Source organism: Lepisosteus oculatus, chromosome 14 (assembly GCF_040954835.1).
Source record: "Lepisosteus oculatus isolate fLepOcu1 chromosome 14, fLepOcu1.hap2, whole genome shotgun sequence".
Lineage (NCBI taxonomy): Eukaryota > Metazoa > Chordata > Actinopteri > Semionotiformes > Lepisosteidae > Lepisosteus > Lepisosteus oculatus.
The window spans coordinates 24,542,021-24,602,968 of record NC_090709.1 but is presented as its reverse complement, the minus strand read 5'-3'; the positions used below and the strand labels follow the sequence as shown (position 1 = coordinate 24,602,968).

Sequence of the window (60,948 nt, the reverse complement as noted above, 5' to 3'; positions counted from 1 at the left end):
GAAGAAACTAAGCAAATCATACTGTTGGAGCTGCAGTAGACAAAAAAGATCATCCAGTCAATGCTATGCATAATGAGCCACACATTGCTTTGTTATACAGAAATCAGAAATACACTCAATCATAATGGTTGTCACACATTGCACGCAGTGGGTTCCTACCAATATGAATCATTATTGGGGATTTTCTTTGGTTAAAAAGCAGCATTTTAGGAATTCAGGAAACAATCAGATGAATATAAAGGGATAGTGTACTTATTATTGTAGTGTTACCTCACCTGGCTGGGGAAATCATTTGTGAAGAATGAGCCAGGGAGGCAGTTGCAAGGGTCAAGATAGGATGGAGGGAGGGGAGCAAGAGAAGATTAGCGCAGAGCTGTGGACAGACTGGGAGTATTTATAAACTGGGGAGTGGAAGTGATTAATAAACGCAATACAAAACAAACAGAAGAAATTACTATTATCTTCCTTTTGGCATTTTGAATTAAGGGAGGATATGAATAGGCCCAAAAGTGCAGGGTAGAGTTATAGAGTTAATAAGGGCTTTAAACTAGAATATAAGAGAGAGAATACTGGAGATCATAGTTGCAGTTATATCGAAGCGCTGACCTTTCCCTTGCTGGCTTTGTTTATTGTATCATGCCTGCTCACGTTGGATTGCTCAAAGACCCTTCCGAGTAACCACAGCAACCGACGTGGCCACCTGTCAGTCACCTGGTTGCCGTGACAGTGCAATCGGGTGGAAGATCAGTTCCACCTGCTCACAGTCAGCCCTCCACTCGCTCAGTGTTAGGGAGTTCAGGCTTGAGCCTTTGTGTTCCTTAGTCAAGTTTTCCTTGATTCTTTGACCCCGTTTCCCTCGACCTTGCTCTTGGATTGCCCTTGTGTTTGCTCCTTGGCGTCCAAGATTTCTCGCCTCGACCTCGTCTCTTAGCTGCTTCGCTTGGGTATCTATCGGCTCCGGGCTTTGCTTGCTTTCGACGTCACCTCTCTGGCTGCCTCCCTGCTTCGTTCTGCAACTTTGAATCCCACTACGTCCCACGTTTTCCAGAGCGCTCACTCCAGCTGCCACCTCCCACTACAGACCACTATCACCCACCACAGGCGCTGTCTGCTGCTGCTTCCCTGTTTCGCCCGGCGATCGCGTCCTCCCTGCCGTGACAAGACCGCGGCTCTCGTTCAGGAAGACGTACCGGGCCCTGATTTCTGACCCGGGCTGCTGTGGTACTGTCCCCTCCACAGGTGACGAGAGAGCTGTCCAGGCACACCGAGCTGGGCAACACCAGCCTGCGCTGGGGCCAGGAGGACAATGGCGTGGTGTTCTCGAAAGACGAGGAGGAAGATGGTGAGATGCTTAAGCAGCACAGCCTTGGCGACGCGCATTCTGAACGCCAGGAACTTCATCGGTGATGTCTTTGCTCCACAGGGCAGTGCCACCCTATGGGAGACTGAGTGTCGGAGGATCAGTCTGCACAGGATTCCTCTGTGAAACAGTGGCGACTGGCCACTGGCGACAGACCGACGTCTAAGAATAATGCAAGCGTCAAATACCGTAGCATTTATATTAAGGTTCAATATATATGGATATAGTATAATATTTTCTCTATGAGTGGTTCTCTGTTTAAACATCAAGGTCTGGTCTCAGTACAGTGAAAATGCATTGAGAGTTGTTTAATGAATATATATATATATTATCACATTTAAATGTAGTAGTAGTATTCAGGTCCAAGGAAATACTTTTTGAGAATTGTTTGCTTTGGCAATCACTGGTGTATTTTTCCTCTCACGTATGTTTGGAAGGGAACATTCGATCAGCCTTACTGGGCATCTTGACTTTCTGACCAGCTGCTCAAAAGTTGGATTTCAAAAGTTTTAAGGAGAATAAAAATGGTTGGTTAGTTGATGGTTGATGACATTGAAACCACAGATCAGAACAGGTGGACTTACAGTAAGTGGAATATGATTAAACGTCAGATTTTCAATTTTGACAGTTTAGAGACTAACAATAGACTAAACAGATTATAAACATCTATTCTACACAGGGGGACGTAGTGGGATCTTTGTAAATTATTCCATGTATTATAAGTACATGTGTACAGAACAAACACTGAGCTCTAATTGTTACGCATTCCACTCGTGCCGCTCTCCCTTCTCGCATTCCCACGCACACACCCGGTAAGACAAGCTCACGCCGCAAGTAACACCAATCACCTTCTCTTCCGTCTCTATTTTAGTTCCCCTTTTTCCTCACTTCCCCGCTCACTATTGCGGATTCTCCTAGAGCTCCCTAGTGCGCGGTTTACTTCTGGTTTGTCTCAGGTTTTCGAATTCCTAGTCTGTCTTTCGTTTACTCTTTCGTCTTGTGATTTGGATTGCTGCTTCCCCGTTTACGCCTCCGTGTTTCGACCGTCTCGCCTGCTTCCCGGATTGGATTTTTACCTAGTGATTTGGATTGTTGCCTCCTGTTCGCCACCCTGTGTACCGACTTACTCACCTGCCTTCTGGTTTACGTTTTTGCCTTGCGATTCTGCTCAGTGCTTTCTCCACTCCAGAGTCCTGCATAGGATCCTATTGCTCCAGCAGCCCACTCTAACAGAATAGTGAGCCGACATGGATCCAGCGGACCAGAACTCCACTGCCACCTTTTTGCAACAGCAGTCCCACGCCCTTCTGCAACTGACTTCTGCTGTTCAACGCCTAGTGGACCACACCACCCGGCCGCCACCCCCTCCAGTGGCACCTGTGCCTGTCCCACCCCTGGTGGCTGCTGCTGCTTGCCCCTTGCCCCCTCCCACCCCGGAGAAATTTGAGGGTGACCCAGCAAAGCTCCAGAGCTTTTTAACCCAGTGCTGGATGGCCTTCCACCTTCGGCCAGACTGTTTTCCCACCGACAGAGAGAAGATTGCCTTCTTGGTCTCCCACCTCTCCGGTCGCGCCCTGGACTGGGCTACCTCCCTCCTTGCTCAGAATCTCCCCGTGACTGCTGATGTCAACCAGTTCGCTGCTGCCATGCAGTCCATTTTTGGTCAGCTCCACTCCCACCACATTGCCATCTCCCGTCTCACCTCTCTCACTCAGGGTTCCCGTTCGTTCCAAGAATATGCCACGGAATTCCGCCTCCTGGCCTCCCAAGTTCCCTGGAATGAAGAGGCTCTTATTCACCAGTTCTGCCAGGGCTTGTCTTCTGCTTTACAGGACCACCTCACATATCTTCCATTGGACTTTCCCTCCTTACAGCACCTCATCTCCCGTCTGGCTGAAATTGACATCAGGCTCCAAGAACAACGTGCCCGGCTCCCTCCCCCTCCTGCCACCCCCCGCCCGACCACCAGGCTGTCTTCTGAGGAGCGACGCCGCCGTTTCTCCCAGGGTTGTTGCCTTTATTGCGGGGCTGCTGACCATCTCCGAGCTTCATGCCCTCTCTGCCCCCCCCGCACTTCCCTGCCCTCTGTCAAGGTCGGTATTCTTTCCCCTGCTGCCCCTTCTGGCCTCTTTTTGCCTGCTCTGGTTTCTGGGGATGGTTTCAAAGAATCTCTTCTGGCTTTTGTTGATTCAGGCGCAGAAGAAAACTTCCTAGACTCCGGACTCGCCACCACTTGGAATATTCCTCGCGTCCCTGTTTCTCCCCCTATTCGCCTTCTCACCCTGGACGGATCCCCTCTCACTCTTGTGGAATGGCAAACTATTCCCCTCACTCTCCGCATTGGTGCCCTCCACTCTGAGAGCATCCAGTTCCTACTCCTCCACTCTCCCTCCCACCCCCTGGTTCTCGGATACCCTTGGCTGAAGATGCACAACCCCCATTTTCACTGGTCCAACAGTGAACTACTCGCCTGGGGACCCAATTGTCATCATCGCTGTCTGCAGTTGCCTCTCAGATGCTCCTCTGTGCACCTCGCCCAGGAGGACACCAGCGGAATCCCTTCTGTATATTCGGACCTGCACCTCGCCTTCAGCAAGCAAAGAGCGCTCTCCTTGCCGCCACACCGTTCCTCCGATTGCGCCATTGACCTACTGCCTGGAACCCTCCCTCCGAGAGGACGTATCTACCCTTTGTCGATTAATGAATCTGACGCCCTGGAGTCCTACATCCGTGATTCCTTGGATTCTGGTTTCATTCGCCCGTCTACTTCTCCGGCCTGTGCAGGTTTCTTTTTTGTCGAGAAGAAGGACGGATCCCTGCGGCCCTGCATCGATTATAGAGGTCTTAATGAGATCACCATCAAGAACCGGTATCCCCTTCCACTCATTAACTCTGCACTGGAATCTCTTCAGGGAGCCTCCGTCTTCACCAAACTTGACCTACGGGGTGCCTACAACCTCATTCGCATCCGTGAAGGTGACGAGTGGAAGACTGCCTTCATTACTACTCTGGGTCATTATGAATATCAGGTCATGCCCTTCGGCCTGGCTAATGCTCCTGCTGTATTCCAGGGTTTTATGAACGACATTTTTAGGGACATCATTCAGAAGTATGTTTTGGTTTACCTCGATGATATTTTAATTTTTTCTCCCAACATGGATGATCATGTCCTTCATGTCCGCGAAGTACTCACCCGACTCATCAACAACCGTCTCTATGCCAAGTTGGAGAAGTGTACTTTCCATGCGTCCAGGATTCACTTTCTAGGATACATAATTTCCTCTCTGGGCGTCGAGATGGACCCTGCTAAGGTCTCTTCTGTCTTGGACTGGCCCACACCCAAGAACCTGAAACAAGTGCAGCGTTTCCTAGGCTTTGCCAACTTTTATCGCCGTTTCATCCGAAACTTTAGTTCTGTTGTAGCACCCATCACCTCCCTTACTCGTAAAGGCCCTGGACAGGGAAGGTGGACCCCAGAGGCTGATCGGGCCTTTCGTCGTCTCAAGCAGAACTTTTCCTCAGCCCCAGTTCTCCGTCACCCCGATCCCTCTCTTCCGTTTGTGCTCGAGGTCGATGCCTCCGCTCTTGGGGTCGGCGCCATTTTATCTCAACGCCATGGTCCTAAGGGCACGCTCCATCCGTGCGCTTTTTTTTCAAGACGCCTATCCTCTGCCAAGATGAATTACGATGTTGGGAACAGGGAACTTTTGGCCATCAAGCTTGCCTTGGAGGAGTGGAGACACTGGCTGGAAGGGGCCATCCATCCTTTTACTATCCTCACTGACCACAAGAACTTGGCCTACTTGCAATCTGCTAAACGCCTCAACCCCCGCCAGGCTAGGTGGTCCCTGTTCTTCTCCAGATTTCGTTTTTTCATTACCTATACTCCTGGCTCCAAGAATATCAAAGCTGATGCCCTGTCCCGCATTCACGACCCCTTGGACTCCGAAGACCCGCCAGCGCCTATTGTGCCGCCTGACAGGTTTTTCGCAGCTGTACGTTGGGACATCGAAGACAAAGTGAGACGGGCTCTCCAGAACCTCACGGTCCCTCCCCAGTGCCCCCCAGACCGCCTCTTTGTTCCTGATGCAGTGCGCTCCGCAGTTCTTCAATGGGGCCATGACTCCCGCTTCGCTGCTCACTCTGGCACTCGTCGTACCATCGAATTCATTTCCAGGGACTTCTGGTGGCCTTCTCTTAGATCTGACGTAACAGAATACGTACGAGCCTGTCCCACCTGTGCTAGGAGCAAGACCCCTCGACAGAAGAAGGCGGGTCTATTACAACCTCTTCCTATTCCTTCAAGGCCTTGGTCTCATCTCTCGGTCGACTTCCTGACAGATCTCCCAAACAGCCACGGTAAAACGACTATCATGGTGGTCATCGACCGTTTCTCTAAAGCTGCGCATTTTGTTCCTCTTCCAGCCCTCCCATCAGCGCGGGAAATGGCGGACCTTTTTGTCCAACATGTTTTCCGTCTCCATGGCATTCCCAAGGATATTGTTTCTGACAGGGGCCCGCAGTTTATATCTAAGTTTTGGAAGGCTTTCTGTCAGACCTTAGGGGCATCCTCCTCCCTCACTTCTGGTTACCACCCCGAAGCCAATGGTCAGGCGGAGAGGATTAACCAGGACCTGCTGACTTACCTCAGGTCCTATGTCTCTGCCGCCCACGATAACTGGGCTTCCCTCCTCCCCTGGGCTGAATATGCCCATAATTCTCTCTATACCTCCTCCACGAATATGTCTCCGTTCCTCTGTTCACTGGGCTATCAACCATCGCTCTTCCCCGACACTATTCCCGATTCTGATGTCCCCGCTGTTCGGGCATATTTTTCTTCCCTCCCGGAACTCTGGAAAAAGGCCAGGACTGCTCTGCTCAAGACCTTTAGGAGACAGAAACTTTCTGCTGATAGACGGCGACGTCCCTTTCCCCGTCTACGTCGAGGCCAATTCGTCTGGTTGTCGTCCAAGAATATTCCACTCCAGCAACCTTCCCGCAAGCTGGGTCCTCGCTTCATTGGCCCCTTCAGAATTCTATCCCGTGTTACCCCTGTTTCTTACCGCCTCGCCCTCCCCCCCACCCTCAGGATTCACCCCACCTTCCATGTTTCCCTCTTGAAGCCCTACCACAGATCCCCACTCTCTGCTCGGCAACCTCGCCCACCTCCTCCCCGACTGATGGATGGAGTTCCCACCTATACGGTGAATAAGATTTTGGACACCCGATGGCGCAGAGGGATCCGCCAGTTTTTGATTGACTGGGAGGGTTATGGCCCAGAGGAACGTTCCTGGGTTTCTGAAGTGGATATCCTGGACCGAAACCTTATTCGAGATTTCCTTCACACCCATCCCGCGCCGGTTATCCAGTCGTCAGGAGCCGACCCTGTGGGGGGGGGTACTGTTACGCATTCCACTCGTGCCGCTCTCCCTTCTCGCATTCCCACGCACACACCCGGTAAGACAAGCTCACGCCGCAAGTAACACCAATCACCTTCTCTTCCGTCTCTATTTTAGTTCCCCTTTTTCCTCACTTCCCCGCTCACTATTGCGGATTCTCCTAGAGCTCCCTAGTGCGCGGTTTACTTCTGGTTTGTCTCAGGTTTTCGAATTCCTAGTCTGTCTTTCGTTTACTCTTTCGTCTTGTGATTTGGATTGCTGCTTCCCCGTTTACGCCTCCGTGTTTCGACCGTCTCGCCTGCTTCCCGGATTGGATTTTTACCTAGTGATTTGGATTGTTGCCTCCTGTTCGCCACCCTGTGTACCGACTTACTCACCTGCCTTCTGGTTTACGTTTTTGCCTTGCGATTCTGCTCAGTGCTTTCTCCACTCCAGAGTCCTGCATAGGATCCTATTGCTCCAGCAGCCCACTCTAACATCTAATAAGCTGAATTGTCTATTGGTATCATTAACGTTTCATATGTTCTTAAGTAATTTGATTTGTTATAAATAATAATAATTGCTTACACTTATATAGCGCTTTTGTGGACTCTCCACTCAAAGCTCTTTACAGGTTAATGGGGATCCCCTCCACCCCCTTGTGAGCAGGGTGACAGCTGATCCACTGTGAGAGCGGAGGGAGTGTCTCCCTCTACTGCACGGACACCGGAATTCCGGGATTAAGCCGCACTTCCTTAGTGACCGTTGCTATGCATGACTTTCGTTTTTTTTTATTGCAACAGCAAAAATTTATACCGTACAAACAAGAGTACATATAACATATAACACCAATAACACCGTCAGGGGCTACATACTGTAATACAATTGCACTTGACCAAAAAAAAGACTAAACAAGGTAAAAAAAAGATAAGGTCCACACAACTCTCACATTCTTACATTTAGAAATACTGTATTGTAGATAACGCCCTCATGCCTATTTTAAACTTTTCAAACATGTGTCTCAGACCATTTCATTTAATCAATATAAGAAAGTGTAGTATTAATGATTTAAAAGGAACATACTTCAAGGAACTTCTTGAAGGAGACATACTGTATATATCTGTGCATACTCAGGGTTATAGTGCTACTTAATCACGCTGGCATGTATGGAATAAATAGTGGATTATAGTGACCATGCAGCTTGGTGTCGGTCACCAGAGTAATTAAACATAGCAGTAATTGCCTTTGCTCCTAACAAGGCTGTCAAGAAAGGATCGAGGCTGTCAGGGTTGTATAAATCTTGAATATACCTGCTCAATATCTGGAACTGCAGTCGACTTTCATGAGCGTAAGACATCATCCAAACTAGGTACTATGTAATCATCGTGGTCGTAGCTCCTCTGTCATCCAATGGAAGCACAAGGCACCCGCGTTCAAGTCTTTTGTGAGATCATGTGCATGCATCCAGGATGGATACTGGTGTACCCTGCTAGTCCAATAAGGGACACACACACACGGAAGAATATGCAGACTCCACCCCGACAGCACTCTGGGTCTGGAATTGAACCCGGGGCCTCTGCAGTATGAGGCAGCCAAGCAAAACCACTGAGCCACAGAGCTGTCCCCCAGGTACTCCATATATATCAAATAAGGAGTCTCAGAGGCTCCTTAACACAATTCTAGCTCCTTAACCTGAAGCACTGGACAATAATGAGACAGGCCAATTTCTATAAAATAAAATAAAAAGCAAACTCGAACTAAATCTCTTCCTACAAAGTGGATGTCCAAAAGCAAACAGAGTTTTAAAAAATGCATCACCATCTAGAACTACAACACCATGCTTTGACACCCCCAGGGTGGTAGAAACATTCACCACATAATTACTCTGTAATCAGACTTCCTGCGGTTTCAATGTGAAATATACATCTTTCAGCTCAAACGTGTTCTTGCTCTGTGGTGTTGTCATTGGAAGCTTATTAATATTCGTGTCCAGCATTCATGTTCCATGCGCCTGAAGTGTGTTGCCATCTTAAACAGCTTAATAATAAAAATTAATAATAATCCCTTACATTTATATAGTGCTTTTCTGGACACTCCACTCAAAGCACTTTACAGGTTAATGGGGATCCCCTCCAGCCCCACCTGGATGATACTCCAGTCCGCTCAGCACACAGCAGCTCTCAGTGGGGAGGAGAGCAGAGGGATGAAGCCAGTTCAGAGATGGGGATAATTAGGAGGCTGTGACTGGTAAAGACCAGGGGGGGATTAGACCAGGACACTGGGGAAACACCCCTACTCTTTTCGAGAAACACCCTGGGATTGTTGATGACAACAGAGAGTCAGGACCTCGGTTTTACGTCTCATCCGAAGGACGGCGCCTGTTTACAGTCTAGTGTCCCCATCACTATACTGGGGCATTAGGACCCACACAGACTGCAGGGTGAGCGCCCCCTGCTGGCCACACTAACACCTCTCCCAGCAGTACCTCAGCTTTCCCAGGAGGTCTCCCATCCAAGTACTGACCAGTTGCGAGTTGCAGGGTGATATGGCTACTGGCTATCCAGCCTGCGTACTTTAAAAATCTTAAAATCTTTTTTAAAAATCTGCGGCCGGCAGAGGAATCCTACTCCTTTGGGCCCCTGAGCAAGGCCCTTAACCCCAACTGCTCCAGGGGTGCTGTACAATGGCTGACCCTGCACTCTGACCCCCAGCTTCTCTCCCTGTCTGTGTGTCTCATGGAGAGCAAGCTGGGGTCTGTGAAAAGACTTTGTGAAGACAGTGGTAAAAATGGCACACAGCACAGCTTCTTCTGGTGCAAGATGACTACAGCCCCTGCTGCCATCACACACAGAAGTGCCAGAATCACCCTGACATGCAGTCTGGAATCCAGGTGGTTAGAGTTCAGACATGCGGCATAATCTGTTATAGAGACAAGAAAAGTTTCAGACGTTACCTGCTGCATAACAAAAATAATGTGACTCTGTTATCACCCTAGTGTGTGATACAGTATAATACACACTGATCTGCTCCAGACTCACCTGTGTGTGATACAGTATAATACACACTGATCTGCTCCAGACTCACCCCAGTGTGTGATACAGTATAATACACACTGATCTGCTCCAGACTCACCCGTGTGTGATATAGTATAATACACACTGATCTGCTCCTGTATCACCCCTGTATGTGATACAGTATAATACACACTGATCTGCTCCAGACTCACCCCAGTGTGTGATACAGTATAATACACACTGATCTGCTCCACTCTCACCCCCGTGTGTGATATAGTATAACACACACTGATCTGCTCCAGACACTTACCCCAGCTCAGCGTGACGCTGTGGTTGGAGCTGTGATGAGTGACAGTACAGCTGTATTCCTCGATCTTACTCTCTCAGATCTCCACACTCTTCCTCAGCTGTCTCCATTGGGTCTGAGCCCATTGGACCACACGTCCTCTCCCTCGGTCTCTCCAGGCCTGGACAAACTGACCTCTATGACTCTAGGACTGAAGCCCCAGTGACCAGACAGGACAGGGAACAGCTCTGTGTGTCTCCCAGATGCTCGGAAGAGACAAACACCTGAGGAGAGACTGAGAGGGAGACCGGAAGCAATGTTAACACACTGAGAATTAGTGTGGACACTGTGCAAGGTGAGGCGACATCGCTGCACAGACAAAATATTGTGTGGCTCCTTTCTGCAAACCTTAACAACCAAAACATGTCAGTATTAGACAATTATACAAATCAAACACATTTTCTCTTTGTCTGTTCTTCAGGCTAAGAAAGGAGATCACAGTAGAACTGGAGCACTGCAGACACGTCATATTCACACAGGATCACACAAGCTTCACATTCACACAGACACAGACACACACTCACACACGAGCCAATTTCCCATAAGCCAATTTACCCGCCAGCAAGTGGAAGGAAACCCACACAAACATGAGGTGAACATGCAAACTCCACACAGACAGCACCCCAGAAACTGCACTGTGCCACCCACTCCTCTGCACATGGGGGAACTTCTTGTGTAGAGCTTCTAGGTGCATTTGTCTCATATTGTATCTGATATCTCTCTGTCTCACCTTTGTGTGGTTTTTGTGTTTCTTTCTGTACTGCAGGAATCTCTTCAGTGTTTCCATACAGTCAGTCTCCAGGAAGAATCTGGTATACTGGTTTTTAATCTTGTTCTGGTTCCAGTCCCTTTGAGTGCCCTCTGCCTCCAGGGAACTTGCTCTCCAGGTCATGTTGTCCACCTCAAAGGACAGGAAGTCTTGTCCATTGAAGCTGTAGTGATCAAACAGAGCCACACTCCCATCATCCTCCAGTCTACAGCCTTGCCACCTCTGGAGCGCATCTGGAGAGAGAGACCGAGGACACTGACACAGACAGAGAGACCAGGGACAGTGACACACACAGAGAGACCAAGGACAGTGACACACACACACAGAGACTGGGGACAGTGACACACATAGAGAGACCGGGGACACTGACACACACAAAGAGACCGGGGACAGTGACATCCATTTTCTAACAGCTGTATCCAGTCCAGGGTCACAGGGGGGAGCTGGAGTCTATCCCAGCAAGCAACAGGCACAAGGCAGGGTTCACCCTGGACAGGACACCAGTCCATCACAGGACATACACACACACACCCTGGACAGGACACCAGTCCATCACAGGACACACACACTCACACACCCTGGACAGGACACCAGTCCATCACAGGACACACACACTCACACACCCTGGACAGGACACCAGTCCATCACAGGACACACACACACACACTCACACACACACCCTGGACAGGACCCCAGTCCATCACAGGACACACACACACACACACACACACACACACACACACACACACACCCTGGACAGGACACCAGTCCATCACAGGACACACACATACACACACCCTGGACAGGGCACCAGTCCATCACAGGACACACACATACACACACCCTAGACAGGGCACCAGTCCATCACAGGACACACACACTCACACACCCTGGACAGGACACCAGTCCATCACAGGACATACACACACACCCTAGACAAGGCACCAGTCCATCACAGGACACACACACTCACACACCCTGGACAGGGCACCAGTCCATCACAGGACACACACACACACACACACACACACACACACACACACACACACACACACACACCCTGGACAGGACACCAGCCCATCACAGGACACACACACTCACACACCCTGGACGGGACACCAGTCCATCACAGGACACACACATACACACACCCTGGACAGGGCACCAGTCCATCACAGGACACACACACACCCTGGACAGGACACCAGTCCATCACAGGACACACACACTCACACACCCTGGACAGGACACCAGTCCATCACAGGACACACACACTCACACACCCTGCACAGGACACCAGTCCATCACAGGACACACACACACACACACACACACACACACACACACCCTGGACAGGACACCAGTCCATCACAGGACACACACACTCACACACCCTGGACAGGACCCCAGTCCATCACAGGACACACACACACCCTGGACGGGGCACCAGTCCATCACACGACATACACACACACCCTAGACAGGGCACCAGTCCATCACAGGACACACACACACACACACACACACACACACACACACACACACACACACACACACACACACACCTGGACAGGACACCAGTCCATCACAGGACACACACACTCACACACCCTGGACGGGACACCAGTCCATCACAGGACACACACATACACACACCCTGGACAGGGCACCAGTCCATCACAGGACACACACACACCCTGGACAGGACACCAGTCCATCACAGGACACACACACTCACACACCCTGGACAGGACACCAGTCCATCACAGGACACACACACTCACACACCCTGCACAGGACACCAGTCCATCACAGGACACACACACACACACACACACACACACACACACACACACCCTGGACAGGACACCAGTCCATCACAGGACACACACACTCACACACCCTGGACAGGACACCAGTCCATCACAGGACACACACATACACACACCCTGGACAGGGCACCAGTCCATCACAGGACACACACACACCCTGGACGGGGCACCAGTCCATCACACGACATACACACACACCCTAGACAGGGCACCAGTCCATCACAGGACACACACACTCACACACCCTGGACAGGACACCAGTCCATCACAGGACACACACATACACACACACACCCTGGACAGGGCACCAGTCCATCACAGGACACACACATACACACACACACACCCTGGACAGGGCACCAGTCCATCACAGGACACACACATACACACACACACACCCTGGACAGGGCACCAGTCCATCACAGGACACACACACACCCTGGACGGAGCACCAGTCCATCACAGGACACACACATATACACACACACCAAGAAGTCAATTAACCCCCCAGCCTGTCTCTGGACTGGGAGGAAACTGGAGCACCAGGAGGAAACCCCCACAAACACAGTTCAGAACTCCACACAGACAGCACCCCAGGTTCTGAACTGATCCCAGGGCAGGAATAACAACCACTGAGCCTCCCCCAGACATCTATACCTTTTATTTGTACGGAAAGTATTATATATAGAGACATGTAAATATCACTTCTCGAACCTGTTGTTTCCAGCTTCCTGTAAAGTCGTGTGGAAAGTTATTTATTTCTGATACGAAGTAGGAGTGAAACTCCGAAGTAATGAAGACAGAAGTCGGTTCAACGACAAAAGGAGTCAGGCGCCTCTGAAGTCCGCCTACGCGTCAGAAACTGGTGCGCGTTTATGCCCTGGGCCGTTGTCATTGTTTTATTCGGTTATGCAGTTTAAAATATTTTTAAGTTAAAGAGAGCTCTCTACTTCCGTCTCTGAACAGGTTTACGATGATGATACACGCGTTTCCTTGTTCTCTGACTGGCCATGCGGCGGCCATGTGACGAGGAAACGGGAGAGAGCAGGACGAAAATGAAAGAGAGAGAGAGACGGTGGAAATGTGACAGTTAAAATAAACTGCCAGAAGAGAATAACCGTCTCCGTCCCGTCCCTCTCCCTGCAGGCGGAGTGTTTAGTCACCGCCGACCTCTCGTACCCTACAGCAGTTAGTGAACAGGGCACTAAGTACTACTGAGCTTCCGTCCGGACTAAGCCCGGAGAGGACGGCGGTTCACTCACCCGTGGGGCAGCCCGGACCCGGATTCCCGTCTCGGGTTTGACAGCCCGTCTCCTGCGGAGCCGGAGCGGACTGGCGACGCGTACACCGGCCAGGCAGCAGTTTAATCGGAGGTTGTAATCGTGGGGGGGGAATTTAACCTTACGAGAGTTTCTTCTGTTACATTTTTTTTTTCTGTTAGGGAAATTCATATTACAGGATAATGTAAATTTACTATGTAAGGCGTTTAAAGGTCGAGGAGAGGTTGGGAAAGCCCCTGAAACCCAGCGCTGGAAACGTTGTCCGTCTCCACTAGGTATAGAATGCGCTCTTTACACGTCATTCACAGGCGTCACGTTACTCGGGCAACGGAGGTACGCTAATCCTCGGTGGGCAAGTTGATGTAATTCAGTAAAGCTGGAAAAGATACTCAGACACGTTAATTTATCACCTGCATATATTAACAAAGTTATTTTAGATGGACTTGCAGAACTATACTGTAGCTGCGTCGGCATGCGTAGGCTGCAAAGGAACAAGTAAAAGGTTATTCCATGCCTTCTTCAGTTGTTAGAAAGACAGGGCAGTATGCAAAGATAATTTTCTTTTTATCTTTGCTTACTGCAGTTTATCTTTGATGACAACATCAAAGACATTAAGGAATTCTTACAGCTAACAGCTCCACATCAACTTCCTTTTATAACTAACCTCATCAGATCTCTCAACTCCCAACTCTTCCAGTTTCTCACTTCAGAGAACGATAAAAAACTCAATCATCCTCTACAGAGAAAAACCATCAACACCCCTACCACCTCCACCAATCCTAACCTTGTTGTTACTGTACCCTCTGACCTTTCCCTTTCACCCCCTTGCATCCTCAGCTAACATATTTTAATATTACAACACAATTACAATAGATTGTACAGTATTTACAGTTTAAAATTAAGGTAAATATGTCAAAATATCAAAATCCAACTGCACAGTGCTAACAAAACAATGCTTGTCAAGTTCTCAAACAAATCTGCATTGTATTTTTAAAATATTTCAGCAGAGGATGTGACGGGAGTATAAATGATGATTCGACGATCATTTTTCTTGGGTGAATATGGTTTTCTGGGGAGTTGCGATGTTGGGCATTATTGGACATTTTTGACACGTGTTGAACAATCGCATTTCCTACAAATATTAAAATGGCTGTGATTTAGCTGAGAAATCCAATCGACCGATGCGAAAACAATGTTTACATCGCAAAAGAAACCCGACCCTGGGTGGACTTGAACCACCAACCTTTTGGATAACAGCCGAACACGCTAACCGATTGTGCCACAGAGACTGACTGGTGGAGTATTTTCTCGAATCAAAAAAAAAATATCTTACCGTTCTTTTTGCCAGCCGGTAATATTTCTTCTGCACTGATAACCAAAAACTGAATTTCATGTTTCGCAAGCTGTGTGAATTTAATCAAAAACAAGTTTTCCAGAAAGGAAATGAACACATGCATTTAACGAAGTCAAGCCCTTTGTGATTGCCCAAAATGGTACGTTCTGTACTACAAGATAGGAAGAAATACACAGCTGGGATTTGAGCATAGGTTCTTTTGTTTAATTGAGAAGCGCTTTAACCAACTAAGCTACGGTGACAGGATGACTGTCACCTTTTCCAGCTACTTGGACACACTGCTCTGAGACATCTGCGTTCAGAAAGTGTTGAACCTGCTCTCAGAGCAAATTGCCTCTTTTACATACAGTAGCAGCCCCGACACTAAGAAACGAAGAGAAATGGCTTTTATTGGGCATTTTTCATGTCCAATGCGTTTGACATTTCCCAAGGGCGACAGAGTTCTTTTGCAACACTATTTCTTCTTCTTTTTTCTTTCTGTACGCTTTGATAAAAAACGAGAAATCATGCAAGGGAAAAATGTCTTTTTTTCATAGAGAAAACGTGTACCAGGAAATGTTGTGTTGAGAAGAAGTGATTTAACATGATACGTGACCTAATTTATCGGAGCGAATGCTCACCCAGCAAGGTCTGGAGAAGTTGGAGAGTCTGGTGGATGTGATAATTATACGGTGTTGTGGAAGAAAACAGTCTTTCTTTGAATTCTCAATCAATTGGAATTTCAGTGCGGAACATAAAGCCTTTGTCTGATTTAAAGAGATTATATTTTAAAACTCATAAAAAATCAGAAAACACACGTTTCTCACTTTGAAATTTTAGACGGGGCGGTATATTACTAGTAGCAACGCTGAGCACACTATTGGGGAATTCAGGTTATGTGAAATACCAGCAGTTTAATAAATAACGCATCTGATGTTGGATCATAAGATTGTAGGTTCGACTTCTACCTGGCTCATGTAAATTTTATTCAAGCTCCTCAGTAATAGATGTCTATTATGTAATGAACCGCACCTGAAAGCAAACATTGGGTCTGTTTCCTTTGTTTTCCAGCATGAAATAGCAAATCGTTACAAAAAGTACCTGCTAATTTCCAATAGCGTTTTTTTTTTTCAAATTACATTTTCAGGCTTCAGACACTTTTTAATAAAACAAAAGTGTCCAGAAACTCCCTAACTTTCAGGTTTGCTTGAACCTGTATTAAAAGAAATTATTTGAAACTTCCGGGATTCCATTCTCTGATGTAGCTGTCTCTAAAGACGGATGTGATGTTTCACAGATGTGAACTGTGCCTTCTCTCTTGTGTTCAAGGGTATTCGCTGTGGGAGATCCTAACTGTATGTCCAGTAGGGCTCTATTTTGTTTAGATTATCTATGTGGTGTACAGATAGAACTCAACTACATGGTGTGAATTCCGTGTTCAGGACGAGCAGAACCTGAAAAACTAAAAGCAGACCTCGACATAATTTGAACACACAGCCTTCTGATGTGGAGTCAGACATGCTACCTTTGTGCCACAAGGTCACAGCTCTCAGCTGTTTTGAATTCCCCAAAGGAGACAAATCAGCTTCACAAAAAATTATCCTGTGAAGAGCGCCGCTCTTCCGAAGAGAGTCTCTTCATCTCAGACCATATTTTATTCTTCCTGCGCAGCTCTTGTGCAGGTGTTGTTCTTGATAACAGATCCAGGAACACTGACTGTTTTTCTATTTTTTTTAATTAAGTACCCCATGGTGCAACGGTAGCATGTCTGACTCTAAATCCCGAAGTTAATTTTCAAAGTATATCGGAGTCAACTGAACCCGCAGTCTTCACCTTAAAGTTTAATTCCCCAAGCCTTATATGTCCATCCCTTCTCGTCAAAACTCATATTTTCACAGGGTACCCTTCAGAAATCGCAGTATAGAATGAAAAACTCCAGTAGATCTCGGCCGCTGTTGGTGATTTTCCTTTAAAAATAAATGAATCTCTGGAAATTTTACGGAGTGTATTACTTTCACTGAGACCGAGGAGTGTTAAGATGTACATGAGTCTTTGTGGCTCGGTTGTTAACCAAAAGGGTGGTTTTATGTTTCACACTAAATTGAGATCTTGAAACCAAAATAGTTAGAAATATGGAACACAACCGTTGTTCCCCAAGAAGGAAAGCTGTTTTGTACTGACGTCACTCCTTTTTATGTAACCCAGATTGTGAAGACAACTCTGCCCTATCAAAGGAAAATGTTACACAAAAGTTGGAAAGCACACTCTGAACCCATCTGTATATTTGATTCCCGTGATCCGTTCAAAGCTGCTTAGTACTTTGCAAGCAAATCAAATCATTTCAGGGAAGAAACTCAGTTTAATGAACTACTTTTGTATTTTCACTCATTGATTTTGATCTTTGTATTCTCTTCGCATTCTCAGCAATAATATTTCAAAATTACAGTTCGGATTTATTGGAAAACTTCACAAGCATTATGAGATTAGGACTGTACAATTGTTTTTTAATATCTTGGTATATTTACCTTCATTTTAATATAGATATAACCATAAATGTTGTTAAGCATATTGTACTTTTGTCGTACTTTTTAAAACATTTTAGCTGAGGACACACGGCGACTATTATACCTTGTGATACATGCAAGACATCTGTAAACGAAGATGTAATTACAATAAAATTGGCAATTCACAGAAAACCACAATTTGTATAATATTATTCCTCTAAATCAATGATCAATTGAAGGATTTGAAGAAACTATCAAAGAAACAGCAGCAATAGCAGATGATTTTGGTTTTGAACCCATCTTTACACCTCAATAATCCATTTGTCCTCGAAAAAAGAAAAGACAGGGATATTTTGAGTCTCATAATTATCCTCTTCTTGATCCAAAAAAAGCGTTTATTGCTTCTGTACTTTTTTGGATTTTCTTACGAAGATCTCACGAAGTATTGCCAGGATCTATATTTTGTGTTCGGTAGCGATAACACTGCTGATATTGATTGAGTAAAAATCTGTGATGTATCGACAGCTTTATCTGAAGCGAGAAATCCTCGAACACCACTTATGAAGTGTTGGGATTCATACCAAGAAATACCTTTTGTTTTCCCACCCAAAATGCTACTATTGCATTACACATTATGCAAACATTACCAGTTTTAGTAGCTTCTGGGCGCGATTTTCCAAAACTGAAACTAATTACAAATTATTTAAGATGAACCATGTCCAAAAATTGTAAATCAGGACTAATATAATATCAAGTGAAATTACTACAGAAGAAAAGGTTTAACTGAAATATGAATAAGACTATGCAAGCCTACAAAATAGAATAATTCAATTTATATAACTTATTCTTTTCCTATTTGAGAAATGGGCTCACATACCGGAAGACACTAACGTTTCTCTTCGTTAGAATATGTGAATAACAGTTTAACCCCAAATGTCTGTAATTGTGATTCTGTTAAAATTCAAAAAAGCATCTATCAATAGTAAGAAATTATTAAGAAAGGAAGAAATTGTAAGACATGAAGACATTTACAGGTTATATCCTTTGCTTTGTCTTTTAACACAAGCGTTCAGGATCCAAGCCCATGTTCGGATGGTTGTGTTTCTCTTGTAATCATCAAATGTCATTGTTTTGTCCGTCAGTTCTTTCTCGAGTTGTACCATGGATATTTTATACCATCAACACTTTTCATGCTCTTTTGCATTTTCCTTCACATACGGAAAAAAACTCAAGGCGTTCTTGTCACTGTGCTACACAGTACAGGACACGCAGTGAGGAATTCGCGCAGCTTTCAGCTCAGTGCGGAATCCAGAGGGAGGACTCGCTCGGTGAATGATCTCTCAGGAAATCCCGGGTGAGGTTTTTCTGCAACAGCCACGACAAGTGTGAAGACGTTCTCTGGATTTCCTGAATGTGACTTTAAATTAGTTCACATTCTTTGGTAGTTAACAGAACTAAATGCTTTGGAGGTACATCTAAAACTGCAGAGAACACTGTAGCACTTCAAGTTTAATTGTGTAAACCTGGCTCTCTATGAACACGAGCAAAGAGTTCTCACTCGACAGAAGACTGCGATGTGAGCACAGTAACATAAAGCACTTGAAGATGCTAGAGATTGAACCTGGGACCTCATACATGTAAGACAAGCACTCTACCACTAAGCTACACCCCTGACATAGAGAACTTTTGAAGATGTGCAGGTGCTCACAGACCACAATCCATCTTTTGCATCTTTTAAGTGCTCTTGATTAAACTATGCATAGAAAAACAGCAGTACTGATGATTTTCATGGACTGATGCACACTTGTTCTGTACAACTCCAGTGATAAAACCTTGTCTGTAAATATTGTAGAACGTAAAAGGGTGAAACAACGCTCCAACCACAGGAATGGTAACAGAAAGGATCATTTTCTTATTTAATACCTCCTTTTGAGATGCCTTGTCAACGCACACAGACGTTAGAGCTGAACAAATATTTTGTACACAAGACGGCAGTGCGATATTAAAATTCCTGTCTTCTTGATGGATTCAGACTGGTAGCCAGAGGACGCCGGGACAACGCCCATTGGACAACTGCTGGAACAGAGGCTGCAACAGAGCTTGTCAGCTGGTTTGGTGTTCGTGCCGGGAGATTCCAAATCCATACACAGTGGATAAGTAAACCCCATGTTCTACATTCTGTCTCGAGAATTCAGTTGTACCTCAAAAAAAGTTGTTATCAATTTAATTCATGAGTAATGTATTTACTTCCGAGTTTAGAGTAACAGTGGGTAATAACACTGATTAGCGATTTGGTAACCGAATGATATATATTGACATATATTCTCTGTTGTGTATCTTTGTGTTTGCATCTCTTCGAGATTATATACCTTGTATATTGATAACCCTCACAGTAAGGTCTGCCGCTCGTATCCAGGCAGACTAGTATATGTTTGGTGCACAATTTATGTTAATAAATGTATCTCGTGTATTGAACCCGTGTGTGTGCGTTGTTAGTTGTTCTGACGATTGATTTTCTAAAAGCCACAACGAACAACCTCGTGATTACTGCTACAATTAATAATTGTCTCAGTAAACCCATCAAACCTCTACAACCACGATACACCACCATTAACTATATTAATTTAGGAACATAAACATATAGTGTAAACTGTATATGGCTGGTATTGGTAGTTTAAAGAAAAAATACACACCAGTATTCCACTTTCTTCCTAAACATTTTAAGCATCAAAGTCTTACATGTAGTAAGATTTTACCACGTTTCGGAAACGTTTTTACATGCTCCTTCTGACCATCTTAACTTTATATACTTTGTGAAAAGTCATAAGATATTCACATTTTCTGTGAATGTGCTCGTTATCGGAGTAAACAAAAGCATACTTTTAGAATTTGATTAATAGGGAATATAATATGGAATCACGTACCTAAAGAAATTAATAACGATATAATTATTTTTATGTACTGTAGCTCAAATAGTAGTATAATACACTTTCTATGGATACATGTGCTTCTACGCAACGCAGAAGCACATCCACAAGTAACATTACCTAGCTAAGAGAGGACATTGGCTAGCCATTATGATAAATACAGTGGAAAAAAGCAATTGGGAAAATAAGACCTGCTGATCTGTTATACATACCAGGAAGAGAACAGAATATGATTTTTTTCTGTTCGAAACGTGTGTTGTCTTTATGAAATTCATGTATTTTAAACGTTTAATTAAGAAGAAAAAAACTTACAGAAAGATACTAAGCTGATCACGAGATAGAAAGATCACCCGTTTTTCGCGCATCAAAAGTGGCTATTAACTGGGTGAACTGTTATTAACTGGAGTCAACTGGGTGAAAACACATAATATGAACATGAAACAAAACAAAAAATAAAAATAAGATACAATCTACAGACATTAAAACCGGTGTCATGGAAATATAACTATCAAGGAAGCCACAAGAGAGAGTTCTCACCTGAGTAAGGTCTTTATTTCAATATTGGGAGCAACCAGAGACTCAATCTGTTACAAGCAGTACAGGCTTTTCATAAGACGTTGCGCTGTAAAAAAGCTCAGCGCTTTGTCCATTCTAAAACTTCCACTTTCCCTAAGAGAAAACAGATTACATCAAAAAGCGAAAGAAGAAGCACTAGATATGTTATTCAAAGCTTATCAGTTACTTTCAGCTAATTCTAACGACCCAGACAGCATATATTGTTTTGGTACATTGTCTTCTAAAGTAACCTAAACAGTGTACTTTGTTGACGCACTGTTTTCTAAAATTCTGCACGTACTGTAGCACAGCAATTACATACTTGAAATATATTATCTAAAAGCCCCAATATATTTCTTTGCAAAGCTCTCTACATTTTAAGAATCAATTTACTTATTAGATTTCCACTTAAAGACTTGTTCGGCTGGCGTTCGGGGAGTCGCGGTTTTCAGAATTGTATTGAGATCGTTTTCCACAGAGCTCAGATGTCAAAGCACAGCAGCAGCTCTCCACAGCGATCCTCTATAGCGCCCTTTCTCCCGCAGCTCCGTCCTCATTGGAAGGAAGCAAGAGTGAAAGGCTGAAGTGAAATAGAGCAGGGACGAAGGCAGTGAAGAGAGAGAACGTGGGAAGAAGAGAAAAACGCAAGGGAAAAAAAGCAGCGTCGTAAAAGAGGTGACGGAGCTGTCCTCTCAATAAGAAGGGTGCCAGCGAGCCTTGCTCTTGCTTACGGCCACACCCCCTTGAGCACGCCTGATCTCGTCTGATCTCGGAAGCTAAACAGGGATGGGCCTGGTTAGTACTTGGATGGGTGACCGCCTTGGAATACCAGGTGCTGTAAGCTTTTAAGCGCAGGAGGCGCCCTATCCCCGCTCGCTCGCTCATTCCCCTGTTCACACGTGCAGTGCGGCTTGTCTGTCTGTTTATTTGTCAGCTTTGGCGAGACACGGGTGCTTGTGTATTAGCGTGAGCGTTTTTTATTCTGATCAGGAACAGTTTTACAAGTCCGCAAAGGATCGAGGAAAGGTTTATCCCCAGCTGAAAAGAGACACAGCGCTTCGGCTGTGGAGACTTGTTCGGCTGGCGTTCGGAGAGTCGCGTTTTTCAGAATTGTATTGAGATCGTTTTCCACAGAGCTCAGATGTCAAAGCACAGCAGCAGCTCTCCACAGCGATCCTCTATAGCGCCCTTTCTCCCGCAGCTCCGTCCTCATTGGAAGGAAGCAAGAGTGAAAGGCTGAAGTGAAATAGAGCGGGGACGAAGGCAGTGAAGAGAGAGAACGTGGGAAGAAGAGAAAAACGCAAGGGAAAAAAAGCAGCGTCGTAAAAGAGGTGACGGAGCTGTCCTCTCAATAAGAAGGGTGCCAGCGAGCCTTGCTCTCGCTTACGGCCACACCCCCTTGAGCACGTCTGATCTCGTCTGATCTCGGAAGCTAAACAGGGATGGGCCTGATTAGTACTTGGATGGGAGACCGCCTGGGAATACCAGGTGCTGTAAGCTTTTAAGCGCAGGAGGCGCCCTATCCCCGCTTGCTCGCTCATTCCCCTGTTCACACGTGCAGTGCGGCTTGTCCGTCTGTTTATTTGTCAGCTTTGGCGAGACACGGGTGCTTGTGTATTAGCGTGAGCGTTTTTTATTCTGATCAGGAACAGTTTTACAAGTCCTCAAAGGATCGAGGAAAGGTTTATCGCCAGCTGAAAAGAGACACAGCGCTTCGGCTGTGGAGACTTGTTCGGCTGGCGTTCGGAGAGTCGCGTTTTTCAGAATTGTATTGAGATCGTTTTCCACAGAGCTCAGATGTCAAAGTACAGCAGCAGCTCTCCACAGCGATCCTCTATAGCGCCCTTTCTCCCGCAGCCCCGTCCTCATTGGAAGGAAGCAAGAGTGAAAGGCTGAAGTGAAATAGAGCGGGGACGAAGGCAGTCAAGAGAGAGAACGTGGGAAGAAGAGAAAAACGCAAGGGAAAAAAAGCAGCGTAGTAAAAGAGGTGACGGAGCTGTCCTCTCAATAAGAAGGGTGCCAGCGAACCTCGGTCTCGCTTACGGCCACACCCCCTTGAGCACTCCTGATCTCGTCTGATCTCGGAAGCTAAACAGGGATGGGCCTGGTTAGTACTTGGATGGGAGACCGCCTGGGAATACCAGGTGCTGTAAGCTTTTAAGCGCAGGAGGCGCCCTATCCCCGCTCGCTCGCTCATTCCCCTGTTCACACGTGCAGTGCGGCTTGTCCGTCTGTTTATTTGTCAGCTTTGGCGAGACACGGGTGCTTGTGTATTAGCGTGAGCGTTTTTTATTCTGATCATGAACAGTTTTACAAGTCCGCAAAGGATCGAGGAAAGGTTTATCGCCAGCTGAAAAGAGACACAGCGCTTCGGCTGTGGAGACTTGTTCGGCTGGCGTTCGGAGAGTCGCGTTTTTCAGAATTGTATTGAGATCGTTTTCCACAGAGCTCAGATGTCAAAGCACAGCAGCAGCTCTCCACAGCGATCCTCTATAGCGCCCTTTCTCCCGCAGCTCCGTCCTCATTGGAAGGAAGCAAGAGTGAAAGGCTGAAGTGAAATAGAGCGGGGACGAAGGCAGTGAAGAGAGAGAACGTGGGAAGAAGAGAAAAACGCAAGGGAAAAAAAGCAGCGTCGTAAAAGAGGTGACGGAGCTGTCCTCTCAATAAGAAGGGTGCCAGCGAGCCTTGTTCTCGCTTACGGCCACACCCCCTTGAGCACTCCTGATCTCGTCTGATCTCGGAAGCTAAACAGGGATGGGCCTGGTTAGTACTTGGATGGGAGACCGCCTGGGAATACCAGGTGCTGTAAGCTTTTAAGCGCAGGAGGCGCCCTATCCCCGCTCGCTCGCTCATTCCCCTGTTCACACGTGCAGTGCGGCTTGTCCGTCTGTTTATTTGTCAGCTTTGGCGAGACACGGGTGCTTGTGTATTAGCGTGAGCGTTTTTTATTCTGATCATGAACAGTTTAACAAGTCCGCAAAGGATCGAGGAAAGGTTTATCGCCAGCTGAAAAGAGACACAGCGCTTCGGCTGTGGAGACTTGTTCGGCTGGCGTTCGGAGAGTCGCGTTTTTCAGAATTGTATTGAGATCGTTTTCCACAGAGCTCAGATGTCAAAGCACAGCAGCAGCTCTCCACAGCGATCCTCTATAGCGCCCTTTCTCCCGCAGCTCCGTCCTCATTGGAAGGAAGCAAGAGTGAAAGGCTGAAGTGAAATAGAGCGGGGACGAAGGCAGTGAAGAGAGAGAACGTGGGAAGAAGAGAAAAACGCAAGGGAAAAAAAGCAGCGTCGTAAAAGAGGTGACGGAGCTGTCCTCTCAATAAGAAGGGTGACAGCGAGCCTTTCTCTCGCTTACGGCCACACCCCCTTGAGCACGCCTGATCTCGTCTGATCTCGGAAGCTAAACAGGGATGGGCCTGGTTAGTACTTGGATGGGAGACCGCCTGGGAATACCAGGTGCTGTAAGCTTTTAAGCGCAGGAGGCGCCCTATCCCCGCTCGCTCGCTCATTCCCCTGTTCACACGTGCAGTGCGGCTTGTCCGTCTGTTTATTTGTCAGCTTTGGCGAGACACGGGTGCTTGTGTATTAGCGTGAGCGTTTTTTATTCTGATCATGAACAGTTTTACAAGTCCGCAAAGGATCGAGGAAAGGTTTGTCGCCAGCTGAAAAGAGACACAGCGCGTCGGCTGTGGAGACTTGTTCGGCTGGCGTTCGGAGAGTCGCGTTTTTCAGAATTGTATTGAGATCGTATTCCACAGAGCTCAGATGTCAAAGCACAGCAGCAGCTCTCCACAGCGATCCTCTATAGCGCCCTTTCTCCCGCAGCTCCGTCCTCATTGGAAGGAAGCAAGAGTGAAAGGCTGAAGTGAAATAGAGCGGGGACGAAGGCAGTGAAGAGAGAGAACGTGGGAAGAAGAGAAAAACGCAAGGGAAAAAAAGCAGCGTCGTAAAAGAGGTGACGGAGCTGTCCTCTCAATAAGAAGGGTGCCAGCGAGCCTTGCTCTCGCTTACGGCCACACCCCCTTAGCACGCCTGATCTCGTCTGATCTCGGAAGCTAAACAGGGATGGGCCTGGTTAGTACTTGGATGGGAGACCGCCTGGGAATACCAGGTGCTGTAAGCTTTTAAGCGCAGGAGGCGCCCTATCCCCGCTCGCTCGCTCATTCCCCTGTTCACACGTGCAGTGCGGCTTGTCCGTCTGTTTATTTGTCAGCTTTGGCGAGACACGGGTGCTTGTGTATTAGCGTGAGCGTTTTTTATTCTGATCAGGAACAGTTTTACAAGTCCGCAAAGGATCGAGGAAAGGTTTATCGCCAGCTGAAAAGAGACACAGCGCTTCGGCTGTGGAGACTTTATTAATAAGGCCCCTCAGTAGTTGAGATCTCTGTTATACCCATCTAGAAACATGCAATCAGCATGTTATTGCTGAAGCAATAGTCACAACATTATTCCACACCTGGGTGAGAGGCGGGTTATGATGACAGTCATGCTTTCTACACCTTATACTGAGCTCAGAAATGGACCAAGCGGACATCTCACGAGCAGATCCCTCCGCGTATAAGAAAAGCAACTTGTCTCAGCAAAAATACCACGGATTCACATCCAAAATATGATAAAAAGGCAAAAACCCCACACTTGGAATGCAAACGTACCCTAAAAAGGAAACACGGTTTTAAAACCAACTTGATTTTCCCCTGGAGAAACCTTTTTATGGACACACATCGCATCTATTACACATGTAGAACTAAATATAAAGATAAAACTTAATATAAGAAGTCATGACATATCACACATGACGAAGTCTGGTCCAGAATAAACAGTTTACACTGACCCACCTTTATTTACCCTGGTCACTCACTTCTATTAACTGTTTAACTGGGTAACAAATTAATATTTGTTTCAATTTGGGATCTACACCTGGGAGCCCTGAAATGTTGGCCAGAGGGGAGAAGCTGATATTCAGACGTGAGAATATATTAAAAAAAGGATCTGATGTTGTTTTTCACCTGTCTAATCAAAGCTTGTTCAAAAATTATCTGATTATAGGACACACGAGTTTATAATCATACTCATTCCACTTTTTAACCCCGTATATATGCACAATATGAAACGTATATACACTAAATCTCACGTGTGACTCCCATAATATACATTTCTTTACGAAAATTAGGAACACTTACAACAATTATCAACCCCCCATGACGAGGCAATATTTCATACCTTTGTTTCTTTGTGGGTTCAAAGTTCTGTCCTGTCGTTTCACACGTAATGTTTTGGTAGTTATCTCAATTTTCCTTTGCAATTATCTCCAAGATCATCATCAACTTTTTGTAAAACGCTATGCACAACTGATATTTAAAGAAAGTCCTGTACCAAAACGTCTTCGTAGGGAAAGACAACTTTTTTTTCCTTACGTTAGTCGCTACACGGTTACTCAAAAAATCCATTCACCGCCTTTAAAAAAAAGTTTCGTTTTTTATTGTGGTTCACTGACATTTCTGTCACAATTCTGAGGGACCCCAAATAAAATTCACTTGCCGGTATAAAGACGCCGGCGAGGATAAGACAGGTATCGAGCCACCTGCGTATCTAGCGGACGTTTAAAATAAAAAAAATGGCGTGTAATGTTGCGAAGGGCTACTGTTTTTTATTTATAGTTTGTCGATTGGAAGGGACGTGGGCCGCGACAGAAATACTGGACGGGGTGGGAAAAGGTTTATTGATGGTTTATTGTACCGCAACGGTCACAATTGACTCACCAGCAAAGATGGCGCCGAGGCCACATCGACTCCCTCCCGCCCTGACTCGCACCGAAGCTCGAGCTGCGGAGCGCGACGCCAAACCGCCGGTCCACGGGCGCGGGCGCCGGACATAGACGTCATAAACCCTTCCGAGGCGCAGGAATTATAGATCACTGTAGTTTCTTCTGGACCCGGGTTAGGGACAGTGTGCCCTCCGTGAGAGTCTTCTGAGGAAGCCAGTGTCTCATGGGTGTCCAGGCTTGGTACCATCTGTCCATCACAGGACACACAGACACACACACTCACACAACCTGGACAGGACACCAGTCCATCACAGGACACACACACACTCACTCACACACCCTGGACAGGACACCAGTCCATCACAGGACACACACACACTCACACACCCTGGACAGGACACCAGTCACTCACAGGACACACACACACACTCACACACCCTGAACAGGACACCAGTCCCTCACAGGACACACACACACAACCTGGATAGGACACCAGTCCCTCACAGGACACTCAGACACACAAACTCACACACCCTGGACAGGAACCAGTCCATCACATGACAAACACACACTCACTCACACACCCTGGACAGGACAGCACTCCATCATAGGACACACACACACCAGGGCCAGTTTTCCCAGAAGCCAATTAGCCCAAAAGCCTGTCTTTGGACCCGGAGAACACAGAGAGAACATGCAGACTCCACACAGACAGCCCCCCCCCCCCCCGGGTCCAGACCCGAGCCCGGAGCCCCCCCGCGCTGAACCCCTCCGTACAGACGGCCGCACACAGCTCCATTGTTCCCGATTCCCGAGGTGATCTGTTAAAAGAAGCCGGTGTGTTGCCTCCAGGTGACATTTCCTACTGGAGTCAGGACAGGAGGCTCTTCTGTACACAGAAGGGGGTGGGGGTGGGGAACAAGCCGCCCAGCCCTGTGGTTGAAGCCGATACCCCGGCTTCTCTCCAGACACAGCTGGGTGAGCTCCTCCAGTCAGTACAGGGGGCTCTACTGTACACAGAGGGTGGCGGGGGTGTGGAACAACTCCTTTGTTCGGGGCCTTGGGGCATTCTTGTTGTGAAAGGCGCTATATAAAAAACTGAATTGAAATTGAATCTTACAGGTTTGGGTTTTTCGGAGATCTTGTCAGAGATCTTGTCTGACGTGCCATTTCAAAAACGTAACGACACTCCTCACGTCCGAGCGCAGCCGGTCTGTGACGTAACGTATGCTTACACAACCATGACGGTTTCATCATGGACAGCACGAAAGCCCGAAAAGTGGTTGACGTTTTAATTTGGCAACGCCACGATGGATCCCAGTTTTTTTTTTATTTTGCGGGCCAAAGAGGACAAAAAAGGAAACGTCTGGAGGTGGATCGATGGTCATCTCTGCGGTTGTTCTGATGTTCTGGAAAAAACAAAACAAAAAAAAAACGGCTCGCTTGCCCGGTCGTGTAGTGTTTCCACACCCCACGCAAATCAACTTCTCTTCGCCCCCGGGGGCTCGTCGCCCGCCGCACCCCTCTCACGTGATAGGGGCTTCCCCCGGCTGTGACGTACTTACCCTACCCCCTTTTCCGCCAACGTCATAGCGAAGGTCGCGCTTCGGGCCGCGGCGATGTTGACGGACTGTCTTGTAGCGTGAGAAGGGTTTAAATTTCGACTTAAGGAGTTGGCCATCGTTATATTTCGCGAGGTATCATACGGGGGGAAAAAGAACATTTATATTTATCAACCTACTAGTAATACTGGGTGGATGTCACGTTCCCCAAAGTTCAGTGCCTCTCTCTAATAAAGTAGAAACGTGACATTAAACTCCGTTCGAAACGGGAGAAATCACCAGGACACTATACAACTGACGTCCGGAAAAGAAAAAAAGAACTCCTATTCCCATTTGTAATGACCCCTTCGTGTTTTTCCCGGTGTGCGCTTATCTTTCGGAGACCGTTTCTCTCTGGTGTTGTTTTGCTGTTGGAATTAATGCCGAGGTGACCCTTCTGTGTGGAGTCTGCGTGTTCTCTCCAGCGGGCCGTTTCCTCCACCGCAGGGGCTGGTCGAACCGGGGTCTCCCAATCGTCACAGAAGTGTGTGTCGTTTTGGGTGGTGGTGGGGGGGTGCATCGGGGATACTGCGCCCCGAGGGGGTGACCTCTCACCTTACTCCGGACGAAGGGAGAAGACCTGTACCTTCACGAGTCCGGGTTGTGAAAACTTCTTCTGGCAGTTCAAAACGTTTCGAAGGGACTACAGCGCTACCCTGTTTTCCATTTCTATCGTGTATTATTATACAGTCATAAGTATCTGTACTGATCACAGATCCCCCTCTCACTACCAGGACTGAAGCCCAGTGCAGCACGAATAATAATAATAATTAATAAGTCTGGACTCTCCACTCAGAGCTCCTCCCAGGTCAGGGGGATCCCCTCCAGCCCCCCTCAGTGTGGAGCCCCCACCTGGATGATGCTCCAGTCCGCTCAGCACACAGCAGCTCCCAGTGGGGAGGAGAGCAGAGGGATGGAGCCAGTTCAGAGAGGGGGGGTGATTAGGAGGCCATGATGGGTCAAGACCAGGGGGGAGTCAGGCCATGACACTGGGGTAACACCCCTACTCTTCTCCAGAGACACCCAGGGATTGTTAATGAGCACAGAGAGTCAGGACCTCGGTTTGACGTCTCATCAGAAGGACAGCGCCTGTGTACAGTCCAGTGTCCCCCCTCACTATACTGGGGCATCAGGACCCACACAGACCGCAGGGTGAGAGCGCCCCCTGCTGGCCCCACTCACACCTCTCCCAGCAGCAACCTTGGGGGGGGGGAGGGAACAAACCAAAAGCTAAACAGATTTTTTTTTTAATTGTTTATTGATGCTTAACAAAAGTCCAGTCCAGTCTGATGTCCCTCAGCTCCAGTCCAATCCAGTCTGGTGTCCCTCAGCTTCGTCCAGCACAGTCTGGGGTCCCTCAGGTTCGGTCCAGCACAGACTGGGGTCCCTCAGCTTAGGTCCAGACTGGGGTCCCTCAGCTTCGATCCAGCACAGTCTGGGGTCCCTCAGCTTCAGTCCAATCCAGACTGGGGCCCCTCAGCTCCAGTCCATCACAGTCTGGGGTCCCTCAGCTTCGGTCCAGCACAGTCTGGTGTCCCTCAGCTTCGGCCCAGCACAGACTGGGGTCCCTCAGCTTCGGTCCAGCACAGACTGGGGTCCCTCAGCTTCGGTCCAGCATAGTCTGGGGTCCCTCAGCTCCTGTCCAGTCCAATTTGGTGTCTCTCAGCTCCGGTCCAGTCCAGCCTGGTGTCCCTAGGCTCCAGTACAGTCGTCTGGTGTCCCTCAGGTCCGGTCCAGTGCAGTCCAGTCCAGATCTTAGCAGGCACAGAACCAGGAAAGGAACCTGGAAAGAATATTGTTATTGCAGGTGTTAGGGACATAGACACTGACGTCACCATGACATCAAACAGCAAGAGGAGACTCCTCCTTGAATCACAGACATGACCGGGCGGCGCCCCCCTGTCTGCTTACCTGCACCTCCTCTTCCTCTTCTTGTCCTTGCCGGCAGCCTGCTCCTCCTCTCCCTCGCTCTTCCTCTCCTGAGCTACGGTCTCCGCTGCCTCCATCGGCTCGTCCTGATCTTCTGTCTCCACTGACACGCAGCTCAGGGACTTCAAAAAGACGCAACAGCGCTTCTGAAGCAGAGACAGGAGGGTCACGTTCAGAGTCAAACTGGACACCCCAGGACATGAACACTGCACTGAGAGAGAGAGGGGTTCATACAAACACACTGACTGGACACTCCAGGACATGAACACTGCACTGAGAGAGAGAGGGGTTCATACAGACACACTGACTTGACACTCCAGGACATGAACACTGCACTGAGAGAGAGAGGGGTTCATACAGACACCCTGACTGGACACTGACTGGACACTGGACAGGAGTAAAGAGAGGATCAGAGCATTACCCACCTTCTTTTTCTTCTGTCTCACAGGAGGTGCTGATTGGACCTCCTCCAGCTGGAGTCCGAGGAGGGAGAGAGGGGGCAGGAGAGGGACAGCACAGGGAGAGAAAGAGAGAGACAGGTGAGTCAAGTGTCCCAAGAGCACAGAGACTCTGCTGAGATTACACTCGCAGTGAGTAAGCCTGGGTGTAGCCCACTAATACTGACCCACTGGACACCACAGGACAGAGAGGAGGAGGAGGAGAGAGACACACTGCCTGGACACCACAGGACTGAGAGGAGGAGGAGAGAGACACACTGCCTGGACACCACAGGACAGAGAGGAGGAGGAGAGAGACACACTGACTGGACACCACAGGACAGAGAGGAGGAGGAGAGAGACACTGACAGACAGGGCTGAAAGAGAGAGAGACACTGAGACCCAGGGACAGACAAGACGGCGAAACTCCACCACAGACAGGACAGGAGGCAGGGTGGGACCAGCACTGACCTCCTTCCTCTCTCCTGCCGGAGGAGCTGTCTCCACTTCCTCTTCCTCCTGCAAGTCAAGAGACAGGCTGAGAGAGAGACGGGCTGGTGGGACATCGGCGAACAGAGCTGAAGGCAGAGAGCCGGGGAGACAGGCCCAGCTGGGACAACGCAGGACAGACAGAGAGACAGACAGAAAGGAAGGAGAGAGAGACACAAAGATGAAGGCACAGAAAGACAGCAGGCAAAGAGAAAGATTGAAATTGAGGGACAAACAAACCAAGAGAGAGAGAGGAAGGAGAGAGAGAGACAGAGATCGAGGGACAGACAGACTGACAGACGGGGCTAAAAGAGAGAGACAGAGAGGCAGGGACAGACAGACAGCAGGACGAGAGAGAGACAGAGATCGGGGGACAATAATTTGGTTTTGAAATTTATTCTGAAAATATACAATCATTCACTCCTGAAAAATATCGAGTTCAAATTATACATTATGTACAATATTGTAATCAACATATGGCTAATCATCAAAAATAAAAAAAAAACTGTACTGGGGGACACAGCTGGCTGTGGTGTTCTGGACAGAACACACTGAGGTCCAGTTTCCACCTCCTGCAGGATCAAACAGCACCTCCACTGGCTCTCCAGTGAACAGAGGGACAGACAGAGAGGCTTCAGGCTGCAGGGTGACAATGTCTCTGTGAGCTGAAAGACAATCAGGACAGAGGATGATATAAGAACACACTCTGTCAAGAATATAGAGCACTCTAGTGATCCTACTGTAGACCTGCTTACCACCCACAGTGACGATCACAGTGCTGATACTGCTTCCCATAAGGTCCCTCACTGTGTAGTTGCCCTGATCAGCTGGAGTGAGGGAGCGGAGTGTCAGAGAGCTGTTCTGCACTGACACTCACTGTTCGTACCTGGGGCCAGGGAGCCCTCCGCTGCTCAGTAAGATTATACGAGACTGGACAGATCCTGCAGGATCAAACAGCACCTCCACTGGACCAGCAGTGTGGAGGAGGAGAGACAGAGAGGCACCAGGCTGCAGGCTGTGGACTTCTGAGTGAGCTGAAAAGGGACAGGTAGAAACACGTTGAATATTTAGTTTTACAACAATACCTTGAGTTTGGACTGCGATCAGCTTCATTTTGTATTTCAGCTGTGAAAATGCAATTTCAAAAATGCACGCCCCAGTCATGTTAGGTTCAAGTTACAGTTGCATCACAACTCAATACATTTGCAATTCACTTCAAATGTTGTTTTTGTTTGATCCAGTCTGTCCTCACCTAAAGGAGATACTTACTTTTAACACCTTTTATTTCTTCTGGGAGGTTAACTGGCTTCTGAGATAATTGTTCCTGGTGTTTGTGTTGTGTATGCCTTGCAATGGAGGGGTGAGAAATAATGGACTTATTACATTATAATGAATAATAATTGCTTACACTTATATAGTGCTTTTCTGGACACTCCACTCAAAGCGCTTTGCAGGACATGGGGACTCCCCTCCACCACCACCAATGTGCAGCATCCACCTGGATGATGCGACGGCAGCCATAGTGCACCAGAACGCTCCCCACACACCAGCTATCAGTGGGGAGGAGAGCAGAGTAATGAAGCCAATTCATAAATGGGGGTTATTAGGAGGCCATGATTGGTAAGGGTCAATGGGAAATTTGGCCAGGACACTGGGGTAAAACCCCTACTCGTTTCGAGAAACACCCCGGGATTTTTAATGACCACAGAGTGTCAGGACCTCAGTTTTACGTCTTATCCGAAGGACGGCGCCAGTTTACAGTCCAGTGTCCCCATCACTAGACTGGGGCATTAGGACCCACACAGACCGCAGGGTGAGCACCCCCTGCTGGCCCCATTAACACCTCTTCCAGCAGCCACCTTAGTTATTATTGTCAAGAAGGAAAGAATATTAGGAACATGAAAAGCCTTAATGTCTTAAATGCATTTTTTATACTGAAACAGAGAGGCACACACACGTCATTACAAACGCACACCCGCACAGAGACGTCCTCAAGCGCCTTGTTCACAATTATGGGCTCCAACAGGAACAAAAAACGCCAGCCTGACAACTCGAGCATTCAAACCAAGAACCCAACACGTACTCACGTTGGCAGCCTCTGCAGAAAAGCATAAAGAACCACAAGCCTTCTCTATTGGGAGGAAAAACACACACTCCCTCTCTCACACTCCTGATTTCCTTAAATAGCTCATTCTTCATCTCTGGCTCCTACATACAGTATAGCAGCGCTCAGTCTGCTTTGAATAAGCCATAAATCCAAGATTTGTTTAATCTGTTCCTCTTGTCTAGGCCTAGATCTGCTTTTCATAAAAGAGCTGTTTGCATAAATAGCTAGGGTTACAGCTGAAGACACCAGCTTCATCCCCCAGTGTGTTATACGTCGGGAGCAAGAGAAGAGGGCCAGGCCGTACCTTTTCATAGATTTTTCTTCTGAAAAGTCAGTTTCTCAGAGGCAGATTTAGCCCCTCATGCATTGTAGAGAGATAGACACGCCCGCGCGCGCACAGTTAGAGCTGCACCCTCACACAGAGTCAGACCCGCACAGACACGTCCTCTTGTTTAAACAAATACACAAACCTGACGGCGCTCACAATGATCCAGACACACACACACACACACACACACACACACACACACACACACACACACACGACATCAGTAGTCACTCTCGCACACTGGACCCCAGCTCAGTCCTCACCTCCAGCTCCTGCAAACCGCTTCGAACAAACTGCATTAAGAAAATTAGGTTGTGTTCCGGTAGCAGGCCATCCTGGGCACCAGTGTGTGTTACACACTCATTTGTAAAAGCCCTTCCGCATCGTCGGGCATGCTTCACAGTGCTGGACCTGGGGTGTGGGTGCTGTCTGTGTGGAGTTTGCATATTCTCTCCCTGGTCTGTGGGGGTTTCCTCCAGGTGCTCCAGTTTCCACCCACAGTCCAGGGACAGGCTGCCACTTTCACTGGGCAGTGCACCGTCGCCGTGGCAGCATGGTGGGTCGGATCTGATTTCAGTCTTTATTTCCTTTTTTAGAGATCCTGTAACCAGTACCTGTTAACTGCCACGACGGACAGGGAAATGCGTCATCACTGTACATCCTCTTACCTCCTGTGGCAAAGGGCAGCTGATGAAGCTTTGTGCTCGCCAGATCATGGCAATCGCCACTCCACCCTGATCCTGGCTCAGCACAGGGCACCTGGGTTCACTTCCTTCAGACGAAAGAGACTCAGTTCCTCCAGCCTGTCAGTGTGGGACACACCCTTCAGACTGAAGAGAATCAGTTCCTTCAGACTAAAGAGTACTTTCAGCCTGTCAGTGTACCTTTGATGGACGGGGTACCAGGCCATCAAAGGGTACTAACCACTGTACCAGAACCGTGCCACCGTCTGACTTCTAAACAGTGTAAACTAATTTTCTGAAATAATCGGCTGAAACTTTGTTGCAACACCTTCTTTGTTGACAATGTTTTGTCTTTGTCGTATTGGTTTTGCTGGTCCCTGACCGTAAGAAAACACACCGCAGCTGGGTGATCCGAGGAAAGACCGAGGGCTGTACAGGCCTGGAAACAGTCCGCGTCTACCCAGCGTCCCCGGCGGGTCGGAGACAACCCCGCATCCAGAGGGGAGAAGAACGGTGAGTGGTGACTAAACTAGAGGGGAAAATAAATGTCGGGGAGCAACGCAAATCGACAAAGAATTACAGAAGTGCAAAGTTTCAGAAACACTGTGTAGGAATGAGTGACCTGTTAGGAAATCCCGATGTTATTGTTTCAGGGTGTGGAGGGAAATTTCAGGACATTTTAAAGATTGTAAATGTCCAAACCTGCGAGAAATGTAAGCCTTGTTCATTTGAGAGTCTGGGAACGTTTTAGCGCGTAGGGTACCCAGCGTACCGACAGGGCTCAAAAAGAGTGTTTATTTCACTGTAGCCCGCAGTGCGACCTGTTTTGAAGAGGGAGTGGTCAGTTGCTTTATTTGAGTAATTGGCTCTGCCTTAAGTGAAACTGTACCAGTCAAGCAATGTTGACCCAGGGAGAACCTGATGAGAAAGATGATAAATGATCAGCTTCTCCTTTATTTACATGACAACACCTTGCTTTAAGTCACTGCTTATCCAGTGAAAACAAAATCAGTGTCTCTGTGGCTCAGGCTCTGCGCCTGGGGCTGGAAGGGTTTGTCGGTTCAAGTCCCGCAGCTGGCAGAGGTATCCTACTCATTTGGGCCCCTGAGCAAGGCCCTGAACCCCAGCTGCTCCAGGGGTGCCGTATAAATGGCCGACCCTGCGCTCTGACCCCCAGCTTCTCTCTCCCTGTCTGTGTGTCTCATGGAGAGCAAACTGGGGTCTGCGAAAAGAAAAATTCCTAATGCAAGAAATTGAATATGGCCAATAAAAGTGATCTGATCTTATCAACTGAGGGCCACAGGACCTATTCTGGCAAGCAAAGGGCACTAGGCAGGCTACATCCTGGACAGGACGCCACTCTATCACAGGTCTTGGTAAATTGATCACGTATTATGTCTTTATTATGTTTGTCGCCGACCCGCAGTGATGGCTAAGAAGGCATGCCTCACCTTGATCGTCTCAGGTTAGTGTGTCCTTTTTTCATTTGTGTTTACTAACCCCAAACCTCTGTTTGGAATGATGATGTTGCATTACTGCACAGTATTCAAGTTCAAGTTCATTGTCATTATATTCATATACAGGTATATGGTATAACGAAAAGCTATTTAGCTAGCTCTCAGATGATAAGTAATACAAAAAAACAACAATTCAATTGTATAACAAACGAAAGACAGAGACAACAAGCAGTGTGCAAAAACAACAACAGGAAATGTGCAAAACAACATCAGATGTGCAAAAACATTCATCAACAGAATGAAATAAAAGGATAGAAATTATGGGGAGTGAGCTTTTTGACATGTAAGGTAGAGGTAGATTTCAATGTGTGTTTGAGTTTTTGGTAAGAAAGAAGGCACTGTGAGGTTCAGATCATAGGTGAGAGGTGAGGTGAGAGTGAGAGAGGCTGGGAGTTTAATAGTTTAATAGTGCAGGGGTAAAACTGTCTCTGAGTCTGGTAGTCCGGGCCCGAATGCTCCGGTACCGTTTTCCAGATGGTAGAGGGTCATACAGTCTGTAGCTGGGGTCTGTGGGGGTCTTTGATGATGCTTAGAGCTTTCCTCAGGCACCATCTGTCATCAATGTCCTGTATAGATGGGAGGGCAGCCCCAGTATGTGAACAGAACTGGGTCACCAGCTCTCTGTAACTATCTGAAACACAACGACGGTTACTTATCGACAGATACTTTATTGATCCCGTGAGGGGAAATTGCAGTGCGACAGCAGCACTGTCAACACAGCGACAGTGTAACGAAATGATACAACAATACAACAACACAATCCAATCAGTACAGTCAGTGAGAAGTGCACTAAGAAGAGTTGCTCACAGTCGAGAATATACAAAAAGCAAGCCAGAACAGTACACAAAAAAGTTGTATTACACAATGTAAATATATTGCATATATATTGTATATATATTACAATATATTGTAAATATATTGCGTCCCTGGCATGTATTGCACAAACAACAATTGTAAACGGGGAAAAAACCCAATGGAAGCAGAGAGTTTACTGTTAAGTCCAAAACCAGGTCAGTGCCAGTGCTACCCCTGCCCAGACACACAGTGGATAAGTGGTACAGTCTGATGGCAGAAGGCACGAATGACCTCCTGTAGCGTCCCCTGTCGCACCGCGGTTGGATCAGCCTGTTGCTGAATGTGTTCTTCTCACAAGTGTGTCATAGAGGGGAGATGGGAGATGTCCATGATGGCCTGTAATGATTTTCCTGGAGCACCTTTTTGGAGTTCTCCAGTAAAGAGGCAAAGAAATATGTGTGGAGCTTCATTCAAATACACCGTTTGCTCCTGCTTACTTGTTTACTTTATTTAGAATTGGTCACAAATGTATATAGTGTCATAGGGAAAAAAAACGGTGAACGGTTGTAGACAGTTTGCCAAGGTTAATTTATGGCTGGTTTTAAAAAAATTGATTATATACAGTACATGTATTGTAATCTCCTCATGTGGGCTTTTTCTCTCCTTTCCAATTTGGACCAGCGGAGATGGAAGATAAAAAGAGGTTTATTCAGACCTCTGAACTTCGGTGTTGAAAGGGCCAGTGCCTCGGTCCAGTCAATCCAGGGGTCTGTGACTCTGGTCCAGTCAGTACAGGGCTCTCTGATCCTGACCCAGGGAGAGCTCAGGTCTAGTGAATCTTATAGGTCACCCTGAATCACCGGTTTTATTTATGTTTGTTCCCATTGATTCCTCAGTTACTTAATTGTACAGACCACCTGTTTAATTGATTGTTCTCAAGGTGATCCAGGCCTTTATTAATTGATCAAAGCACTGTTATTTACTCCTGGTCCTGCAGCATGACAAGTAAATTTATATGAGTGAGAGACTTGTAACAGCGCCAATCGACTCTAATTACATGAAGAGTGTATTCAAGCCATTAAGAGTCCAGGAAAGGACATCAATATGTCCTTTGATTATAAGGTTTGTGAGGAGAGGTTGGAGTTTCTGCAAAGAGTTTTGCACATTTACTTTTTCTGTTGGGGGTACAGTCTCTTTCTGCAGGATCAAGATGGCTAACCTCTCATAAGCACTTGGCTCACCTGGATAGATCCTTTTCAGTCAGTTAACTGGGTTTCATTTGACCTATAATGACTGGAGTGGTTGAACCCTGGGTTCAGAGGTGGTATGTCCCTCCAGTTCATGTGTGTTTCTTATAGGTTTGCCCCAGTTTCCTCCCACAGTCCAGAGACATGCTGGAGGGTCAATTGGCTTCTGGAGAATTTGCCCTGATGTGAGTATGGGCGTATCTGTGCCCTGCAATGGGCTGGTGTCCCTGGGTTAACGTAGTCATTCATCTGTCCTGCCTTGTGCCTGTGGCTTATGGCTCGCCCACATTGTTTCGAGGATGCAAACGACTCATCAGCATAAACACCTCAGTCTTTTCCCTGAGTCGCCTCCCTGAGTTTTGCATCGAAAGTTTGTTTTCCCTGCCTGCACGCTGGTTTAAATCATTTGAATTTCATTTGCTGCCCGCTTCTCGGCCTCCGCTAATCCCTCTGTATCGCCTGCGATCGTCTGCGGTCTGGACTGGTCCGCTCATCTGGACCTGAGCAAAGTACAGAAATGACTGGGGGGCCGATTGCTCATCAAGAAACCTGTGGCCACCAGCCTACCAACTCAGAGGTTGTACCTCCTTAGACCGATTATCATCTGGTCTTGTTGATGCTGTTGCTTTGTGCCAATTTATCGTTCCGGCCGACTATTATATCAGAGGTGCTCTTGATTATATGATATTCCATCTGCCCACCTGTTCCACCTCATCCAGTTTAGGGTGGTGGCACAGCCAGAGCTTATTCCAGTAAACAGCAGGCACAAGGAGTGGTACTCCATCACAGGGCACACACACTCACACCCACACTAACACTCCCAGACATCAGTGAATATATCAGCATGCCTTTCGACTGGGGAGCAGACTGGAGCACCCTAGAGGAAACCCAACGTGAGCACAGTGTCGAATATACAAACCAGACCAGAAGCAGAGCAGAGCTGAGCTGAACCCATGGTGTATGCAATATATACAAGTAGTGCAGTTATGCTGAATACAGTGAAAACTGTGTGTCCATGTAGCCTTTACAGGTGATTTGCTAAAGGAGCTGCAGGTTGGCTATTTAGCAGTCTAAAGTCTCAACAGTGAATAACAGTCTTATAGTCTCAAAAGTGAATATCAGAGCTCTAGGGCCAGGATTGGCCCTTCATTCCATGTTATCTTCATATTTCCACAGCCTTTCCTTTACTTATGTCCTTTGTGAGGAGACTGTTCAAGACTTTTTCTGTTGGGCACACAGTCTCTTTCTGCAGGATCAAGATGGCTAAAGTCTCATAAGCACTTGGCTCACCAATGACTGGAGTGGTTGCACCCTGGATTCAGTTCTGCTGTCTGCTGTCTGGAGTTGGTATGTGCCTCCAGTTCATGTGTGTTTCTTATAGGTTTGCCCCGGTTTCCTCCCATAGTCCAAAGCCATGCTGGTGGGTTGAATGGCTTCTGGGAAAATTGGCCCTGGTGTGAGTGTGGGCATATCTGTGCCCTGCAATAGGCTGGTGTCCGTGTGTTAACATAGTCATTCATCTGTCCTGCCTTGTGCCTGTGGCTTATGGCTCGCTCACATTGTTTCGAGGATGCAAACGACGCATCAGCATAAACACCTCAGTCTTTTCCCCGAGTATCCTCCCTGAGTTTTGCATAGAAAGTTTGTTTTTCCTGCCGGCACGCCAGAACCCCACACTTAGACATGATCTGTCAGGTGTTTTTGGTTTAAATCATTTGAATTTCATTTGCTGCCCGCTTCTCGGCCTCCGCTAATCCCGCTGTATCACCTGCGATCGTCTGCAGTCTGGATCTGAGCAAAGTACAGAAATGACCAGGGGGCCGATTGCTCATCAAAGAACCTGTGGCCACCAGCCTACCAACTCGGAGGTTGTACCTCCTTAGATAGATAGATACTTTATTGATCCCGTGAGGGAAAGTGCAGCGCAACAGCAGCATTACACAGACAACACAGCCACAGTGTAACGAATGATACAATAATATTAAAAATAATAATACAATACATACGATACAATCAGTACAGTGAGGGGTGCACTAAAAGAGTTACTCACAGTCCGGACACACGAAGAACAAACTAGAACAGAACAGTACGCAGAAAAATCGTATCACACATATGAAAATAAATATAGATCTAAATATAGATATAGATATAAATATAAATGTATTGCACGGGTCCCTGGCATATATTGCACAAAAAACGGTTGTAAACGGGAAAAGAAAAGAAGAGAACAGATGTAGCAGTAGATGTGTAGATGCGTTCAGTCCAGAAATAGGTCACTGTCAATGTTTCCTCTGCCCAGACGCAAGGTGGATGCATTGTACAGTCTTATGGCAGAAGGCAAGAATGACCTCCTGTAGCGCTCCCTGTCGCACCGTCGATGAATCAGTCTATTGCTGAACATGCTCTTCATTTCTACAAGCCTGTCATAGAGGGGATGGGAGATGTTGTCCAAGATGGCCTCTAGTTTGGACACCATTCTCCTCTCAGCCACTACCTCCAAGGGATCCAGGTCAGACCCAATGACAGAGCTTGCTCTCCTGATGAGCTTGTTCTGCCTTTTAGAATCCACAGCTCTAATCCCAGGGCCCAAGCATACCACTGCGTAGAAAATGGCGCTCGCCACCACCGACTGATAGAACAAATGTAGCATCTTACTACATACATTGAAGGACCTGAGCCTCCTCAAGAAGTAAAGCCAGCTCTGTCCCTTCTTATAGATGGCCTCGATGTTCTTAGACCATTCCAGTCTATCGTCGATGTGCACTCCCAGGTACTTGTACGAGTCCACCATCTCCACGCCACTCCCATGGATGTAGATAGGAGTAGGTTTGACCTGTTTCCTCCTGAAATCTACCACCAGTTCCTTTGTCTTTGTTACATTTAGTTCCAAGTGGTTCAACCCGAAGTTCAAAGTCCGAAGTATAGAGAGTGAAGAGGAATGGAGAAAGAACTGTCCCTTGAGGTACCCCTGTGTTACTCACTACCTGTTCAGACACACAGTTCTGAAGTCTCACAGACTGTGGTCTGCCTGTCAGGTAGTCAGTGATCCACGAGGTCATGGAGGCATCGACTTGCATATCCTCCAGCTTCCTCCTTAGAAGTAAGGGCTGGATGGTATTGAAGGCACTGGAGAAGTCTAAAAACATGATCCTTACAGTGTTGCCAGCCCTGTCCAGGTGTGAGTAGGCCCTTTGCAGCATGTAGATGATCACATCCTCCACACCAACACTAGGCTGGTAGGCGAACTGTAGGGTGTCCAGTGATGAGCTGACCAAGGGGTCTCAGGTGGGATAAGACCAACCTCTCCAGTGTCTTCATGACGTGAGAAGTCAGTTCAACTGGTCTGTAGTCGTTGAGGACAGAGGGGCGCCCTTTCTTTGGTACCGGGACCAGGCATGTCTTCCAGAGCACCGGGACACTCTCCAAGCGCAGGGTCAGGTTGAATAGTCGCTGGAGCACTCCGCTCAGCTGATCAACACAGGCCCTCAGAACTCTGGGACAGATGTTATCTGGCCCTGTGGCCTTACCCTGGTGCAGCCTCTTCAGCTCCTTCTTCACCTGGTCAGCTGTGATGGTCAGCCTGGCCTGGGGGATGGTGCTCATAGGGCTTTCAGTGCTGCAGGTGTTAATGGCGGAGGTGTTGGAGTGGCAGCTGTGGGGGATGGGTGGGTGAGTAGCTGTCGGGGGTTGTAGCTGTAGGCGGCCATGTTTGTGGGGGGATGGAGGAGGTGTTAGGCAGTCGCAGCTGTGAAGGGTTAGGGAGCGTGTGGCTGTGGGGGGATGGGTGTTGAGCCACAGAGCACCCAGAATCAAACCTGTTAAAGAACTGGTTCAACTCGTTGGCCATCTCCAGGTTCCCCTCTCTTGCACCCCCAGCCTGTTTGAAGCCAGTGATCTCTCTCATGCTGATCCATACATCCCTTACCCTATTCCTTTGCAGCTTGTCCTCTACCTTCCTCCTGTAGGCGTCCTTGCTCTCTCTTAACTTCTGCTTTAGCTCCCTCTGTACACGCTTGACCTCTTCCTTATCCCCCCTCCTAAAGGCTCTCTTCTTGTCATTCAGAAGAGCCTTCAGGTCGCTGGTGATCCAGGGTTTGTTATTGGAAAAGCAGTGTACGTCTTTGGTGGGGATGGTGTTGTCTACGCAGAAGTTAATGTAGTCAGTGACACAGTCCACCATGATGTCTATGTTGTCCCCATGTGGTTCGCACAGCACATCCCAGTCGGTGGCCTCCAAAGCACCACGTAGATCCTCCATAGCCTCTTGAGACCATCTCCTCACAGTTCTCATGGTCGCAGGTTGGCGCTGGACAATAGGCGTGTATAGTGGTGTAAGCAAGACAAGGTTGTGATCTGATCTGCCAAGGGGGGGAAGGGCTGTGGAACTATATGCATCCTTAGCATTGGCATATAATAAGTCCAGTTTTTTGTTTTCTCTGGTCGGGCACTTAACAAATTGGTGGAAAGTAGGCAAAGTGGTGGAAATAGATACGTGGTTAAAGTCCCCTGAAATAGCTATAAAAGCGCTAGGGTGCTTTGTTTGTAGCCTGGCTGTGACTGTGTTTATGACGTTACACGCTACCTCTGCGTTTGCCGTAGGTGGAATGTAAACAACAACAAAGATGGCGCATGTAAACTCCCGCGGTGTCCGGGTTACAGACGCGCTCCTTAAAATGAGTATGTCCACCATCTGTTGTTGACAAGCACCACGAGCCCCCCTCCTTTCCTCTTACCGCTCTCGGTGTTTCTGTCCGCCCGCACCGTCTGAAAGCCGCCAATGGTAATGTTTGAGTCCGGAATAAGTTCCTGCAGCCACGTATCGGTGAAACACATGATACTGCATTCATGATACTCCCTCTGGCTTCTCACCAATGCTCCCAGTTCGTCCATCTTGTTCGCTAAGGACCTCACATTTCCCAGGATGATCGAAGGAAGGTAGGGTTTAAATCTCCTTCTCTTCGCCTTTGCATCCCGATAGAAACAGAGGTCCGAGTATCAGAAAAAACGAGAAAAGCATCTCAGCTTTCTAGTATCCATCATGTTGTGATCGCAAATTTAGTTGCCGGCAAAGGTATGAGGAAAAAACACTAACACACTAGCATTAACTAACTGAAAGGAACAAAAAGACAACAAAAAGACACAGAGCTGCTGTAGCAGGCTGCCACTAACACGGCGCCATGTTAGACTGATTATCACCTGGTCTTGTTGATGCCGTTGCTTTGTGCCAATGAATCGTTCCGCCTGACTTTGATATCAGCGGTGCTCTTGATTATATGATATTCCATCCTCCCACCTGTTCCACCTCATGCAGTTCAGGGTGGTGGGACAGCCAGAGCTTATTCCAGTAAACAGCAGGCACAAGGAGTGGTACTCCATCACACTGGCACTAACTCTCCCAGACGTCAGTGAACATACCAGCATGCCTTTCGACTGGGGAGCAGACTGGAGCACCCTAGAGGAAACCCAACGTGAGCACAGTGTCGAATATACAAACCAGACCAGAAGCAGAGCTGAACCCAGCGTCCCAACGCTGAGAAACTGCAGTCCAAAAGCCCCTGTGCCACTTCACAGTGCATTGGCAGACCCATTTGAAATCCTCCCCCAGGGAAGACAAAACCACTCAAAACGACAGCCACAAATGTCGGGTTGAGAAGTGCCGGGCCATTCCCCGACCGGATTTGCTTCTCCGACGCGTTGGCACGTCGTGCGCAGGCTTGGCCAGGCATCGCGAGCTGGTCACCCCTGCTCCTAAGCCTCAACCCTGCCTCCTGTGTTTCAGGCCTCTGGGAGTTGGTCTCACCTCACCGCTACCACTTCGTGAGCAAGCGCAGGACGTGGGCGGGGGCTCGGGCATACTGCAGGGGCCAGTACACGGACATGGCTACCGTGAGTGGGCCAGCCGACCTGGAGCAGCTCCTTGCCACCGCCGAGCCGGTCACGGGCTGCGCCTGGACCGGCCTGTACTATGTCTGGGACCTGTGGCAGTGGTCCCTCGGGGGGGGCTACCTCTACGGCGTGGGGAGGTCTGCTTTTACCAGCTGGCGTGCGGGAGAACCAAACAACTACGGCGGCAAGGAGAACTGCGTGGCGATGGTCGGCGGCCCCTGAGTCTTTTACGGCCTTTTACGGTCTTTCTCACGCGACTACTGCATGTGAAGGTGGTGGAGGGAGGGGGGGGCTTGGGAGTAATTCCTCCTTATGAAATTCCCCATTGTTCTCGGAATTGAATCCTTTGAGTGGCTCTTGGGCTGATGGGATGGCGGCACCGGGGCCCTGGGTTCAAATCCTGGGGTGGCGAGGTGGAGTTTGCATGTTCTCCCCTTGTGCGTGGGGGTTTCCTCCAGGTGCTCCAGTGTCCTCCCACAGTCCAAAGACGCTCTGGTGAGTGAATTGGCTGCTGGGAATGTTTGGCCCTGGTGTGACTGTATGCGGTGCTTGTGCCTCCGTGCAGTGGACTGGCGTCCCATCCAGGTGGTATCCTGCCTGTTGCTTGCCGAGGCTGCTCCGCGACCCTCAACCCGACTACTGACTGGGGTTCACTTCTTCAGGGGGGGAAGGCGCAGCCGATCAATACTTCCTGGTGGCTGAGGCCAAGAACTGGACAGAAGCCCTGACGTTTTGCAGAGAACATTACACCGACCTGACCCGGGTGAGGAGCCAGAGCGAGAATGAGTTAGTAAGAGTCACGGCCGGAGGCAGGGAGGTCTGGATCGGGCTGTTCACTGAGCCCTGGAAGTGGTCCGATGGGGACGTCTCCACTTTCCGCCCCTGGTACGAGGGGGAGCCCAACAATTATGGCGGCATTGAGAGCTGTGGCGCTGTGAATCTGCAGGGGAGCGCGAGAGGCTCCTGGAATGACTATTATTGCAATACCACCTATGCGTTCTTCTGCTACAGTGGTAAGTTATTGCGGGGCCACTTTGACAGCCTTATAGGGGTAAACTTGCGGGGAACATCGCCGGCACTTCGCTCTCTGCGACTGCTTGTCCAGTTTGCGCTTGTGGTGGCCCAGAGTCGGTCCCAGGGTGCACTGGGTGCAGTGGTTAGCATTGCTGCCTCGTATTGCCTGAGCTCTGGGTTCAGTCTGCATGCAGTTTGAATGTTCTCCTTGTTTTTGCGTGGGTTGCCTCCTGCAGTCCAAAGACATGCTGGTAGGTTTTGAATTACCTCCTGGGCAAAATTAGCTGTGGCGTGTGCCCTGTGACGGACTGGCATTACTTACAGGGTGAGCCCTGCCTTGCACCTGTTGCTTGCTGGGATAGACTCTGGAGCCACCTCCGGAGCACCAGTCTTTTGTAATATTGTAAGTGATGTTTCGACGTCCTTGACCATATAACTGTCCCTCAGACCAGGCAGGTTGAATCACTTAATGCTCCTTCAGAATGGGGTTTGCCTCTTTTATTGTCTTCTATGCTGTTTTCATCCTTTCCTCCGCAGGGAAGAGGGTGGTGCTGAGAGTGAGGATATTAATGGACTCGGAAGTGAATCCTAATGACCCAGATGTTAAGGACTGGCTTCTGGTCCAGGTATAGGAAATCGACTGCTAGTTTGTGTCAGTGTGCATAGGTGGCTTTCCATATTCCAGGTTCCTCATAAAGAAGAAACAAAGAAAATCATACTGTTGGAGCTGCAGTGGACAAAAAAGATCTTCCAGTCAATGCTATGCATAATGAGCCACACATTGCAATGTTATACAGAAATCAGAAACACACTCAATCAAAATGGTTGTCACACATTACACGCAGTGGGTTCCTACCAATATGAGTCATTACCGGGGATTTTCTTTGGTTGAAAAAAAGCATTTTAGTAGTTTCTTCCAAAATCTACTAACAAGGAAACAATCAGATGAATATAAAGGGATAGTGTACTTATTATTGTAGTGTTACCTCACCTGGCTGGGGAAATCATCTGTGAAGAATGAGCCAGGGAGGCAGCCGCAAGGGTGAAGTTGGGGTGGAGGGAGGAGAGCAAGAGAAAATGAGCGCAGAGCTATGGACAGACTGGGAGGATTTATAAACTGGGGAGTAGAACTGATTAATAAACACCATACAAAACAAACACAAAACACTATTACCTTCGTTTTGGCATTTTGCATTAAGGGTGCATATGAATAGACACAAAGATACAGGGTGGAGTTATAGAGTTGTAGTATCCTCTTACAAGGCACCAGTAATGTAGGGGTCGCACATCTACTGGGACAATTCTTAATTGTAGCCGTAAGTCACAAAATGATTATTTTCATGGTATTCGAATCCAACCTTGCGGGATAACTCAAACAACGCACACACACGGGTATTAATACACAAGAATACATTTATTAATACATAAAATGTGCATATAAACATAACAGATCTTATCGAGAGCGTTAGCAGAATACAAAAGGTATATATTCAATCACGAAGAGTTACCAATACCAAGAGGACATACGTTCAGTATATCATTCATTTAGACTGTTTCGCAAGTGAACTTGGTTACAACTTCTACACTAGATACTCAAAACAAGTACATCACTCATAGGAATTAAATGGATATCAACTGCGGTTGAGGTAACAATTGAATTCAAAAGCTGTAATGCAGAATGTTGAATACTCATCCAATCTGCGTGGAGTCAGATCTCCTGCAGACACAAAGAAGCAAAGGCAGGCTTGTTGCTGTCCAATCCACTCTCTCTGGCTCGGTGCCAGGCAGTGGTGCTGCTTGCGACGTGGTGAGAGAGATTTCTACTGCGATGCTCTAGCAGGGGGCTCTCTGAAGACCGGCTAGTTAGTTCTGGCTTACTAGCAAAGTTTGTGCACAGGAGAAAAATGACTTTGGGTCCCAGCAGGTCAGGAGGAAGACTGGTTCGTTCGTGATGAAGCGCTAGTTCTGAATAGTGATTCAGCTGAATAGCATCAGCAGCAAGCCTCCAACCTGTTCACGAGGCTTGCTGCTGATGCTAACCTCGGGTGGAGGTTTCGCGCTGGCTACCTCTGTTCTCAACTCTTAGAACAAAGGAAAGTCCTGCACTCGGACACACTGGCCGTTACGTGGTGGTCCGGGCTGAGTCTGAGGATGTTCAAGTGGAGCCCTGAGGCTAAATGTCCAGCAGGCGCACTGCGAGAATGTCCTGCGCTTGGAAACTGTGTTCCCTTGGGAACTGTTCTGCGCTTCCCAACTGTTCTACCCTGAGAACCGGTTCACAGGCTCTCTGTGTTGCCTGTTTTTACCTGGAGGAACTGCAGGTTGTTCATTGGTTGAAAGTTTCATGGGCATCAGAGACCCACATGGGGTTAACCTGCCCTACCAGTTCCTGATTGGCTGATGATGAGTAAACATGTCCTCTGACCTTAGAGTCATAAACCAACTTTGAATTACACTTTCCCTTGGAATCTCAGACTTTTAGGCGCCAGAATTGAGATTATTAAGGTTGCTGGAGAATCTCAGGAATTGGGGAGCTGTTCCTTATCAGGACACTCTATCAGCAAGGGAAACACCTTAATTGTGAACCAAATGGAGTGGCCTCAAGCACCACTGAGATGAAGGAGAGAAGGACTGGCAAGGGAACAGAAAACTTAATTCCTGTATTTGAATAAGCCTCGCCGCTACAGAGTTAATAGGGGCTTTAAACTGGAATGTAAGTGAGAGAATACTGTAGATCATGCTTGCGGTTATATCGAAGCGCTGACGTTTCCCTTGCTGGCTTTGTTTATTATGTCATGCCTGCTCACGTCGGATTGCTTGAAGACCCTCCCGAGTAACCACAGCAACCGACATGGCCACCTGTCAATCACCCAGTTGCCATGACAGTGCAATCAGGTGGAAGATCAGTTCCACCTGCTCACAGTTAGCCATCACCTGCCTCCTAATCCAAGTATATTGACGATCAGCCCTCACATGGCATCACTTCCTCGCTAAGTCTTAGGGAGTTCAGGCTTGAGCCTTGGCGTTCCTTAGTCAAGTTTTTCTCGATGCTTTGACCCCGTTTCCCTCGACCTCGCTCTTGGATCGCACTTGTGTTTGCTCCTTGGCATTGAAGATTTCTCGCTTCAACTTTGTCTCTTAGCTGCTTCGCTTGGGTATCTATCGGCTCCGGGCTTTGCCTTTTTTCGACATCGCCTCTCTGGCTGCCTCCATGCTTTGTTCTGCGACTTCGAATCCTGCTATGTCCCTTGCTCACTCCAGCTTCCGCCTCCCACTACAGACCACTATCACCCGCCACAGGCGGTGTCTGCTGCTGCTTCCCTGTTTCGCCCAGCGATTGTTTCCTCCCCACCGCGAAAAGACTGCAGCTCTCATCCAGGAAGACATACCGAGCCCGATTTCTGACCCGGGCGCTGTGGTGCTGTTCCCTCTGCAGCTGACGAGAGAGCTGTCCAAGCACACCGAGCTGAGAAACACCAGCCTGCGCTGGAGCCAGGAGGACAATGGCGTGGTGTTCTCGAAAGAGGAGGAAGACGGTGAGATGCTTAAGCAGCACAGCCTTGCCGTCGTGCGTTCTGAAAGCTGGGTAGTTCATCAGTGATGTGTTTGCTCCGCAGGGCAGTGCCACCCCATGGGAGACTGAGTGTCAGAAGATCAGTCTGCACAGGATTTCTCTGGGCAGTGTGAAACACAAAACGCCACTGGCGACAGACCGACATCAAACTTCAAATACTGTAGCATTTATATTAAGGTTCAATATATATGGATATGTATTTTAATATTTTCTTTATAAGTGATTCTTAAACATGAAGGTCTGGTCTCAGTACAGTGAAAATTCGTTGAGAGTTGTTTAATGAATGTATATATATTATCACATTTAAATGTAGTAGTATTATTAAAGTCCAAGGAAATACTATTTGAGAATTGTTTGCTTTGGTGTTTTTATCTTTTATGTTTGGAAGGGAACATTTGATAAACCTTACTGGGCAACTTGACTTTCTGACCAGCTGCTGAAAAGTTGGGTTTCAAAGTTTAAAAGAGAATGAAAATGGTTGGTCGGTTGATGGTGGAAGCCATTGAAGCCACAGATCAGAACAGGTGGACTTACAGTAAGTGGAATATGATTAAACGTCAGATTTTCAATGTTGACGGCTTAGAGACTAACAATAGACTAAACAGATTATGAACATCTATTCTACACGGGGGGACACAGTGGGATCTTTGTAAATTATTCCATGTATTGTAAGTACATGTGTACAGGACAAACACAGAGCTCTAATAAGCTGAATTGTCTATTGGTATCATTACCTTTTCATATGTTCTTAAGTAATTTGATTTGTTCTTAAATAATTGCTTACATGTATATAGCGCTTTTGTGGACTCTCCACTCAAAGCTCTTTACAGGTTAATGGGGATCCCCTCCACCCCTATGTGAGCAGTATGACAGCTGATCCACTGTGAGAGCGGACGGGTGTGTCTCCCTCTTGTTGCCGCAGACGCTACTGCATGGACACCGGAATTCCTGGTTAAGCCGCACTTCCTTAGTGACCGTTGCTATGCACGACTTTCGTTTTTTTTATTGCAACAACAAAAATTAATACAGTACAAACAATAATACATATAACATATAACACCAATAACACATTCAGGGGCTACAATCTGTAATACAATTGCACTTGACAAAAAAAAAAGACTGAACAAGATAAAAAAAGATCAGGTCCACACAGCTTTCACGTTCTTACATTTAGAAATACTTAATTGTAGATAACACCCTTACGTCTGTTTTAAACTTTTTAAACATGGGTCTCAGACCATTTAATTTTATCTATTTAAAAACGCGTAGTATTAATGATTTAAAAGGAACATACTTCAAGGAACTTCTTGAAGGAGACATACTGTATATATCTGTGCATACTCAGGGTTATAGTGCTACTTAATCACGCTGGCATGTAGGGAATAAATACTGGATTATAGTGACCATGCAGCTTGGTGTCGGTCACCAGAGTAATTAAACGCAGCAGTAATTGGCTTTGCTCCTAACAAGGCTGTCAAGAGAGGATCGAGGCTGGAAGGGTTGAATAAATCTGGAATGTACCTGCTCAATATCTGAGGATGGAACTGCAGGGGACTTTGATGGGCATAAGACATCTCCCAAACTAGGTACTGTGTAATCATCATGTTCGTAGCTCCTCTGTCATCCTATGGAAGCACAAGGCACCTGTGTTCAAGTCTTTTGTTAGGTCATGTGCATGCATCCAGGATGGATAGTGGCGTACCTTGCTAGTCCAATAAGGGACACACACACACAGAAGAACATGCAAACTCCACACCGACAGCACTCTGGATCTGGACTTGAACCCAGGTCACCTGGAGTACGAGGCGGCCAAGCAAAACCACTGAGCCACCCCAATACTCCATATATATCAAATAAGGAGTCTCAGAGGCTCCTTAATCTGAAGCACTGGACAATAATGAGACAGGCCAATTTCTATGTTTATTTACTCAAAAATAAAATAAAAGGCAAACTGGAGCTAAATCACTTCCTACAACGTGGATGTCCAAAAGCGAACAGAGTTTTAAAAAACACTTTGACACCCCCCCTGGTGGTAAAAAACATTCACCACATAATTACACTGTAATCAGACTTCAAGTTTCAATGTGAAACATAAATCTTTCAGCTCAAATGTGTTCTTGCTCTGTGGTGTTGTCATTGAATGCGGAGCTTATTAATATTCATGGCCAGCATTCATGCTCCGCATGCCTGAAGTGTGTTGCCATCTTTTACTGTTTAATAATAATAATTAATAATAATCCTTTACATTTTTATAGGGCTTTCCTGGACACTCCACACAAAGCGCTTTACAGGTTAATGGGGATCCCCCCCAGCCCCACCAGTGTGCAGCCCCACCTGGATGATGCTCCAGTCCGCTCAGCACACAGTAGCTCTCAGTGGGGAAGAGAGCAGAGTGATGAAGCTAGTTCAGAGAGGGGGGTTATTAGGGGACCATGATGGGTAAAGACCAGGGTCTTTAGACCAGAAGGTCGCTTCTCGGCCTTTTGGCTAAGATCAAGTTCAAGTGGCATGCCCACAGTTCTTGTCTTTCCAAAGGTCTAGAAGGCGATCGAAGATCCTGAAGAGTGCTTGAGCTGGTATCGCTCTAGGTTGAGCCTAGGGGGTTAAGGCCAAGCAGCAGCTGAGCTGGGTGGGATCCAGTAGTAATGTTATCTCTCTCTGTTCTCTCCTCTCCTCTCCTCTCCCCTCCCCTTTTCTCTTGCTCCCCCTCCGGAACCCCGAAGAGTGCTTGAGCTGGTATCGCTCTGGGTTGAGCCCAGGGGGTTAAGGCCAAGCAGCAGCTGAGCTGGGTGGGAACCAGCGCTTTCCTCTTGTTACGGATTCGGCCAGTGAAACCGAAACCAAGTAGTGAACCCACTTGCGGGAGCCGACAGAGACGAGTCGTGATCCAAATACCGTAGCCGAAGGAGTGAGCCAAGAGTCCAGGGGAAGCCAGTGATCCAAACAGGGAGAGAGTAGCCAAAGCCAGACCGTAATCCAAAACTGTAGACGAAGGAGAGAGCCGAGAGTCCAGGGGAAGCCAGAGAACCAAACTAGGAGAAAGCAACCGAAGCCGAGCCGTAATCCAAAAGACGAAGTAAAAGGGGAAAAACCGAAGTCAGAACCAGAACAGTACGAGGAGGTAGAAGGCGTAGCGCAACTAAGTAGCTCGAAAGGGAAACCAATACTGAGCGAGGAGGTAGGGAAAGACTAGTGCTTAAATACAAGATGAGACGGAGGTGTGGTGGTGAGAGGGTACAGTCATAGGTGGACTGATGAACTAAGGCTACGCCTTCTTCTGCCTCTTTCGTAGCCGAGAGGCAGGGATCGTAACACCTCTCCTCTCTCTCTTCTCTCTCTCTCTGCCTCCTTAATCTCTTGGCTGGGAGTAGCTGCCCGTGGCCTGCCCGCTGCGCTTGCTTTCTCCTCGAGACTCGAAAGCGCTATCCGCTCCCTCTCTCTCTGCCTCCTTGGCCTCTCGGCTGAGAGTGGGTGTACGTGGCCTGCCCGCGGCACTCAGTCTCTCCTTGAGACCCTTGAGAGCACTTTCAACTCTCCTCTCTCTCTGCCTCTCCTGCATCTCAGCCTGGACCGAGTGCGTGTGGCTCACCACAACAACCTGTCTCCCTCCTCGAGACCAGCGAAGGCCTCCTCCTATGCCTGCACCTAGCTGGGCTTTGCCCACAAGGACAAAGGCCAGGGATCCCTTGCTGCTCCCCACAGGGCCTTTGCTTTCTCTGGCAGAGAAAGGTGGCAGACAAGAGGAAACTGATCTGGTTCCACTGGACCAGAAAAGGAGAGACGATGCCAACTGCAAAAACGTGACCTTCCTGAGAGGGATCCTGCAATTGGTGGCTGGAGATCTCTACTGCCTTCAAGACAACAAGGCAGAGAAATACATGTGGAGGCCTATATGGCCACGGACTCCTCATACGAGAAGGCAACAAAACTAATCAGAGAGAAAGGTAAGCACACTGGTTTCTCTGAAATCAGGCCGGAGCCGATGAGGAAGATAAACCAGATGACCATCACAGTCCACACATACAATCCCTATGTGCCAACGGAACTGATAACAGCGTTCCTAGGGAGGTATGTAACTGTGGCGGGCCAACCGACGGAGATAAGGGACAGTCTCGGCATCTGGTACGGCAAACGCCAGTTCCGAGTCCTCCTGTGAGAGGACCCAGAGGGTGTTGACGGTTTCCAGCACCCCCCAGCCCATTTCAACATCGGATCCGACAGGGGATACCTTTATTACCCCAGGATGCCGGATTTCTGCAAGAAGTGCAGACAGTCCGGCCACAAGGAGAACGCGTGTGACATTGTCAGATGTCACAACTGCAACAAAGAAGGGCACCTGGCAAAAAACTGCTGGGCTGCCAAGACGTGTGATGGATGCCAACGTAAGATAAGCAAACCTTCGTTTGCGCAGGTGGTGGAAGCCGGCCGGCAGAAACTGGTCTCTAGACAAAGGGAGGGAGGTGAGAACAAAGAACCCGCACCTCCCCCGCAGAGAACCGAAACTGCCGAGGCCACACCTCCAGCCGCAGTGGAGCCACAAGATGATGGACAAAATGGCCGACCGGAGGAAGGGCCCTGGATAACTCCCATCAAGAAGGGAAAGAGAAAGTGGGAGAAGCGAAGCAGGGCGGATCCACCACCGGAAGGACAGAAAAAAAGAGTGGTGAGGGAGAACCGTTTCCTCGTCCTATAGGAAACGGAACATCCCTCCCCTGAGGCCCAGGAACAACCGGAGAAGGCAGCCCAGGAAATGGAAAACCTCCCCCCTGAGGCCCAAGGACAACATGACGAGGCAACACAGGAAGCAGAACCCCCCTCCCCAGAGGCCCAAGGGCAACAGGAGGAGGCAGCCCAGGAAGTGGAAACCCCCTCCTCCGGAGCCCAGGGACAACAGGAGGAGGCAGCCCAGGAAGTGGGGACCCCCTCACCTGAGGTCCAGGAGCAACTGGAGGTCCCCGAAACAACTGGAGAAAGGGAAGAAAAGAGCCTTCCCGAAGCGGTGGCAGGGAGTATCCTCGAGGAAGACGAGGACTACTTCGAAGCCACCCTGGAGCCAGGTTCTGATGGTAGGGCTGGACCTTTCCAGCATCTATAATTTTCAGTCCCCAACGAGACCTGGAGGGAGCCCAGCATATTCCCCCCAGGACCCGAATGAGAGGAGTTTCATCTCGGCTAAACAGTGCCCAGATGTAGACCCCAGTTTCCACTGTAAGTACACAGAGAGGAAGTTAAACTTTCATTTGCTTAATCATGACGGTGAAACTTACCTTTCTGACATCAAATGTGAGAGACCCTGTGAAAAGACAGGGAGACTTTTATGATCTGGCCTCAAAGTCTTTCTCAGTTTGTTTCTTACAGGAGGTCCACCTGAAGGATGAAAGCGACAAGTGGACATTCACCAGGGAATGGACGAAGGTAGAATCATGCTGGAGTGTAGGGGGGGCCCACTCTTCCGGAGTGGGAATCCTCCTCGGAAACACAGAGATGACGCTGGTTTCCTCCTTCTCGGTGGTGCAGGGTCGGATCCTGGTCGCAGACATCGACTGACCTGGCCAGCTGCTGCACCACCAACAGACAGGTGGTACTCGGCGGGGACTTCAACATCAACCGGGAGAAGGGGAACTATTCAAGCAGTTCTCCCTGGTGGACGGCTTCAGACGGTGCCGCCCAAACAACGCCAGAATGAAGTGGAGAAACTCCCGGGGAGTGTGCAGCCGCCTGGACTACATCTTTCTGCACACAACCTGCTCCCTGGAGTCGGCGACGGTGTCCCCGGCGTGGTATTCCGACCACGAGTGCGTAACGGTGGTGGCTAACACCAACCTGCCTGCATTCGGTCGTGGGTACTGGAAGCTGAACCGGGATACTGGAGGAAGACGACTTCAGGGCACTGTTCAGTAAAGTCTACACAAGCTGGGTCGACATGAGGGATGGCTACAGCTCCGTGGTGGAATGGTGGGTGTCCATGAAGGACAGGACCCGAACGCTGGCGCAGACGTACTGCAGATGGAAGGCGGCCAGGGAGAGGAAGGAAGCTGCGCAACTCCCGAAACAACTAGAGGAGGAGTACAGCTCTGCTAACAGGGGAGGAGCCTTCAATTCAGCCTGGGCATGGGACCTGAAGGAAAGGCTCCGCAAGCTGCACACCGAGCAAAATAATGAAACCTGTTCCTCTTTTTTCTTCAATCAGGTCCGAGAAGCCCAGAAAAAGAGGGTGATCTACAGCCTGAGATGGGGAGACGGAGAGGAAGTGCTGGACGAGAGCGACAAGGTAGAAGCGACCACCACTTTCTACAAGGAGCTCTTTTCAGAAAAGCAGACAGAGGTGGAGGCAGGTGATGCTTTTCTGGAGGGGCTGAAGGCACGAGTACCAGAGGAGGTGAGGGAGGACTTGGAGGGTCCAATCACGGCCAAGGAGCTGAAGGCTGTGCTCTTGTCCATGGAGAATGGCAAGGTGCCGGGGCCGGATGGACTCCCCAAGGAATTCTACACCTGCTTCTGGGACACCCTGGCGGCAGATCTGGTTGAAGTGGTGCAGGAGATCTTCCGCGGGGGAAACTCGGAAACACCATGAGGAAGGGCGTCATCTCCCTGCTCTTCAAGGGAGGAGATGCCAACGACCTCAAAAACTGGAGGCCGATCACTATGCTCTGCATGGACGTAAAGATCCTGTCCAAAGCTTCTGATCACCAGACTGAGAACCGCCCTCCCCCACATCATCCACAGCGACCAGACGTGTGGGGTGGAGGGGCGATCCATCAGCTGGAACCTCCAGCTGACCAGAGACGCTAGCGCCTGGGGCGAGGACCGGAATATGCCCATGATGGTGGTCAGCCTGGACCAGGAGAAAGCCTTCGACAGAGTGAACCATAGCTATCTGTTCAGGGTGCTGGAACGCTTCGGTTTTGGAGAGAGTTTCAGCCTCTGGATTAAGATACCGTACTCTGACATAGGCAGCAGAGTCAACGTGAACGGAAACCTGGGGGATTTCATTCCCCAGGAATCCGGAGTATGACAAGGCTGCCCCCTTTCACCCCTTCTCTATGTTCTTTTCACAGAGCCCCTAGCAGAGGCGGTGAGACGGGACCCTGTCATCAACCGCCTGGAGATACCGGGAGGCGCGGGGGAAACCCTGAAGATCTCCCAGTACGCTGACGACACGACACTGTTCCTGCGGTCGGACAGGGGGCTGAGGAGGGCCCTGCAGGTCATGGAGCAATACTCCAGAGTCTTGGGGTCGAAGCACAACCGCTGAAAGAGCAAACTGAAGTTCTTCGGGCCCTGGAAGCACAGGACGATGGAGCCGGAGGGTCTCGAGCTCTACACGGAGCCTCTCAAAATACTGGGGGTTTCCTTCCAGAGCCAGGACAACGAGACCATCAACTGGACCGAGAGGATCGCCAGGGTGAACGCGAAGCTGGGTCTGTGGAAAACGCGGTCGCTGTCCTACACAGGGAAAGTGATGGTGTTGAAAGCAGACATCCTGCTGGCTTTGGTTTACCTGGTGGTGGTGTACCCCCTGCCGGCCAGACTCAGACGAGCGCTGCAAGGGATGATCTTCGGCTTCGTCTGGGGTGGCACGTACGAGTACATCACAAGAAACCGGATGTGTCAGCCAGTTGAGGAAGGGGGTCGAGATGTCCCATATTTCCCCCTGAAACTCGACTGCATCTTCTACTGCAACCTCTGTCAGGCGCTGCAGGAGCCCATTGGCCACAAGTGCCAGTACTTTGTCAGGCTGTGGCTCTCCGTCCCCATGAGGCACTTGGTCCAGTGGTCAAACATTGGGCCCAAGGCAGAGAGGCAACCGGAGTTCTACATCCACACTGTCAAGTGGAGCAGGAGGTACGAGGCCACGAGACAGCCAGAGCTCTGCACCAACCACAGAGCCCTGTACAAAGAGGTGAGGGGGCATTTGGTCGCTGACGAAAGGCTGCAGGTTCCCAGACAAGTCTGGGAAAGGACACAGCCCAAAGAACTTGACAACCAACTGAAGAACCTCAACTGGATGGCTGTACACAAGAGTCTGGCTACCAGAAAGGTCCTCTACAGACACTCGATCTCCAGGAATCCGCATTGCCCCCGGGACACGTGTTTTGTCGAGGAGACTCAGGAACACGTGTTCTGGAGCTGCCCCTTCGCCAAGGCGGTGTGGGGCAGAATTGACAACATTATGCAACTCCTGGGAACGGGTGCGGTGCTCAGTTACCAGTACATTCTGCTGGGGGCTGGCACCCACCGGACTGGACAAGGGGACACAGGACCTGCGGGGGCTGCTGCTGTCCCTCACAAAACAAGGACTGTGGAAGGCGAGGAACACTCTCATCCAGCACAACATAAAGTGGGGGCGAGGGAGATGCAGGAGAGGATCCTGGTGGACCTCAGGAGGAGGACGAAGCGCCACGTCGCCAAATGGGGTTTCCCCATGGCGAGGGAGCGCTGGAAAGGACTTTGGGCCCTATACAGGGATTAAAGGACAATAGCAAGCGGTAGGTTTGGAGGGATTCTCTTAATTGCACAAATCCGCCCCCACTTGCAAAGATTGATAACGGACAATCAATCTCCGTTCCGCCGTTGTTTTTTATTACATGGAGTGTTAATATGTGCGAGATGTTCCTTTTGAGATGTTTTTTTTGCGGAATAAAGTATATTTTGTAGAACAAAAAAAATCTTATGACAAGGTTTACAAGTTATCTGTTGAACTACATTCTCATAGGTGTGGTCACATTCCAGGTCATTTGTTTATGTTTTTTGTTTCTGGAGCAACTGTTAGATGAAATGTGCTAATATGTAACCTAACTCCAGTGTGAATAACTAGAAGAGGGGAGCAGCTCCATTCCAGACCAAGGGAGCTTTGAGATTGGCTGGGCCAGATCTCTCATTTGCATATCTGATTTGGAAATATAGTACTAAACCCCTTCTTGCATGGATTTAACTTGCACCCAAGAGTCCCCTACTGTGTATTGCTACTTATTTTTTTATGATAAGTGGTGATTACCAGTTGACAGGTTTTATTTGTTGAATTATAAATGGTTTTGTATTATCATCCTGAATGGCCTGTACTCAAGGTTTGGTAGGGTATGTGTTTTCATTTCATTTACCAAATTGAATTTTTGCTCTTTTAGTATTTGTCTAGAAGGCTTTCTGAAGTCAGGAAGCCCATTTATTTGGTGAAAAAAGATTCTGTATTAATATTAATATTTCTCATACAACATAAATAGGGTCTTTTATGAATAAAAAGATCTTGCACTTGGAAATCTTGATAAAGCTCTGTGCTTCCATACACTCGAGCAGTTTTGATTTCTAATATTTGACCTTAGGTGTGGGAACGGGTCTTTTTTGCCATTTGATTTCCAATTGATCAGCACAGTATAGAAAAGTATAGACCCATAAAGCAACCTCAGCAGTGACAAATGTCACTGGGTCACTTGGGTTTATACGTCGGGGTCCGGTAGTGAAGCTCCGCTCCTGTTTAGCCTCCGAAGCCATACAGGGTGCAAACGTTTCATATGTTGCTGTTGTGAATGCCTGTGGAGTGTATCTTATTTGCCTTGAGTCCTGGTTATCTCTCTCCCCCTTCCCCCCTCTCTCCCTCAATTCAATTCAATTCAAGGTGTTTTATTAGCATGACAGATGGGTACAATCAGTGTTGGGTATGTATATTTTGATATTTACACCCGGCGCGGCACCGAGGGAGCATCTGCATTTATAACTTAGTTTTTAAAATTAGTCAAGCAATATGAAGCATCTCCTTTAACTTTTAAGTCCCTTAAATACATTAAGCACAGCTTTCTCACCACTTAAGATTGCTTTTTGATACCATCCTTACAAAAAGCAGAAACTTTCCGATTTCCGGTATCTCTTTAGTTAAAGACTTCGATGCTTAAAATGTTTAGGGAGAAATGGAATACTGGTGTGTATTTTTTACTTTAAAGTACCAAGACCAGCCATATACAGTACTGTATGTTTATGTTCCAAAATTAATATCGTTTATGGTCTTCACACGCGTTACAGTATGCTCCTATTCTTTTTATGCTCAGCTACTAAGATTTCCCTTCAGTGGTAAAATTCAATATCTACAACGGGCACAGTAAAGACGTTTACAGTAAGTCTTTCTACGACAGACCAACGGACCACGAGTGCCCCTGTCGGTCAACCAATCACGCACCGCGGTACCCCGTGTCATCTTACCTGCGGTACGTGTCTGTACCGCTCACTTTGAATGGCTGCATCTGTATGTCGGGGTGGGTAGTGAAGATCCTGTTTAGCCTCCGAAGCCGTACAGGGTGCGGCCCTGGCGCTTCAGCGCGTACACCACGTCCATGGCGGTGACGGTCTTCCTCTTGGTGTGCTTGGCGTGCTCGGTGCAGGTGACGTTCTCCAGGAACACCTTCAGCACCCCGCGGGTCTCCTCATAGTTCAGCCCGGAGATCCGCTTCACTCCCCCACGGCGAGCCAGGCGGCGGATGGCGGTCTTGGTGATTCCCTGGATGTTGTCACGGAGAACCTTACGGTGACGTTTAGCGCCTCCTTTCCCGAGTCCCTTTCCGCCTTTGCCTCTTCCAGACATCTTCTAGTTATCAGCTGTGAACACGACACACACTGCTCATCTTTGATGTATAATAGACATCTTTCTTTGATGTCTACTATGCATCAAAGAAAGATTTTTATAGGTGTAGAAACTAGTAAATGAAGCCAATGATTTGTTTTAGAAATGTATTCTTAAAATATACAATTATTCACACCTGAACAATATGTAGTTCAAATTATACATTATATACAATATTGTATTCAAATGTCTAATCATCATAAAAAACACATCTAGTAAACTTCAGTTACAAATTCTAGTAACATGGCAATATATATAGTAATGACAAACACAAACTAATTACATGATCACGCTAATATTTAACTCAAAACCACATTTCGATTTAAATATAAATTTTTAAAATTTACAACTTCTTTATTTCCACTAAAATATTATTAATGTAGCACAAACGCTACTTTCTAATAAAGACAGTGTCTACTGTTTTGAGTCTACTGGTGGTCCTCCTCTCGATACTAATGAAATGTTTAATATGATCCCTCAAGAAAAAAAAGGAATCAATTTCCGCCTGGAATGATTGATGCCCCATCAAACATTTTGTAATATCCCTGGAAGTTTATACAGTAGAATCCTGGTTCGTGGCTTAAATTCAAGGTAAATGAGACTAAGAAAACGAGTTGGAAACTTGATGTCGAAGTGGGATTTAAATCACCCATTTCACATTTTACTTCATTGGGCCAGAGAGCAATGCTGCAACATCCCTTTGATAGCTCAGTTGGTAGAGTGGAGGACTGTAGTGGAGTTAGCAGGGAATCTTTAGGTTGCTGGTTTGATTCCAGCTCGAAGGAAGGTGTTTTTCGTGTACTTTAATCAAAGAGTTAAAAAAGCGAATCTGTTTTATTCAGACATTGATCAAAAGCTCAATAATCGACGAAGCAAAGGCTCCTGTTCCGAATTCAGCCCACGTCTGATTGTCTTGTTTTGGCCAAGATCTGATCTTTGAATTAAGGGACTACACTGTCTGCTTTGTAATTCAAAAATACATACAAATGTCAAGTTTTTTGTAGATATAAAGGTGTTCTCTGTTTTCAAAGGATAGTTACTTAATTGGCATAATGATTTGGTATTGATTTTGTATCGTTGTATTATAAAGTTTGTGCTTTCTGTGTTTTCATCGTATTGTGAACTTATTTTTTTAAACAAATGCTTACAAAGGCAAACACGGCACACATCTGTTTATACAGTGTACCAGCGGTGAATTGTACATTTGTATTAAGTACAAGCTACTGTGCACTTCTGGGAGTATAACAGGTTCGATATAAAGTGGCAAAAATATAAAAGGGGAAAATACCCCAGACTGCATGTAAAGCCCTCGTTGTGACTGTTTTAGATAAAATGGCGTACTATGCACAAAATGTTGCAGAAACACAATCTGATATTTTGATAAAGGTAGGCCAGTGCTTCCAAAGCATGCAGGTGTAGAACAGGACTTATTTCATTTTTATACAAAAATTTGTATTCTATATTCTGGTCGCTTGCAGATTAGAATGGCATATGTTTAGCAATAATATTATTTATGGTACCTGAAAGTTTCAGGTTGTTGCACAAAGCTAAGGTATGCGTATACGTGATCTGACAACTGGAATCAATTTCCTGTCGTTAAACTCTGTTTATTTTTAAGTTGAGGCCCAGGATCCAAATCTTCAGTTCTGATTTTTTAAAGTGATATCTTT

The 60,948-nt window shown here is 47.8% G+C and overlaps 1 protein-coding gene, 1 long non-coding RNA gene and 8 other non-coding genes across 11 annotated transcripts; 8 read left to right on the top strand and 2 right to left on the bottom strand.

Annotated features, from left to right (window-relative positions):
* Positions 1 to 7,528: 7,528 nt before the first annotated feature.
* On the bottom strand, positions 7,529 to 14,245 carry LOC138243216 (uncharacterized). Of its 2 annotated transcripts, XR_011192045.1 has the most exons (4): positions 13,962 to 14,245; positions 10,829 to 11,100; positions 10,063 to 10,333; positions 7,529 to 9,657 (listed from the first exon to the last, which is right to left on the bottom strand). It is a non-coding gene; the product is annotated as an uncharacterized lncRNA (long non-coding RNA). The 2 variants fall into 2 exon arrangements; XR_011192044.1 differs by lacking the exon at positions 13,962 to 14,245 and having other exon boundaries at positions 10,829 to 11,191.
* A 7,778-nt stretch (positions 14,246 to 22,023) lies between these two features.
* On the top strand, positions 22,024 to 22,142 carry LOC138245481 (5S ribosomal RNA). Its single transcript, XR_011194091.1, has one exon. It is a non-coding gene; the product is annotated as a 5S ribosomal RNA (ribosomal RNA).
* Positions 22,143 to 22,679: 537 nt separating this feature from the next.
* Positions 22,680 to 22,798, top strand: LOC138216944 (5S ribosomal RNA). The gene has a single exon (XR_011180657.1). It is a non-coding gene; the product is annotated as a 5S ribosomal RNA (ribosomal RNA).
* Positions 22,799 to 23,335: 537 nt separating this feature from the next.
* On the top strand, positions 23,336 to 23,454 carry LOC138244743 (5S ribosomal RNA). The gene has a single exon (XR_011193358.1). It is a non-coding gene; the product is annotated as a 5S ribosomal RNA (ribosomal RNA).
* A 537-nt stretch (positions 23,455 to 23,991) lies between these two features.
* LOC138244742 (5S ribosomal RNA) lies at positions 23,992 to 24,110 on the top strand. The gene has a single exon (XR_011193357.1). It is a non-coding gene; the product is annotated as a 5S ribosomal RNA (ribosomal RNA).
* Positions 24,111 to 24,647: 537 nt separating this feature from the next.
* On the top strand, positions 24,648 to 24,766 carry LOC138244195 (5S ribosomal RNA). Its single transcript, XR_011192808.1, has one exon. It is a non-coding gene; the product is annotated as a 5S ribosomal RNA (ribosomal RNA).
* A 537-nt stretch (positions 24,767 to 25,303) lies between these two features.
* On the top strand, positions 25,304 to 25,421 carry LOC138217575 (5S ribosomal RNA). The gene has a single exon (XR_011181287.1). It is a non-coding gene; the product is annotated as a 5S ribosomal RNA (ribosomal RNA).
* Positions 25,422 to 57,776: 32,355 nt separating this feature from the next.
* Positions 57,777 to 57,832, top strand: LOC138243779 (U7 small nuclear RNA). Its single transcript, XR_011192397.1, has one exon. It is a non-coding gene; the product is annotated as a U7 small nuclear RNA (small nuclear RNA).
* Positions 57,833 to 58,933: 1,101 nt separating this feature from the next.
* Positions 58,934 to 59,239, bottom strand: LOC138243441 (histone H4-like). Its single transcript, XM_069199045.1, has one exon. The coding sequence runs from the start codon at positions 59,237 to 59,239 to the stop codon at positions 58,934 to 58,936; it is 306 nt and encodes a 101-aa protein (XP_069055146.1).
* Positions 59,240 to 59,975: 736 nt separating this feature from the next.
* On the top strand, positions 59,976 to 60,063 carry trnay-gua (transfer RNA tyrosine (anticodon GUA)). Its single transcript is given in 2 exon segments — positions 59,976 to 60,012; positions 60,028 to 60,063. It is a non-coding gene; the product is annotated as a tRNA-Tyr (tRNA).
* The last annotated feature ends 885 nt before the right edge of the window (positions 60,064 to 60,948 follow it).

Excerpts from the sequence above, each read along its gene's own strand:
- LOC138243441 (XM_069199045.1), bottom strand. The coding sequence starts at position 59,239 with ATGTCTGGAAGAGGCAAAGGCGGAAAGGGACTCGGGAAAGGAGGCGCT.